At 41.9% G+C, this 72,089-nt stretch overlaps 5 protein-coding genes, 1 non-coding gene and 1 pseudogene across 6 annotated transcripts; 5 read left to right on the plus strand and 2 right to left on the minus strand.

The window, feature by feature from the left end:
* Positions 1 to 1,968: 1,968 nt before the first annotated feature.
* On the minus strand, positions 1,969 to 2,925 carry LOC136149757 (olfactory receptor 1P1-like). Its single transcript, XM_065910284.1, has one exon. The coding sequence runs from the start codon at positions 2,917 to 2,919 to the stop codon at positions 1,969 to 1,971; it is 951 nt and encodes a 316-aa protein (XP_065766356.1). The 5' UTR covers positions 2,920 to 2,925.
* A 2,324-nt stretch (positions 2,926 to 5,249) lies between these two features.
* On the minus strand, positions 5,250 to 5,356 carry LOC136150392 (U6 spliceosomal RNA). Its single transcript, XR_010659824.1, has one exon. It is a non-coding gene; the product is annotated as a U6 spliceosomal RNA (small nuclear RNA).
* A 16,770-nt stretch (positions 5,357 to 22,126) lies between these two features.
* LOC136150035 (olfactory receptor 1A1-like) lies at positions 22,127 to 23,047 on the plus strand. The gene has a single exon (XM_065910774.1). It carries the CDS (start codon positions 22,127 to 22,129, stop codon positions 23,045 to 23,047), a length of 921 nt encoding a protein of 306 aa, XP_065766846.1.
* Positions 23,048 to 36,553: 13,506 nt separating this feature from the next.
* On the plus strand, positions 36,554 to 37,492 carry LOC136150169 (olfactory receptor 1A1-like). Its single transcript, XM_065910923.1, has one exon. It carries the CDS (start codon positions 36,554 to 36,556, stop codon positions 37,490 to 37,492), a length of 939 nt encoding a protein of 312 aa, XP_065766995.1.
* A 6,912-nt stretch (positions 37,493 to 44,404) lies between these two features.
* On the plus strand, positions 44,405 to 45,332 carry LOC136150170 (olfactory receptor 1A1-like). The gene is given in 2 exon segments (XM_065910924.1): positions 44,405 to 45,105; positions 45,107 to 45,332. Coding segments are annotated over 2 exon segments (927 nt in total).
* An 11,789-nt stretch (positions 45,333 to 57,121) lies between these two features.
* LOC136148997 (olfactory receptor 1G1-like) lies at positions 57,122 to 58,176 on the plus strand (annotated as a pseudogene).
* Positions 58,177 to 69,196: 11,020 nt separating this feature from the next.
* Positions 69,197 to 70,138, plus strand: LOC136149947 (olfactory receptor 1D2-like). The gene has a single exon (XM_065910647.1). The coding sequence runs from the start codon at positions 69,197 to 69,199 to the stop codon at positions 70,136 to 70,138; it is 942 nt and encodes a 313-aa protein (XP_065766719.1).
* The last annotated feature ends 1,951 nt before the right edge of the window (positions 70,139 to 72,089 follow it).

Consider the following 72,089-nt stretch of genomic DNA (forward strand, 5'->3'; position numbering starts at 1 on the left):
AATTCTTTATTTTACTGATTTCTTTCACTATCTTTTTTTCTCTTCCTTGTTTCTTTAGGATTACTCTTGTTGCTCTGTCTCCAACTTATTAGTCTGGATACTTAGGTCATTTGTTTTCAACTGTAGTTCTTTCTTGATAAGAAAAGAATGTCTCAGACACCAGACAATTATCAGCCATTCTCATTTCTGCCACTCCATGGGAAAACTTCTATGAGCACTAGGAAGAAAGTATCTTCTTAGTTTGTATTTCAAAAGTCTTAAAAGGTTTAAAGAGTGGCCAAATGAGTGCTCAATCGTTTTCATCAGCTCTTCGCGCTAGCAAGGTTTTTAACTGTCATCATGGCACCCCATTGTAGCAAAGGTAACTGATTTTCCCCTGATACGAGGCTTTTGCTTCTTCCATACTAATATAATGTTAGCAGGGCATACGGGCACCAAGTGTAATGAATACATTTCCCAGGCTCAGCTACAGCCAGTTGAGGCCAAGTGATCAAGTTCTGGCCAATAGGATATAAAGGGAAGAGGTGTGTGCATTCTTCAGGTGACCTTTCCTCTTTCCTACTGGTTAAAACAAAGACTTATGATTAGAAGTTTAACAGTCACCTTGAACCATAATATGGAGTCATTCTTTTTTTTTTTTTTTTTTTAATATTTATTTGGCTGTGTTAGGTCTCAGTTTCAGCATGCAGGACCTTTTAAATGTGGCATGTGGGATCTATTTCTCTGACCAGGGATCCAACCTAGGCTCCCTGCATTGGGAGTGCAGAGTCTTAGCCACTGGACCACCATCGAATCCCTGGAATCATTTTTTAAGATTGCCAGAGAACCAAGAGAGGCAGCCTGGATCTTTGATGATTATGTAGTCAACATATCCTGAGACTGTTTATTTGTACACAAGAGGAAAATAAATGCTCAATTTTTTTAAAGCTACAATTATTTAGAGCTTCTCTCTTATAATAGCCAAACCATTATCATTTTCCCTACAAAATTCTGGTTAAGTAGGCAGGAAAATATCAATAAGTTCATTCCACAGATGAGAAGACTAGACTTATACAAAGTAAATGGAGGTACTTAAGTTAGGATCCGGGTCTCCTGGGAACCACTCAGGACTCACTTTCCTTATGAAACTGTGATGAATTTGTTCCATGGCCTTGACTTTAGACAATGCCTTTGTACTCTTGGTCTTCATCTGGATTTGTGAATTTTATGCTGTAGAAATAAAAATCATAAGTTCCAACTGTCTTTGACTCAGTCTTGTTTGAGACTAGAGAGCACACATTTCAACACAAAGAACTTTGAGGGGACACAAGATTCCCTTATCTTCTTATTATAAACTGTTCTTAAGACTGTTCACTGAAAATAACATAGATAATTCCTGTATTGCTGAGAGCTTTGTTTTAACGGTCACAAGGATTTTTTATTCTTAACCTTCATGTAATATTTGTGTAATTTCCTCTTTTTATAGGAAAAAATATACCTGTTCACTGAAAGTTGTAAACTCTTTGCCACCCAATATTGACCTCTTTGCCACCCAATATTGACTTGCTAATATTTAGATCCTGAACTACTTTCCATGACTTCACTGATCAATCTTCTTTTTTAAATCAGAGAATAGTTGCTTTACAATGCTGTGTTAGTTTCTGTTGTACAGCAAAGTGAAAGGTCAACTTTTGATAAATTAATGTAAGTAGTTATGCAAACTTTAAGAATTATGAACATTGCAAAAGACAGTCACTCCTGTGAAAAGTCATTTTATAAGCAAATAAGTGATAAACGCAACTCTAAACTTTAAAGAAAGATGCAAAGTCTTGATTTTCTTCAATAATATCAAACGCATGGTGGAGAGGCAGGGGAAGGGAGTGGCAATAAGGTATGTACGTGGGATTTAGAAATGAGACACTTGAGGTAGAAATTTCTGTGATGCTCCTCACTGAGGGGACAAAGGACACCTGCAGTTTCTCTGTAACGTCACTGACCACAGGAGGAGACTTTGCCCCTGAGAAGTCTCCCCAGGGCCCCCTTCATGTCCTTGTTCCGCAGGCTGTAAATGAAGGGGTTTAGCAGAGGAGTCACCACCGTGTACATAACAGCAGCTGCCGTATCCTCTTCTATTGAATTGGGGGAAGAGGATGAGGGACACAGATAAGCCCTGATCACAGTCCCAAAGAACAAGGCAACAACAGCAAGGTGGGATCCACAGGTAGAGAAGGCCTTGTACCTTCCTTGGGCAGAGGGGACCCTGAGGATGGCTGAAACAATGCGGATATAAGAGACCAGAATGAGCCCAAAGGGGATTAAAATGACTGCTCCCCCCAAGATGAGGAGCACAAGCTCATTGACCTGAGTGTCAGAGCAAGACACCTTCATCAGGGGTCCCAGATCACAGAAGAAGTCGGGAATGATCTTCTTAGAGCAGAAGGAAAGTCGGAATATGAGGAATGTGTGTGTCATGGCAACAAGACTCGTAAGGGTCCAGCAGGCAGTAACCAGAATGATGCAACACCGGCGGCTCATGACCATGGCGTAGTGGAGAGGGTGGCAGATGGCCACATAGCGGTCATAGGCCATTGTAGCCAGGAGAAATATGTCCATGTCCCCAAATGTCAAGAAAAAGTAGAGCTGAGTCAGGCACTCCACATAAGAAATGGACCTGTTCTGGGTCTGGATGTTCACCAGGGCCCTGGGGACAGTGGTGGAGGTGAAAAAGATGTCTGCACAGGACAGGCTGGCGAGGAAGAAGTACATGGGTGTGTGAAGACGCGTGTCAGTGCCAATGGCCAGGATGATGAGTAGGTTCCCAGCCACCGTGACCAAGTACATCCACAAGAATAGCAGGAAGAGCCTGTGCTGCTGCTCTGGCCGCTCAGAGAGACCCCAGAGGAGGAACTCAAAGACGCTGCTCTGGTTCCCTCCTGCCATAAGCCCAGAAGTCAGAGAAAGGAACTTTGGATGAGATCCATTAACTCTCCCTAAGCATATTACACTCTACACGATCCATAAATGTGCCAGTCTCTTAGTTCTAGAGAAGAAAAACAAAAATGATCTTAATTTACTTGTATTGATCACATACTATGTGGACTAAACATTTTTAATGAAATCTACTAGATACAATATTCTAGGAAGTGTAAGAAACACAATTTAAGGAAATTAAACTAGATTTCTTGGTTTATTTCTCTACATGCTTTTCTGTCCCAAATTTCTTTAGTTGTAGTTTCTTCTTCAGCTGTATTCATTGGAAAGTCTAGAACCCTCCATTCACTCATTCCACAGATATTAGGTGCTAACTCTGGACCTGGTAGAGTGCTAGATAAATAAGACAATGATAATCCTTAAATTCAGAAAAATTTCAATTTAATGGGATAGACATAACTGTTTATTTTTAAAATTGTATAAAATTTTTATTCAGGGTTCTCCCCCCTACCACCACCATTCGGCTGCCTTCAAATTACTCTCAGACACCAGACTTCACCTGGCCTGGTCTATCATGTCCAAAAGTCAACATTCTGAAGACACAGTGTAGTATCTATTCTAGTGTGTGCACGTTCAGTCGCCCAGTTGTGTCTGACTCTTTGTGACACTGTGGATTGTATCCTGCCAGGCTCTTCTGTCCATAGAATTTTCCAGGCAAGAATACTAGAGTGGGTTGCTATTTCTTCCTCCAGGGGATCTTCCTGACCCAGGGATCACACCCACATCTCTTGCATTGGCAGGCAAGCTCTTTACCACTCGAGTCACCAGGGAAGCCCTATTATCTACTCCACCGGAAACCAATTTAATAATCAAACAGCTATTTTGTGAATAGATTTACGATAACTCAAGTTATCTATAACAACAAAGAGGAAATCATAATCCCTAGTTTCTAAAGTCTCAAAACCTGGTTGGATGTATTCACACACACACACACACACACACACACACACACACACACACACACATCCCTCTAATACGAAGCAGACTGAGGCAGAAAAGGAAGGCTTTCTGGGCTCTAAATGTACTTTCGGATCTTGTCAGCTGGCTAGGGAGCTGGAGGTTTGAGTATAAGGTGGAGGAGGGACTGCAGGCTGAGGTAAAAGCTGGAAAGGGAGCTGAAGGCCAAATTAGGAAATATCTGTACTGGAAAGTAAAGGATCTGGAACTTAATCCTGGATGTTATAAAGAGCCACTAAGGCTCAGCCAGTAAAGAACCTGCCTGCAATGCAGGAGACCTGGGTTCAATCCCTGGGTCAGGAAGATTTCCTGGAGGAGGGCATGACAACCCACTCCAGCATTCTTGCCTGGAGAATCCCATGGACCAAGAAGCCTGGTGGGCTACAGTCCATGCGGTCACAAAGAGTCAGACATGACTGAGCGACTAAGCATGTACACAAAGCTACTTGAGTAGGAAGTGATGTCGGTACCTGAGCAGGCCCAGTACATGAAAACCCTGCTCCTGTCCCATCTGTGAAACCAACTGAGGGTCAGACAAGGAGTCGGTCCGTCAGATGCAGGGGAAAACATCACCTTTGTTACTGAAAAAGACTAGGTTGCAGATTTTATCTTAGCTGTGTTCACTAAGTGACCTTTTTAATATACTTCCAAAATTAAATCGATTTCCCCTTTCACAGGCTCAGTTGGACAATCATGGGACTCTTCCATATGTTCAGTTCAGTTCAGTTTAGTCACTCAGTCATGTCCGACTCTTTGAGACCTCATGGACTACAGCACACCAGGCCTCCCTGTCCATCACCAACTCCCGGAGTCTACTCAAACTCATGTCCATTGAGTTGGTGATGCCATCCAACAATATCATCCTCGGTCACCCCCCCTTTCCTCTTCCCACCTTTAATCTTTCCCAGCATCAGGGTCTTTTCAAATGAGTCAGTTCTTCGAATCAGGTGGCCAAAGTATTGGAGTTTCAGCTTTAGCATCAGTCCTTCCAATGAATATTCAGGACTGATTGCCTTTAGGATAGTTCCTTCCATATGTAAATATACATAAGCTCTTAAAGCATTTGTATGCCATCAGGAATGTGAGAAGACAATCCACAGAATGGGAGAAAATTCTTGCCAATCATATATCTGATCAGAGATTTTTGTGTGTGGGCTTGATAAACATTTATTGGGTTAATGAATAAACAGTAGGTGCTTAATATATCATCTAGGAATTAAAGAATAAGTGAATAAATAAAAATATTTTATAATATTTCATTTTCCAAAGATACCCTATGCCAATTTTCAATTTATTTTGCCATACTGGATAGACATCTTATTAAAAATATGAAACACCTCACAAATTTGTATGTCATCCCTGCACAGGGGTCATGATAATCTTCTCCACATGATTCCAATTTTAGTATATGTGCTGTCAAAGCGAGCATTGATCAGAGATTTTTTTTTCTTTTATTTTTTGATCAGAGATTTTTATCTAGAATATAAAAAAAACAATTACGGTTCAATAATAAAAAGAAAATTAACCCAAATTTAAAACGAGTAAAGGATCCTAATAGACATTTCTCCAAAGAAGGTATACAAATGAGCAATAAGCATATAAAATATGTTCAATACTACTGGGCTTCAAGTTAATACACATCAAAATCACAAGATAGCACGTCACATCCTCTAGAATGACTAGAATCAATAAATCAGATAACAAGTGTTGTCAAAGATATGGAGAAATTTGGATCCTTAAAAACTGTTCATGGGAATGTAAAATAGTTCTGTCTCTTTGGAAAACAGTGTGGAAGTTTCTCAAAAGGCTAAAAGAAGAATTTTCATATGACCCAGCAATATCACTCTCACATATATTCAAGAGGAATGAAAACATATGTCCACACAAAAACGTGTACACAAATGTTCATCGCAGCATCATTCATAATAGACCAAAACTGAAAAAGATTATGAACTGGTGAATGGATTAATAAAATGTGGCATATCCATACAACCAATCAGTGTTTGTCAATAAAAAGAAGTGAAGCATGCATACATGCTAACAACACGGATGGATCTTGAAAACATTATACTAAGTGCAAGGAGCCAGATAGAAAGAACAATGTATGGTGTGATTCAGTTTATATGAAATATCTTAACAGGCAAATCTGTAGAGACAGAAAGCAGATTAGTGACTGCCTAAGGCTGGGAGGGATGGGCGAGTTGGGGCAGGGTAGCTAAGGAATGTACGGCTTCATTTCAAGGGTGATGAAAATGTTGTAAAATTGGTTGTGATTATTGCACAGTTCAGTGGATACTGAACCTAAAAACTCATTGAACTGTATATTTTCAATGAGTGAATTATATTATATATATTATATACTATTTATTGAATTGCATATCAATAAAGCTCTTAAACTTTTTAACTTCTTTGAAAAAACTTAATAAAAGAGATAAGCCACTTTCTAACTTACTCAAGAAAAAATGAGAGGGTAGGGAGAAAAACCACAAATAGACAAAACAAGAAATGACAAGGGGGATATAAACTGAAAAAGCAAATTATTTAAAGACACTATACTATTTAGCAAGAGGCCATGCAAACAAATGTATAATTCTAAATGAAATGATTCCTCTGCTGTAAACTCACATTTTCCTTTGGAGAATGAAATGTACCAAAAATTACCCTGGTAGAGATGGAAAGTCTAAGCCAACAACATTCCAGAAAGAAAAAAAAAAATGCTGTGGTATTCATTTTTCTCGTCGTAATGCCACAATAGGAACTGCCCTCAAACATCAGTGGCTTACGAAAACGAAGATTTATTTCCTCACTTATGATGGATGTCGGGGTTTCCCACATGGCTCAGTGGTAAAGAATCCACCTGCCAAGGCAGTAGACACAGGAGACGCAGGTTCAATCCCTGGGTTGGGAAAATCTCCTGGAGTAGGAAATGGCAACCCACTCCAGTCTTCTTGCCTGGGAAATCCCACTGCGAGTCTTGCGGGCTACAGTCCATGGGATCTCAAAAGAGTCAGACACAATTGAGTACACACGTACATTACCTGTCAGCTGCAAGTTGGGTGTGGCTCTGACTAGCATTGCTTCGTGTATCTTCTTCATTTTGAGATCCAGGCTGAAGAAGCAGCCCATCTTTGTGACATGCCATCCATAAGGAAATGAAGGAAAGAGCAAGGGATCTTATGGAAATGCACCGTGATTCTTTTTTTTTTTTTTTTTTTAATATTTAGCTACTTGGCAGCACTGGGTCTTTGTTGTGGCATGTAGGATCTTCAGTTGAGGCATGTGGAATCTAGTTCCCTGACCAGGGATCAGACCCAGGCCCCCTGGATTGTGAGCATGGATTCTTAGCCACTGAACCACCAGAGAAGTCCCATCACAGCAATTCTTAAAGTTTTTGCTTGGAACTGGCACACATTACAGTGATCCAACTTCATCGGTACAAACACAGCGGAGGGATGCAGAACCACAGCCTCCCACAGGGAGGCAGTGCAAGCAACACAAAGAACAGGGGGAGTTTTCTTCCACCTTCCCCGAAAAAGGAAGAAAGTAGAAATAAACTGACATCAAAAGTACAATGTCTGTCAGCAACGAGTCCCCAAGAGCAACACACAGAAGCAGGGTGAGCGGAGGAGGGTAAGTGATGCCTAGAGAGGCCAGAAAGAGGAGGGCCCGACACACCAGGAAGGAGTGACCTCTCACCTGGACAGGGCAGGTCGCAGCACAGCAGGCTGCATGTCTAACTCCAAGGCTCAGAGCAAGACCTCCCAAGTAAAGAGCATCTCCCATAAAGTCAAAGAGCAATACAGCTGATTCATGTTGTTGTACAGCACAAACTAACACAACATTGTAAAGCAATTACACTGCAATAAAAAAAGTCAAACAGCAGAGCAGGTTCCTACCGGAGCCTCCCTGCAGAGGAAGGGAAGGATACTGGGGAAGGGGGGTGGAGGGGGGGTGGGGACAGTGTTAAAGGAACAGAACCTCCATCCAGTGCATCCTACCAGAAGCCCAGTCCTTTGGCCACCTGATGCGAAGAACTGACTTGTTGGAAAAGACCCTGATGCTGGGAAAGATTGAAGGCGGGAGGAGAAGGGGACGACAGAGGATGAGATGGCTGGATGGCATCACCAACTTGATGGACGTGAGTTTGAGCAAGCTCCGGGAGTTGGTGATGGACAGGGAAGCCTGGTGTGCTGCATACTGTGGGGTCACAAAGAGTTGGACACGACTAAGCAACTGAACTGACCAGAAGCCCTGACCCAAGAACATTCTAAATTCCCAGGGTCACTGGAAGCAGACACTGCTGTCATCCCTGGCTAAGAGGAAACTGAGGTTCAAAGATGCTGAGTGAGGTGCCTCAAGGTCATACTCTGATCAGTAGCAGAATCTAGATCTGCTCTTTACTCTTGTGACTCCTACTGCCACTGGTATACTGTACTTTAGAAGGGAGAAAGGCCAGGAAGAGCTGACAGTTGGGTTTGAATAGCATCCAACTGGCCAACTAGCTGTTCACCCTGATACTCTTCCTCTGATGGCCAACAGACACCATCCTGGGTGCCCCGAGTTCCTTCCATCAGTGCCTGCTTGATCCTGACTATCTCCCTGTGACCTGTCCATTCAGCACTACCATCTGACACTGTCTGCTCTGTTAGCACCAAATATGATATTTATCAGCTTCCTAAACACACAAGATCCCCTCAACATCACCCTTCCCCCAGTCCTCACCACTGGATGTTCTCAGTTATCCTTCCTTCTGCCTGGAACACTCTCCAGCACCACTTCTCCCCAGCCTGTTACTGCATCAAGTCCTGCTCATCCCTGAGATTCCAGCACAAACATCCCCAAGAGGACTTCTCCAGCTTCCTGCATCTTGCTGGGTGTTCTGATGTCAACCTTCACACCCCTCTTTCAACACCACTATAATTTACTATACCTATTTCATTAAGTCCAGGCTTCAACACCGGAATGAAACCTTTGGGAATTGAGGGTCCCTGTGTGTTCTGTTCACCATGTGCTTCCTCAGTGTCTAAGATAACGCCTGGCAACAAAGAAATGTTCAAGAAATTGACCATGTGTGAGCGTATGAAGGCATAGACACTGGAGGAGGCGGAATTCAATGCCTCCATTTTTCCTTCAGAAAACTGAGTTCCACAAACACAAGAGAAGCAAAGAGGCAGCTTCCCTGAATTCCTGTGTGGATAGAAGGAGGGGTACAATACCCATGGAACCTACATTCAAGGAGTCCAGAAGCTTGCACTGACAGCAGACCAGCTTCCGCCTTGCCTTGACAGAGGGTGCACATCCCCAATTCCCATCCAAGCTTGGGCCATCCAATACCAAGAATCAGTCTCACGGGAAGGAATTTCTCAGTCAAAACACATACTCCCTTTTTCAGAGTGCCCAGCTTTCTGAGTTTCCCTGCAGGGGCTGTTGATAAAATATGAAATCCTCAGCCATCCTAGAAGATTTGCCTTGGACTTTTCTGTGTGTAAAAGAAACTGTCCTTCACACTGTCCAGGGGGCAGGGGGCTGGTTCTAAATTCCCCTGCTAGGGTTCCCAGTTGTGGCTCATTGGTTAAGAATCTGCCTGCCAATGCAGGAGACATGGGTTCTATCCCTGATCCGGGAAGACCCCACAGATGGCAGAGCCACTAAGCCTGTGCACCACAACTACTGAGCTCGTGCTCTAGAACTCAGGAGCTGCAACTACAAGCCCACGTGCAGGGACTACTGAAGGCTGAGCGCCCCAGAGCCTGCGCTCTGCAACCAGAGAAGCCACTGCAGTGAGAAGCCCGAGCACCGAAACTAGCGGGTAGCCCCTGCTCGCCACAACTGGAGAAAACAAAGACCCAGGACAGCCATAAATAAATCAATAAAAAATAAACACCCCTGCTGTCTCTGTGGAGCCCTTCTGGGCATACCAGTCTGCAGGGAAACTACTTTGCTTGGTTTTCCCCATCACCTATTTATTGTGCCCCTCATTTTAGGCAGCTCCCATAAACTGCCTGGGGCATCTCTTGTCTTATGGCAGAAGAGACTTTTAGGTTTACAACATCCTTCCTCCAAAACTAAGCAAGTGTCAAGATTTTGTTATGCTTTTGTTAACAAATGTTTAGGTATTTTCCTCCCTTCTTGACTGACATCTCAGAGATGGAGCGAATGCTTTATCTACCTTCACAGTCCTCACTGCACCAGGACGGCTTGGGCAGTGTTTGCTATTGTGCATGGGGGCTGTACTGGGGCTTGTGTTCCACCCCAGCTGTGAAGGGAGCTTACCTTCCCACCCATGTTCATCAAGGACGACCTACTTCTTCAGTGTAGGTCGGCCTCTTATTCCATGGCCTACATCATTGGAAATTAACATGAAAAATCTGCTTGAGTACTCAGAGGCTGTTCCTGTGTGGAGCAATGAAGGTAATAACAGGCTTGTGTCCAGGTTGCCTGCTTCCGGGACAGGCCTGCAGATGGGGGTGTTTCTGTTCACTAACACCAGGACCTCCAGAGTAACCCTGGGGTTTCCAGCTCTGGCCTATAAGGGCACTTGTGCTATTTATGTATTTCCCAGGTAGCCTCAGTGTGAGCCCTCTCAGGGGTGCTGTGGGAGTTTGAAGCTTAGTAATTGCCCCATGCCCTTTATATCACCTGAGGAGCATTGCTGAAAAGGGGGAAGGAAGTGGTTCAACAGCACTGGGATTTCCTTTCAGAAAAGTTATTAACTGCCTGTCTCTTGGGCTAACTAAAACCTTCCCTAGGAACTTGCCTGGTGGTCCAGTGGATATGAATCCGCCTGCCTATGCAGGGAACACAGGTTCAATCCCTAGTCTGGAAAGATCCCACATGCTGCAGGGCAACTAAGCCCCCGTGCCACAACTACTGAAGCCTGCAAGCTCTAGAGCCCCACGCGACAAGAGAAGCCACCACAATGAGAAGCCGTCACACTGCAACTGGAGAGTAGCTCCTGCCACCACAGCGAGAGAAAGCCCGCATGCAGCAACAAAGCCCTAGCACAGCCAAAAATAAATGTAAAACTTCCCCCATCGGTGAAGGAAACCGACATCCAAGTCCAAGAAACACAGAATGCCCCAAACAGGATGACCAAAGAGACCCATGGGATGGCACATTATAACTGAAATGCCAGAAGTTAAAGATATAAAAAGAGTCTTAAAAGCAGTAAGAAACAACTAGTTATGTACAAGGGAACCCCATAAGACTATCAGCTGATTTTTCATCTGAAACTTTATAGGCCAGACGGGACTAGCATGATACGGTATGTCCCCTACACACAGACCTTTAAGTTTCGAACTTTCGAAGATGTGAATATGCGTTTTCATGCCCAATCACATAAGTTAGTAGATAGAATTGAATCCAGCAAGGAACAGGAAGCTGTGTCATCAACATCGGGCATAAGTGAAGATGCAGGTTGTCTTCCATCTGCTATTGCTGACGATCCTTTAGCTCTTCCATCTCCCAGCCCTTCTCCCTCCTCCAGTCATTAACTCATCCTGCCTGTTCACTTGATGCCCATCCCTGTATGCCAGCTTTATACTGTACTACTGTGCTTTTCAAGGTACGGTACTATAGGATTAAAAATGTTTTATTTTTTGTGTTTGTTTTTTATGTATTATTTGTGTGAAAGGTATTAGAAACCTTTTAGAGTACAGTACTGTATGGGCTCTCCAGTGGCACTAGTGGTAGAGAACTCATCTGCCAGTGAAGGTGTTGCAAGAGATGTAGGCTCGATCCCTGGGTTGAGAAGATCCCATGGAGGACAGCATGGCAACCCACTCCAGCATTCTTGCCTGGAGAATCCCATGGACAGAGGAGCCAGGCAGGCTACAGTCCATGGGATCTCAAAGAGTCGGATACGACTGAATTGACTTAGCATGCTCGCAGCATGCTCCAACTATATGTCGGATTGTGTGAGTTGGTAGGCTAATTTTGCTGGACTTAAGAACAAATTGGACATACAAAAGCACTCTTGGAATGGAACTTGTTCATATGTAGGGGACTTCCTATAGTACTGAAAGGAAAAAACTTACAACGTAGAATACTCTACCTGGCAAGGTTATAATTCAAAGTTGATAAAGACTTCTCAGAGAAACAAAATCTAAAGGAGCTCATTTGTGCGCCATTAAACCAGTCTTACATGAAATGTTAAAGGAGCTGCTTTAAATAGCAAAGAAAAGGCTGTAACTAGAAACAAGAAAACTATGAAAGAAAGAATCTCACCAGTAAAGGCAAACACACGATAAAGCTAGTGGGTCAATCGCCTATAAAGTTAGTATGAAGGTTAAAAGACAAAAGTAGTAAAAATCGTCTGAATCTAAACTCATTAAAGTGATACATAAATTTTGAAATGTAAAATATGACTCCAAAAGCATAAAACATGGTGAGGGAACTAAGTGCTTTGAGTGCTTTTAGAATGAGCCTGAACTTAAGCAACCAAACTGAAGGATACAGTGATAACCGTGATGTACATGGCTGTGACCCCAATGTTAAATCCTTATAGCCTGAGAAACCAAGCTATGAGAGCTGCCCCAAGGGAACTCTTCAACAAGAGCGTTTCCTCATAACCAATGTGAGGATGTATCGGAGGCTGCAGTCATTTTTAAATCCACTCGCCGATGTCCTCCCCCTTCCCAAAAGCCATATTGATCTCTCAGGGCAAGATCATTCAGGTCTGCTAGGTTCCCTTAGATTCTGTCATGACCAAAAGTAGGCATGCTGTCAGCATCACATGGCTTCACCTTTTCACACACCTGGTATATCTGTGCCAAGAGACAATATCTTTTGCTCTGCATCTCTGTAACTGAGCAGAACCCTGTGCGGTCCCCCCAGGGGCAGACCCCACGTGTCCCCTAACTGCCTCATGTTTGTAGAAGAAGCTTGACATTGTGTGTCCATCTCTTCTGTTGCTTTAAGCTCTGAGTCATAAGCTTCCCAGGTGACTCAGGGATTTAAAGAAATCTGCCTGCCAATGCAAGAAAGGCAAGAGACAAGGGTTGGGAAGATCCCCTAAAGAAGGAAATGGCAACCCAGTCCAGTATCCTTGCCTGGGAAATCCCATGGACAGAGGAGCCTGGTGGGCTACAGTCCATGGAATCACAGAAGAGTCAGACAAGGCTCAGCAACTAAACAACAACAACAACAAGGATTTACTGGTGCCATCTTATTGATTGGTTTTTGGTTGTTTTGTCGTTCTCCTGTTCCCTTCTTTCACTCTTGCTGCTTTCCTTTGTCAATTGATGCTTTTCCGTAGTAATATGTTTTAATTCCTGCCTCTCTATCTTTTGTGAATCTACTGTAGATTTTTACCATGTGATTACCAAGAGGCCTACATAAAACATCATATAGATGTAAATGTCTATCTTACACTGATAACTACTTAACTTAAATCACAAACAAAAATCTTGCTCTCTTACTCTGTCTTTATATATTTGATATTATAATTTACTTCTTTTAAAATGGTGTATTTGCCTATAGCTATTTTAATACTTTTGTCTTTTAACTAGCATTAAATGGTTACCACACCACTCCATTATAGAATCTGAATCTGACTTTGTGTTTATTTTTACTAGTGTGTTGGATATTTTCATATGTTTTCATGTTACTAATTAGTGACCTTTCATTTCAGGTTGAAGAACTCCCTTCAGCATTTCTTGTAAAGCAAGTCTGATGATGATGGAATTTCTCAGCTTCTATTGGTTAGAAAAAGTCTTTCTCTCACATTTGTTTCTGAAGAGCAACTTTTCTGAGTAAATTATTCTTGGTTGGCAGTTTTTTTCATTCAGGCCTTGAAAATATCATCCTACTTTTTGCGGATCTGCAAGATCTCTGCTGAGAAATCTTCTGATAGCCTTATAGGAGCTCTCTTTTACAAGTTTTTTTCCCCTCTTATTTTCTTAAAAATTTATTTTTCTGATGCTAATTTCACCTAAAATGTCAATTAAAATCTCTGTTTTTGGCCTTTTGCATTTCTGTCTGCTGTCTCCAGAGCAGTCTCATTGTCTTCTAAATTTTTGTCTGACATGCTCTATCTTTAAACATGAAAAATAATTTATATAAAAAATTATTCTCTTCACTTTCTTAAACTGTTTTCGAGGATAGTTTTTTCTTCCAAGCACTTAAGGTGTTACTTCCTTTCTCTTACTCTACAAGTATATTTCCTATATCATTTCTACTTTTAAAAGACAGCTTTAAAGGAGAAGTGATTTGATCAAGCCTGAAATTTGCCAACAAACAGTTCAGTTTAGCCTCTTTCTCTATTCAGAGATTCATTTCTCTTTGGGAGGAAAGGAATGGTCAGATATTCCTTGATACATTAATGAAGCTGTAATCACTGCCCACAGATAATATTTGCAAATATTTGAGTGTTAAAGCATTATTTCCTTCATAGTTCTCTTATATATTATTCCACAATTCCTTGACCTTAATGGGTACCCCAGTAAATAAAGTTTGAAATCACAAGAGATTCTGAGAATGATACCAAGAGCAAAATGTTATTCCTAAGAAGAAAGTATACCGTGGGACGTCATGGTATGGACTTTGAAACATGATCTGAACCCAGGGCAAGTAACAACAGAGCAACAGGAAATATAACCCGAACCTTGTCTACAAGAAAATGCAATTAAAGTTTCCAATGACTACCATGTGTAGCCTCTAATGGAAGAGTTTGGAGAGCTATACAATTACATGAAGAAAGCAGAAAAATAAATAGTAAAATAACAGTTAATCTTTACTAACTGCTAACTATGTGCTTTCCAGCTGGCTCAGCAAGTGATGTGGGTTTGAACCCTGGGTTGGGAAGATCCCCTGGAGAAGGAAATGGCAACCTACTCCAGTATTCTTGTCTGAGAAATCCTGTGGACAGAGGAACCTGGCAGGCTACAGTCCATGGGGGTAGTGAAAGTGTCAGATGAGACTTAGGGACTACACTACAACTCTGTGCTAGGCTTTGTTTTATTAAAGACTTTTCAGATATTAATCCATTTGATCCTTATAACAACTTTATGAGGATGTAGTTGTTGTTGCTGCTTCATAGTTATTCCAGTTACAGAAATGTCAGTACATTAAAAATCCGAAGTCAGTCACAGCCAGTAAGAGGTATGCATGCATGCTCAATCACCTCGGTCCTGTCTGACTCTTTGTGAACCTATCGAGTGCAGCCTGCCAGGCTCCTCTGTCCATGAGATTTTTCAGGTAAGAATACCAGAGTGGGTTGCCACTTCCTTCTCCAGGGGATCTTCCTGACCCAGGAATCGAACCTGCATCTCTTATGTCTCCTGCATTGGCAGGTGGGTTCTTTGCCACTAGTACCACCTGGGGAGCTCCAGTAAGAGGCAGAACCAGGATTAAAACCAGCCAGAGCTCACTGTCTTCACCATGCTCCCCTACAGAAACTCAGTGACCTCTCTGCCACAGACACTTGGTCACAGGATAACTACAACCACTAATCAAGGGTTGTTATAAAGGTAACACATCCATGAAATGGACTAGATAACATCAGGCCTTTTCCAGCTTTAAGAATCTAAAGAAGTAGGAGACCCACCATAAGCATGCTAAAGTTATAATTCCCACCATGACTACCCCGCCCCAATTAAATGGTAGAGGAAAGATAAAGTAGAATCATTTTTCTCTGCCACACTTCACACCAGAAAGGCTTCAGTGTAGACTGGAAGTAAAACCAAGGGCTCAGTTGTATCACAGTCCTTGTTGCTCCCAAGGGGTAGCTCCAATTCATGCTGAATAGGATAGAATAGGTCAGCCCAGTGCTTGGACGCTAGAGACACTCACTGGGAAGCCATCTCGCTCATCCTTCCTTCAAGGAGAACTCTAGGATAATTACTCTTAAGGGCCGCTCTGTCCCCTCAGGGCATAGCTATAAGAGTACATCAACAGATCTCACCAATGGTCTGACTTCACTCTGCCTGAAGAGGACCTGCAGAAGTCCTGTTTCAGGACTTTATAACGTGGTGAATGAGTCACGATTTTCTCTATGCTGTAACACACTCTGCTTCCATGAAGCCAGAGTTCTCATCTGGAGGCTCCATTCAGGACAGATTCATCTGTCTTTTCTGCTCTAAGGCTGGGAAACCTGAGTCTCTTCTTTCCAAACCACCCTAGTCCTGTCTCCTTTTCGTCAGGGACAGAGGGCTAAAAACCGGATCTCTAGGCTCATGACTGACTAGCACTTTCCCCAGTGTGCCTGACCCCCAGAAGGAATGCTAACAGTGTGAAACCAGCTGCTGCAAGCTTCTCATTCATGCGAGGGAAGGGAAGGCCAGGGGACCAGGAGCCTTTTTGGCAGCATCTGAGCTGATTGCCCAGTAGGAGCAGCAGATACTGGAGAAGAGACTCTATGATAGACACAGCAAGGGATAGATAGCCAGCAACTGCACTGCATGCATTATCTCTTTTGACTCTTGCTAAACTTCCAAGAGGTAAGTGAAGGGAATATGCTATGCACAGGCCTGTACTATAATTAACGGGGCTTCTTTGAAAACTAAGAATGACCTTCTCATTACCCCCAGGCAAAGGGCTGGGAGCAGTAAAAAGTACATCGTGGAAAGACATCTTGAAAACAAGATGTTGAAGTACTGATGTGACTGATGGAAAACCATTAGTGACTGTTCTCATGACCGGAGCCTTGAGGAAGTTGCTGAGAAAGGTCTTCACTAGCTGATGAACTAAACAGGGTCATGAAAGGCCTGAAGGTTTGACATTGAGGACTGTGCATTGTATATCTTTATCCCCAGTTTGAGATTGTAAGGAACATATATCTCTAGAGCACGAATAAGGAAGTAGAGGTTAACAATAAAAGGCACGCGAGGATTAGGATCTGGGCTTTTGCCTGCGAATGGCATCAGCCCCCTGATCCCCACTTTATTTCTGAGTCTTCTTTTTCTTCATTCTTCTGTGGCACTGCTCCCTCGGGTCAGTTCGTTGTTGGGCTGGTCCCGACAGTAAGTAGAATTATTGTTGTCACGCGAGTGTATGTTCCTCGGCTCTTTGTCTCGTCACAACAAAAATTTGGAGTGACGGACATTAAAGCCCCTTGGCGGGTCACAGCTCTTGGAGGACAGGCCGTGTTATAGCTCTTAAATAAACCAGTGTTTAGCTCAGTGTTACAGCTCTATTTATTTAGATAATAGCAGGAAAATCCATCTTTGAGGCGTGAGGGCACGTTGATCCAGAGACGCAAAAAGAAGATCGCCCCATCGTGCGGGGGAGAGAGGGAGCAAAAAAAAAGGGCAGAAGAGGGCTTTGGCTCCTGTTTTTATATGTTTCTCTGTCCCTGGGCCTGCCTTATGTAAATTGGGCTTAGGCAGGAGCGTTGTTTGTTTTACCTGAGGTTCTCACTCTGGTCCTTTGTTCTATTTTCGCGGGCTTTCCCTTCCAGGTCTTTTAGCCACCGCCATTTGGGACTCTTTTTCCCTATTTTAACTACCTAACATTGTCATTTTATCATTGTCATTTTATGGAAAAATGGTGAACTGAATTGCCTGGAATCCTGAGGGCTCAGACAATAAAGAATCTAAACTTCCTATCCAGACTGATTTTCCCACTGTATCCTGTGCCCCTATTAAAGATACATAATCTGGAATTTCCCTGGTGGTCCAGAGGTTAAGAATCGACCTTCCAATGCAGGGGTTCAATCTCTGGTCGGGGAACTAAGATACCACATGCCATGGGGCGACTAAGTCTGTGCACTCTAGAGCCCACGCACTGCAACGATCACCCAGAACAGTCAAAAAAGAGATACATAATCCGTTTCTGCCTAATGTATTTTTCCATTGTATGAATTCTTTTGTCCTTGAGTTTTCTCCATGAAATTAAACTTGGACTTCATCTGTTAGGTGATAAGTGGACAGTGAGTGATTTAAAGAGACAGACATAATCACAAGCAGGTTAAAATATACTTTTGGATCCAGTAAGCAGACATCTCTATAAAGAAGCCTGTCCGAAAAAAGAACAACATAGGTTTAAAATGGGATAGCAGATAGAAAGAGTTGCAAGATTGAGGAACATTTGTTGAATGACGGAAGAGGATATGATATTTACCAGTCAATGGGAAAGAGCTGGTATAAAGGCAGAAACCGGAGAAAGAAAATACCACAGCTGAAAGAATGGTGGAGTTATATAGCTAAGGAAGCCAAAGAGAAGAAAGGTGTGAATACACAGATGCATTTACATTTTTCTTCTAAGTTTTTGAAGAGGAAGAACAGAATAGAAGCACGTATATGGAAATGATGTTCTACGGCAAATATTGAGGGAATATTTCCTTAAGGGTTTAAGTTTCTCAGTGAAGAGGGATGTGACACCTATGTTTTAATGTTGTTGTTGTTTAGCCACTTAGTCATGTCCAACACCTTTGCGATTCTAAGGACTATAGCCCACCAGCCTCCTCTGTCCATGGGATTTCTCAGGCAAGAATATTGGAGTGGGTTGCCATTTCCTACTCCAGGGGATCTTCCTGACCCAGAGATTGAACCCGCATCTCTGCATCTCCTGCACTGGCAGGAGGATTCTTTACCACTGAACCACCTGGGAAGCCTGACACCTCTGTTATGGGGAGAATACTGATGTAGGGAGCATGGTGGGTTTGAGGAGAAGGGCAAAAGTCTGGGTAGACTGCCATTATTGATTTTATAATATGGATTTACATCACACACATAGGCTGAAACCTGTTCGTTCATCTAGAAACTCTTGGATTTTCTTGGGAAGCAATCACATTTTCAATAAATTCTATCCATTTTGTTTTTTCCTTTCCAAGTCTTATATGGCAATTTTTTCCCCCTAGTGCTCTTTTCATCAACAGGACAATGCTTAAGTGTTTTACACAGAGACTCAAATCAAAGTTCCTGCTTCATGCAGGTCTGTGACCACATCTTGTATAAGGATTATTAACACCCCAGATCCCAGCCTTCAGACCTAACTCCTGGTTGAAACCTCAAGGGTTCATTGCAGCATCAGCCTTGCTTACAACTCTTGTTCTGTTTCTCATGGCTACATGTTCCCATTTCTTTCTTTCAGGTTTGGGTATGCATTCTTAATTACTTATTGTGCATGTGTGCTCTGTTGTTTTGCAACTCTATGGACTATAGCCCACCAGGCTCTTCTGTCCATGAGACTTTCCAGGCAAGAATACTGGAGTGGGCTGCCCTCCTCCTGGGGATCTTCCTCACCCAGGGATCGAAACTGAATCTCCTTCATCTCCTGCATTGCAGGTAGATTCTTCACCACTTAGCCATCAAGAGACCCCATAGCCCACCTCAAACACCACCAATTACTTATTAAACATATTTATAATTTCTATGTGTTTTCATTGGAATGGAACCTACTGACATTGGCTAAGTTTGCCATGTTGCCAAGAGCCTCAACTCGAAGCATTACCCTTCTTTGCCATATGAGCTAACCATAGTCTCTGAACCTTCCGGTTTTACTAACCCTCTCAACTGTGAGATATTATGATTTCATGTGAACATAGGGAAAGGCATTCAAGAGAGAAAATCAAATTCACTTAGGTGCAGAGATGAAAAAGTACATCATATTCGGGAGAAAGATAATTTTATCTGCATTCCCTGTGTCTATGTGTGTACTATAAACCTGATGTGTACTATAAGAGACATTCAGAATAGGTGCATAAATTTATTACAAATTGAAGCAATCATTGATTAGAAGTCTTTTTGTAAAACATAGTGAATTACTTGGGATATTCCAGACTACGGTAACAAATACATGACAAATGCAATGGTTTGAAGAGTATAAAGTTTTTTTCCTTATGTAACAGTCCCAGTGGGTGTTCTTAGTGGATGATGGTTCTCCAAGGGACACAGGCTCATTTCACCACGTGACTCCATCATCCCATTCAGCCTCTCGGACATTTCCATCCAGCCAGCACAAGGAGAAAGAGTGTGGGGGAAGCCTGATTTCATAAGCATAATCTCTCTCTAAATTTTCTTAACTTTGCTTTTTTGAACTAATCCTTTAAAAATATTTTTCTGTATTTTCTTTTTTCAGGAAACTTTTTTATGCTGTATTATAGTTGATTCTGGGCTTCCTTGGTGGCTCAGCTGGTAAAGAATCCTCCTGCAAAGCAGGAGACCTGGATTCAATCCCTGGGTTGGGAAGATCCCCTGGAGAAGGGAACAGGTACCCACTCCAGTATTCTGGCCTGGGGAACTCCATGGACTATTCCATGGGGTCGCAAAGAGTCAGACACGACTGAGTGACTTTCACTTTCATAGGTGACTGACAATGTTGTGTTAGTTTCAGATGTACAGCAAAGTGATTCAGTTATACATACACATATTTATCTATTCTTTTTCAAATTCTTTCCCCATTTAGGTTGTTACATAACATTGCAGAGTTCCCTGTGCTATACAGTAAGTCCTTGTTGGTTATCCACTTTAAATACAGCAGTGCATACATGTCTTATAGATATCCAACTGTCCCAGCACTCTTTACCAAATGTACAGCCTATCCTTTCCCTGCCTAGTACTAAACCAACTGTGTTTAGTATCAATTTCTAATAAGTGTTGGATCCGTTTCTAACTCTTTAACATATTACATAGATCTGTTTGTCTATTCCTATGCCAGTTCCACTCCACTGTCTGAATTACCAGAGTAAATCATCTTGATAACTGACAGGTCAGTTTCTTTCTCCTTATTCTCATGCCTCAAACTCTCTTAGTTCTCTTGGGTCTTTATTATCAGACTACATTTCTGGATCAGTTTAGTAAATATCATCTTTTAAAGTAACCTATGGTATTTTGATTGGGATTGTGGCGAACTCATAAATTAATTGGAGGTAAACTGACATTTCAGTTACACACATTGAAACTCCTGTTAATAATATTTATCTCCCTGTTTTTTTCTTTTTATTATTTGTTTCTTGTTATTTGGTAAAGTTTTGTAGCTTTTCCCAGCCAGTCTGGACTTCCTCTTTTTTAAAGAATTATTTCTTAAAATTTCTCTTGCTATCATGAATGGGAATAATTTTTAAAAATTATAATTGTGAATGTATAAGACAAGTGGCCCAGGCAAGTGCTGCTAAGGGGAATAGACCAGAGGTCCCTGGGTCAGGAAGATCACCTGGAGAGGGAAATGGCAACCCACTCCAGTATTCTTGCCTGGAGAATCCCATGGAAGGAGGAGCCTAGCAGGCTACAGTCCACGGGATCGCAAAGAATGGGACATGACTGAATGACTAACAACAGAAGCATAAGACAATATTGATATTTCAATATTGCCTAAATCTTTTAGTATATCTAGAGTTTCTCTTGAATTTTCCTTGAAAACAACTCTGAAATCTATCTACTTTGTTCTTTCTATCCATTTCTACTTAGTAGTAGTTGAAAGTCACCATGAAATTGGATGAGTCACCAAAGGAGAAAATAATAAAAAGATAAGGAAGGTCAAAGAGAAAAACATTATGATCACATATATTTAAGAGTTTGGAGTATAGAAGAAACATATCAAATGTGAATGTTTACCTTAAAAATGAGATGCCCAAGAAGTAAATTCACTGATCTCACTTTGCTATGACCTAACGCAGATGGTCTTTATGATCTGCAATTTTCTGATGCCAATGTAGGCAGTTGTGATGTTTTGGACTCTGGGGCTCATTCTCGGTTTAGTCAGTGGAACACTTTCCAATCGTTTAGGGTTCTTCTTGTACTAGTCATTCTTTGCACTGGAATGCTTTCTCAAAGACTCCAAAATATTGTCCTTTGCTTTTCATGTGTAATAAGATTAGCGTATGATTGTGGCTTCTCCATTAAGTTCGAAGGTCCTTGAAGCAGTCTTTGCCATATATGAATAAAAATGGGTAAGTTGTGCTTTTCCCATATTTATGCTTTTGCCTCAAGAACTAACAAAGTTTCTAGCACATCAAATATGAACTTAATTGCCTGTTAAATAGTTAAACTCTAGGTGTTTGGGTATGGTGCTGGGACTGGAGAGGATGGGCACTTCATAGATGACTTATTTCTTAGAATGAGTGTCCAGGGCTCATTGTCAGCTAGCCCCACGGACCAATAGGGATGTTTTACCTGCAATGCACTGCCTATCTCTGGATTTGGTAAACTCAGGTATTGACACAGCAACTACAGGAGTCAAAAGTAGTGGCTTAAAAAGAACATTATACACAGCATTTCACTATTAATTCTGGATTCCTCTCCCCTTTCCTGCTGAAGGATCCATGAGAGAAGACAACCAATCCTCTACCTTCAATTTCATCCTCCTGGGAGTTAGCGGTCAGCAGGAAGAGGAAGATGTCTTCTTCATCCTCTTTCTGTTCATTTACCCCATCACATTGACTGGAAACCTGCTCATCATCTTAGCTATTCGCTTCGATGTTCGCCTCATGTATTTTCTCCTTGCCAGCCTCTCCTTCGTTGACATCTTCTTCTCCTCTGTAACTATCCCTAAGGCGCTGGCCAACCACCTCCTGAGCACCAAAGCCATCTCTTTTGGGGGATGCCTAACACAGATGTGTTTCATGTTAGCTCTGGGTAACACAGATAGTTACATTCTGGCTGCTATGGCCTATGATCGAGCTGTGGCCATCACCCGCCCACTTCATTACACAACAATTATGAGCCCACGGACTTGTGTCCTGCTAGTCATGGGGTCTTGGGTGGTTGGAAATGCCAATGCCTTCCCACACACTCTGCTCACAGCTAGCCTGTCCTTCTGTGGAAACCAGGAAGTGGCCAACTTCTACTGTGACATTGCCTCTTTGCTCAAGCTGTCCTGTTCTGACATTCACTTTAATGTGAAGATGATGTACCTGGGGGCTGCTGTTTTCTCCGTGCCATTACTATGCATCATCATCTCCTATGTTCGGGTCTTTTCCACAGTCTTACGGGTTCCCTCTACTAAAGGTGTGCTCAAAGCCTTCTCCACCTGTGGGTCCCACCTCACGGTTGTTTCTCTGTATTATGGGACAGTTATGGGCATGTATTTCCGCCCTCTGACTAGTTACAGCCTAAAGGATGCTGTGATAACCGTGATGTATATCGCAGTGACCCCAATGTTAAATCCTTTCATCTACAGTCTGAGGAATCGGGACATGAAGGCTGCCCTGAGGAAACTTTTCAGCAGCAGAATCTTCTCATAACCAATGTGAGATAATGTTAGAGACTGCACTAAACCAATTAAAATATACTTGAAAAGTCAGCCTTAATATTCTCCCCCTCCAAGTCACCTTATTCTGTACAGACATTAAATTTCTTTTCTCAGAAATCTGGTAACAGTTTGATGAGACATGCTATTATCCATTTATACATGTAATTGCTCCTTTCGGCAGAGTGGCAGGAAGGTTATTAGATCCTGTTCCAATGAGGCTACTGACTGGCAGAGTAAAGTTGAGAATGTCTGTTGTTGTTGTTTTAATTGCTAAGTCCTGTCTAACTCTTTCCGGACCCCATGGACCGCAGCCCTCCAGGCTCCTCTGTCCATGGGATTTTCCAGGTAAGCATACTGGAGTGAGTTGCCATTTGCTTCTCTAGGGGATCTTCCTGACCCAGAGATTGAACCTGCATCTCTTGCTTGGCAGGTGGATTCTTTACCATTGAACCACCTAGGAAGACTTGAGAACATCTCAGTCATGGTTTAAGGTGTACATAATATAAATAGAAAAGATCTGACTTGTCTATGTCTTAGAAAGTAAGTATTGCAGTATTTCATGCTTTGGAGTCTACAAGTTATTATTTAAACATCAGTTTGGAGAATTATTAGGTTATATCACCCCTACCTTGCTTGAAAACCTTGAGGACAAGAGTTGTCTTAACACTTTGCTCTATTTCTACAAATATTGGTCACTGTGATCAATAACTGTTTGTGAAGGTAGAATGGGTGAATGTAAGTGAATAAATGTAATCTGATAATGATTAGACATGAATAGATTTGACATTATTTACCATCTATCCTATACTGGGTATGTTATAAAGTAATTTTGAAACCATTCAGGAAGCAGAAATTATAAACACTTAACGCAAGAAATTACTTACATAGATGCATTCTGAAAGTGACTAAAACAAGATAAAAGATGAATACTGATGTAATCCAAAAGTTACTAACTGCAAGAAGAAGCTGTTTTCACTAGAACTGGGGGAAAAGAAGGGGTACGTGGTGTTACCAGAACCTAGGAGTTCAGCAGAGGGATGACCACATGCCTGAAGCTCACATCTCTGAGAGGAGCTGCCAAGCTGCTTTTACTTGGTCCTCACCTGCGGAGGTGATGCAAATGTTCATTCCTGCGGTTCTGAATCCTCATGAGTGTGTGCTAAGTCGTTTCAGTTGTGTCCAACTCTTTGCGATCCCATGGATTGTAGCCACCAGGCTCCTCTGTCCATGGGGCTCTCCAGGCAAGAATACTGGAGTGAGTTGCCATGTCCTCCTCCAGGGGATCTTCCTGACCCAATGTGTCTCCTGAATTGCAGGCAGATTCTTTACCACTGAGTCACCTGGGAAGCCCCTAGAAAATGATCCTTTTATTGAAAATAATCAACAAGAGAATAATTTTAAGAAAACCAGGTCTATTTGGAGCAGACTTTAAAGGTTCCTGAGGAAGACACTCAGGGAAATGTTCAATAAATCATACAGTGAAGATATGAAGCTTTGCAGCAAAATTAACAGAGCATGAATCAGAGTGGCACTGATAAGTAAAGTTTGGGAATTGATAAAATTATCTAAGAGCCTCTGTAGAATGACTAAATTTTGAGAAAGGGGGGGCACAATGGAGAATGAGAATTCTAGTGGGGGGAAAAAGAAACTTGTACAAGTTTGACTTGATGTTCCTATGAGTCACGCTATGTGTCTCTCGATTTTCTATTCATCAAAGCACACCGCACAGTGTATTTTTATTGTGCTGTCATAAAAACGTCGAGTGGGCATGCAAACGCTTGTTTTGGAAAAAAGATGAAACAATAGCCAACACAAAGAAAACAGTGATGAGTGCTACAAAAGAAGTTCCAAATGTGCCATATAGTTTCAGAAAAAGTAGATATTTCTTTAAAGATCAAATATGTTGGGTTGGCAAAAAAAACTCTGCTGACACACATACATTATTGATACTATGCATAAAATAGGTAACTAATGAGAAGATACTGTATAGCACAGGGAACTCTACTTAACACACTGCGGTGACCTGCATGGGAAAAGTCCAAAAGGAAGGGGATATATGTATATGTATGGCTGATTCATTCTGCTATACAATGGAAACTATCACAATACTGTAAACAACTGTACTCCAAGAAAATTAATTATTAAGAGTTCTTGATTGAGATCTTATAGAAAAGCCTGAATGAAATTTTTGGCCAACCCAATACATGTGTGTGTGTGATGTTCTCTCACTATATCACATACATTATTGTCTCTTTAAATTTTCAAAAAGCCCTGCAGCACAAAATTGTAGCCCTCTTATACAGATAAGAACACCAAACCTCCCAAAGGTGAAATGACTTCATTGATGTGTTTCAAGAGGATGGTGGCTCAGTGGTAAAGAATCTACCTGCAATGCAGGAGACCTAGGTTCCATACCCGGGACAGGAAGCCCTGGGGGAGAAAATGACAACCTACTGCAGTATTCTTGCCTGAGAAATCCCATGGACAGAGAAGCCTGGTGGGCTACACCCTACAGACTCGCAAAGAGTCAGGCACGACTTAGCAACCGAACAACAACCAACAGGCAGATGAGGATTCAAATTCAGTTTTCCTCATGACCAGTACATTCCCCTGGCTAAGCTGACCCACAGAGGAGACATAAAATAATAAGGATAGATATATAGGCAAGTCAGAATGTGTGCACTGGCAGAAGACTTGGCTAGAATTTTTACAATTAGAGAGGGCACTCCAGACATAGCGCTAGTTGAACGATAGGACAGAAATGGGAAATATGGGCTCACATAGAAGTTACCAACTTTAAAGCGGTGAAGTGATTCTTCTAGTCTCAGTGACTATCCTTACACCATCGCTCAGTCCATCTAAATATATCTGGTGTCACTGAAGAGGATGCCAAGGAAATCCACAAGGAGAGAAGGCTAGTAACATAAACCACAGCAGTCACACACATTTATATCTCTGGCTTCCCAGGAAGACATGTAAATTGTTCAGGGATGTGACACTGGGCCATGGACCGGAGTAAAAAAATAAAAGCAGAAGTATCTCTTCTCTAAAATCACGCTTTCCTTAAAGAGAAGGGGGCCAAGATAGTATCACTCACAGATACAGCAAATCTATATCTATTAATACAAACAGAGCAATGCCTTCCGAAGAGATGAGGGCTGACTGAGCGGCTTTTGCACACAGAAGGACCACCCAGCAATGGATAGGAAGGGGACTTCCCTGGCCGTCCAGCAGTTAGGACTTCGCCTTCCAAAGCAGCGAGTTCGGGTTCCACCCCTGCTCAGGGAGCTAACTCCCACATGGCCCACAACCAAAAAAAAAAAGCATAGAACAGAAGCAATACTACAGCAAATTCAATAGAGACTTTTTAAATGGTCCATTTCAAAAAAATCTTTAAAAATAAAGGAATGGGGAGCTTCCCTGGTGGTCCAGTGGTTAAGAATCCGCCTGCCAATGCAGGAGACAAGGGTTCGATCTCTGGCCCTGGAAGATTCCACATGTCCTGGGACAACTGAACCCATGTGTCACAACCACTGAGCACGTGCTCTAGAGTCTGAAAGCCACAACCTCTGAGCCCACCTGTCACAACTACTGAAGCCCACGCACCCTAGAGCCTGTGCTCTGCAACAAGAGAAGCCATGAGAAGCCCGCAGACTGCAACAAAGAGTAACCCCTGCATGTCGCAGCTCGTGAAAGCCTGTGAGCAGCAATAAATTCAGCACAGCCAAAAAACAAAATACATAAATCTTTTAAAAATAAAGAAACGGGTAGGAAAGATGGAGACGTGGTACCCACAGGAACCCCAACCTCTATGCAACACCTACAGGAGGGAGGGATGTTACTGAGGAGCCTGAGCACAGACTCACCTGTCCCAGGACACAGAGAAAAAGCAGCAGTTTAAAGTGTGTTTAGATTACCCTGGGGGCTTCCCTGGGGGGACAGTTGGTAAAGAATCCACCTGTAATGCAGGAGACCCAGGTTTGATCCCTGGGTGGGCAAGATCCCCTAAAATAAGGAGGAAATGGCAAACCAATCCAGTATTCTTGCCTGGAATATCCCATGGACAGAGGAGCCTGGCAGGCTATATAGTCCATGGGGTCACAAAGAGTCAGATACGACTTAGTGACTAAACCACCACCACCATTCTACATGGGAAGAAGGTTTTTTAAAAATATAAATTTCTACTCTTTTCTCAGATAGAGTTCTAGAGAAAGATGAAATAGAATTATATTATGTTTCACACTTAACACCAGAAAGATTTCTGTGTAGGCTAGAAGTAAGATAGGAGTGTAATTGTACCATAATCTTTTTTTTTTTTTTTTGCCACTAATTACTTTTTATTTATTTATTTATTTATTTTCCTTTGGACGTCCGTATTTTATTATATTTATTTTTTTATCAAGTGTGAAACAGATCGCCAGTCCAGGTAGGATGCATGAGACAAGTGCTCGGGGCTGGTGCACTGGGATGACGCAGAGGGATGGGATGGGGAGGGAGGTGGGAGGGGGGTTCAGGATGGGGAACACATGTAAATCCATGGCTGATTCATGTCAATGTATTGCAAAAACCACTACAATATTGTAAAGTAATTAGCCTCCAACTAATAAAGAAAAATAAAGTAATTGTACCATTATCTTTACCACTCCCAAGGGCTGGTTCCATTTGTGCTGAGGCAGAGAACAGGGGCCCACTTTCCAACAGAGGCCAGAATAGGTCAGCCCAGGGATTTGACCCCGGAGGCATACTCTGGGACGATGTAGCCCATCCTTTTTCTAGGGAAGAACTCTGAGATCAATTACTCCTGAGAACCACTGTGTCCCATTAGGGCACAGTTGTAAGACCACGCAAGGAGTCTCCACAACTACTCTGGTTGGAATGAAGGTCTGAGCAAGTCATGTTTCAGGAGACTTTATAACCTGCTGCATAATTCCAAATGTTCTCCCTGCTGTGATGACCTTGCTCCCTTACAGAGGAAGCTAGAATTCTCATCTCCAGTCTCCATCCAGGACAGCTCTTCCCACCCCTTCTGCTCTACAATTAGGAAACTTGGGGTCCTTCTTTCCAAACCATCCCAGTCCTATCTCCTTTCCCACAGAAAGAGAGGACCAATTCTGCCAAGCTTCTATCAGCACTTTCTCCAGTACAGCTACTCCCCAGGAGGAATCTGCTAGAACTGGTGGCTGTAAAATTCCCTTTTGTGGAAGAGGCCAGAAGGCCACAAGACCAGGACCCTTTTTGAACATTATCTGAGCTGACGTCCCAGGTAGGGGCTTTGGCTATTGGAGAAGTGACTCTCTATCACAGTGACAGCATGAGATAGATAACCTGCAACTGCACTACATGTATTATCTCCTTTGAGTCTCATAAAATCCTCAAGAGGTAAGTGGAATTATTATATGCTTTTATCAGATGAAAAAAATAATTAACTGAATCGCCTAAAGTCAAATAGAGATGGTAGCAAAACTAGGACTCAAGAACCAAAGTCCTCAAGATTTGATGGGTGTGTGTGTGAGAGAGAGACAGACAGACAGACAGAGAGAACATGCTTCCCTTCTGATAATACTTCTCCTTGGGCTTTCCCTAAAGGAAAAAAAAAAAACAGGACCAGATGGAGTAGCTCTGATTTGGTTCTCTCAGTCTTGAACTGTCCCCTTTCTAAAGTAATACTGTTGTGTGTGCACATACTAGCAGTCACACAAGTGCATTATTTTAGAAAAGCGCTAAGGACGGCACTCCTTTCACCCCCACATTCAATGGTGCACACTTAAGAAGCTCCTCCAGGAAGCTGTGTTATTTCATTGTCGAAGCACTGATGCACCAACCTATCGGGGAGTCGCAGAGCACTCACAGGATGCCTTTTGCTATGTTTCCTGCCTCACACGACAAGGGGAAGCATTTGGCTTTCTCTATCCTCAGCATCACCACACTCATGCCACGGATACCACAGAGCCTCAACACTTTCCATGAAAGTGGATTTTAGCAGGCAGCATTTCCTGGAACTCTGGCTTAACTCCAGGGAACTCGAGGTTCTTATTCTGCCTGTAGCTTCATGCTGATCCCTACCTGCCCCCTTTCTCCCATCCCGGGCTCCTCTCTGCGGGGGCATATGCTTTTTTACTTCTTTCTCTCGGGTTTCTGCAGAAATCATTTCTCCCCATGAAGACACTGACATCCACCACTAAGGATCTCTATCATTCATCCCTGTGCTCAGGAATCTCTCTGCTCTTGTTCCGTTTCTTTGGTTCCTGTGTTGATTATACCAACCTCTTCTTTTCTGGTGCTAGTCTTACATTCTTTCATTATTTACCTTTTTTATTGCCTTGTGGTTGTTCTTGCACAAGATAAGCATTCAAAACACTGCCTTATGAATCAGTCACTTAAAATACATGTCCAAATTTCTCTGTTTACATTAAATAAAAGGTTGCATAACTGTATTATCAGAAAAGGTTAATTTTACTCACATCCACTATATTATCTTTGTATATAATGAATAAAGTACAAATCGCCTGTGTTGGTCAAAACTCCCCACAGTATAACCCCAAATTTCTTTTCCTGATTGAATTCTTCTTATTCCCCTGCCTGAACTCTCAGCTTCTGATAAAGATATACAACGTGTGGTTCTGCCTGAAGGTGTCCTTCACTGTCTAAACAACTTGTCCTTGAGATTTTTTCCATGATAAGAAACTTGGACTTCATCTATTAGGTGATATGTAGAAAATGATGGTTTTAAAGAGATAGACACAATCACATTTGTATTTTATAATATAATTGTGAGTTCAGTAAGCAGCCTTCTCTATAAATAAGCCTAGATGAGCATTGTATTTGGCCCCTGGGTCCCCATTCCCGGTGTAAATAATTTCCATTTAGTTTTAGCCTCTTCACAAGGAGCATTCTATCTCCTACTTTCACTGAAAAATAGATTTGAACCATCCAACTTCATGACTACACTCTAGACCCAATGATCATCCAACCTATGAAATTTATATTTTAAGTTAAATTTACTTATTATTAAGTTATTAAAACATCATAATGACAAAGAGTATAACATCAAAAAACTTATCATCTAGATTTAACAAAAATAAGATTTGGTCAAATTGGTTCCATATTTTTTTGGAATATGGTTGATTTACAGTGTTGTGTTAGCTTCAGGTGTACTGCAAAGTGATCCAGCTGGCTTCAAATTTTTTAAAGAAATAAATATTAGATACATTCAAAACTCCATTTATTTCCATCTCAAACCTCAATTTTCTCCTTATCATTCCAGCAATAACTGTAATTCTAGAGTTGATAATATACTCCCATTCAGAATTTATACTTATAAATTATAATGTATCAGATAGAAAATGATGGTTGTCAAAACTAAAGCACTGAGTCTCTATTTCTGCTTTGCAAATAAGTTCATCTGTACTATTTTTCTAGATTCCACATATAAGCAATATTATACTATATAAAGAACAAACTATGGATACCAATGGGGGAGGAGAGATGGGATAAACTGGGAGACTAGGATTTACATATACACACTACTATGTATAAAATAGATAATTAATGAAAACCTAGTATACAGCACAGGGAAATCTACTCAATGCTGCTTGGCAACCTAAATGGGAAGGAAATCTAAAAAAAGAGGGGATATATGTATCATATAACTGATTGACTTTGATGTACAGAAGAACCTAACACAACATTGTAAAGCAATTATACCCCAATTAAAAATTAATTTTAAAAAACTAAAGCACAGAGACAATAAAAAAGTTGGGTTATAGACCAATTATTTGAAATTAAATCAGCAAGATCGTATGTAGAGGTAAGGGAAAACTGGATGAGCATGCCCAGGAGTACACCACATGTGGGAAGCCCATATAATAAACCTGGGTATAATTCAAGAAATATTGAGTGTAAACTTACAGGTACACAAAATGAACACTATTCCACAAGGGTCTCTCTGGAAGAGATAAAAATAAAGAAGGTTTTCCTTTTCAAAAAACCTTGCAAACTATATAGGTTGTATATGCAGTGTGTAGGGATTCTTAGACATGTTACAGTACAACAAATGTGGAAATAAAGGAAAGAGAGACCAAGTGTAGATGTAGATCAGACAGTTTACTAAGCAGTAGCTGAAGTCACAATGGGGTTGAATGAGTCACCGAAAGAAATAACAAAAGGGAGGCAAAACAAAGTGTTGCGCTTATATATTGTTATGCCCAATGTCCGAATCCCCGAGCGGGAACAGAGAAGGCTTCCGAGACAATGCAACTCGCAGGAAGGGAAGTTTATTACTGACTCGAGTCAGGACTCCCTGCCGCAACCAACGCAGTGGTGCGGGTCAGAGCCCCGAGCCCAACCTGTTACACAAATTTATAGAGTGAGAAGCGGCTTGTTTACACGTTTGCAAAACAATTTCATTGGTGAATACTTTCGCGTGGGCGGGACTTTCCTGGGGGTTTCCACCCCGTTCCTAATTTCCTAATTGGCAAACATGGGTGAAAGCTAATTGGTCCTAATTGGCAAACAGTGGTCATTGTTAAGCGAAAGCTACCTGATAGTAGGAAGGCCTACTCCTAATCTAAGTTGCGTTACTGCTGCTCGCCTCACATTCCCCCCTGTCTGTTGTTCAAGTAGAGGAATCTTCCTCTTTTCCATCTTGGGCCACTGACACTATAAGTGGACCCAGGAGGGTGGAAATTAAGGTAGTTGAAAACAAGACTCAAACCATCTCTGCTGGGCTTCCCGTTCTCTTTCTAAACAAGACCACCTCAGACAAGGAAGTCAAAGACTTCTCTAGATGACTGATTGATTCTCTTACCACTCTTGTATGGTCTGCATAGAAACCTCGCAGACCCTACCCTGTTGGAGAAAAATCAAGTCATCTACAGCAGCTCATAGGAAAGCCCTTGGCCTTGCAGAGATAGTAAAGCTTGATTCACCCATATCTGAGGTACTTGGCCCTACGGGTTGCACCACACTCGGGGTCTACCAAATCTGTTTCCTACGTCCCATTCCCGGGGCCCATCACAAGAGGTTATACAGCTTCAGCTCCTGCAATAATCAGCAGGAGAATTAGGAGACCTCCCAGCAGACGAGTACGGGTGAGGTCTTGCCTTCCATTCTGCTCCTGTTCTTCCGGTGTGGCTTGCTGCACGTGATTGCAGTGAACTCAGAGTCCAATCCCGTCGACCTTTACAGCAGTAGGAGTGGTAAGGAGAACAACATAAGGGCCTTTCCATCTAGGTTCTAATACACACAGGAGGGGTCTTCCATACAGAATCTCAAAAGGGCAGCTTATAAGGGGTGCTACGTGCCTGAAAGAGTGCGAAGAGAAGGAGGATCACCCAGTCCCCGCCAGTCTCTATTGTCAACTTCATTCTGATTCATTTTCTCAACCTGTCCTGAGCTCTGGGGATTATATTCACAATATAACTTCCATTTCATCCCCAGAGCTTGGGCCAGCCCTTGTACCATCTGACTCACAAAGGTAGGTCCGTTATCAGAGCCCATAGTCACCGGCAGCCCATACCTAGGCACTATTTCCTCTAAGATCTTTTTAGCAACCACTATTGCTGTCTCTCCCTTAGCGGGGAAGGCTTCCACCCACCCTGAGAAGGTATCTACCAGAACCAACAGACAGTGATACCTGTACTTGCCTGACCTTACCTCAGTGAAATCTATCTCCCAGTGTTGCCCTGGCTCTTCCCCTCGGTACCTCGTTCCCGTGTGCTGCTTTTTTCCTGTCCTCATCAGTTGGCACGCTTTGCAAGCCTGGATTATCTCTCGTCCAGTTGTATTTTATTCAGTCCATACCCAAGCTTCTTCAGAGACTCTGGCATCTCAGGGGGAGGAGGGCGAGGGAACCTGAAGTAGACCTTCACAGAATCATAGATCCAAAGAGGAGCAACCCCCTTGTATACATTTTAGGAGCTGCATCCCTCAGAGTGTAACCTGGTTGGGTTTGAATTCGAACCTTAGCAGCTTCCATAGGATCCAGAGCAATGTTCAGCACTGGCAGAGGCAGCCAAATACAGTGATGTGCGCCACAGATAGGCATTTTCCTCTCCAAGCATGTTGCTGTACAAAACCTTGAAGACTTCATAAAAACCAAACTTGCAGAGCCCTTGCAGGGAGTAGCCAATGAGGGTCGGGGCCCATCCTTTGACCAAACCACGGAACTGATAATCCATTAAGAATGCCCTTGTACTTCTGTGGGTCCGCCTGCATACGGCATTTCACCAAATCCAGAGTAACAGCAGCAGTGTGTGTAGCTGCTCCCATCGGTGAACCATACTAGCTCACTGTTGTTTAGGGGTACATCAGTTAAGTCTTTTCGTGCCGCCAGGGCCTCCGCCAGTATCTCGCTGCAATCATGGAGCTACAAACAGCTGGAATGGCTTATTTGGGTTAGACAGGGCAAGGGCTGGGGCTTCTAGTAGGGCCCATATGAGTGTCTGGAAAGCCTGTTTCATTGGCTCAGTCCAAGTCCAGTTTGGGGTCTCTTTACTTCCCTCATACAAGGGCCGGGCCTTCTCAGCAAACCCCATAATCCACAGTCTGCAATATCCAACAGTCCCCAGAAACTCTCACCTGGCGGGGGGTCTTGGGCTCTGGTATCTGCAATATTGTTTCCTTCATGGCGTGGGTTAGCCACCTTTGCCCCTGCTTGATCTTATACCCCAAACAGGTGACCTCTTGCCAGGCTATTAATTGTGTAGCAGAAGGACCTCTGGGTGCCAAGTCCGATATTCGTAGAGGTCCTCACTCAGAGCCTCTTGAACCTCTGTGGGATTACCAGTTGGCCTTCCTCCTCGGTCCACTCAAAGGCAAATACCTCCTGGCTCTGGGCCGCCAGGGGTAGGCTGAAAAAGGCATCTTCACTCAGGCAGCAAACTGCTCAGGAGGGTGTATGGGTTAGAGACAGTGGGGTGTATGTCACTCACCCGTATGTTGACTTCTCGCAGGTAATCTGTCCCCCCTGGCTTCTTCACTGGCAGTAAGGGGGTGTTTGAAGGGGATTGACACCGCTTGAGAATTCCAGCATCCATGAGACATTGAATGTGGGGAGTGATCCCCCGCCGAGCTTCCTGGCTCATGGGGTACTATCTCACCCTCACAGGAGTTAACCATTCTCTTCCCAAGAGTTCTCACCTGCTTAAGCCTCTCTAGAAGAGAGATGTTTTCAATAGCCCACCACTGATCAGCAAAGTAAAGTGCCACAGCTGTGAGTGAGTAACTTTCTGGGTCTGATCTCCACCATAGAGAGGTACGCTAATTCCAGATTTTCAGGGTCCCCGTACCTCAGATCTAACATGTTATCTTCAGCGGAATTTTCCAGTTCCTCATGACTGCATCCACAGGGAATGCCATCGGCCACAACAAGTCTCTGGGCATTCTGGTATCACCAAAAACGAATGGGACACCTGGTGGGTCCCCAGATCTACTTTTCGTTACCCAGGACTTGGGGAGGGGTGCTGAGTCTTGACTCCCCTAGTCACTGTCTTCCCCCGCATATAGAACTCGAGTTCCAGGGGAGATTCTCTGTCTCTGGGTCGTACCTCTCCTCAGGTCCCTCTTAGGGCACTCGTTTTTACAGTGCCCCTGTTCTCTGCAGTACGCGCACTGATCTTTCTTTAGGGCCTGCTTTTTTTGGTTTCTCCTTTTCTCTCGTCCAGGGGTCTCGAGGTTCCCTCAATTCTGTCTGGGCTAGCTCCCTCTGGTTCTTCCGCTTTTCCCTCGTTCTATATTCTCTATCTTCCTTCCTGATCTTCTCAGCTAATTCCCTTTCCTCCCGTCGAATTCGTTCTTCCCTTTCTTCTGGGGTCTCCCTATTATTAAATACCTTTTAAGCTGCTTTCAATAAATTCTGTATCGTCTGTTCTCCCAATCCCTCTATCTTTTGTAATTTCCTCCTGATATCTGGGGCTGCCTGATTTACAAACGCTAACAGGACTGCAGCGCGTGACTCCTCAGCCTGGGGGTCCATAGGTGTATATTGCCTGAAAGCTTCCATCAGCCTCTCTAGGAAGGCTGCCGGGCTCTCAGTGGGCTCTTGCCTTACTAAATTTACCTTCGCCAAATTTGTCGGCTTTCTAGCTGCAGCCCGCAGGCCAGCCATTAGAGTCTGGCGGTACACTCGGAGACGCTCCCTACCTTCCGCTCGCTGGTCATTGTTAAGCGAAAGCTACCTGATAGTAGGAAGGCCTGCTCCCAATCACTATCAGGTAGCTTTCGCTTAACAATGACCACTGTTTGCCAATTAGGACCAATTAGCTTTCACCCATGTTTGCCAATTAGGAAATTAGGAACGGGGTGGAAACCCCCAGGAAAGTCCCGCCCACGCGAAAGTATTCACCAATGAAATTGTTTTGCAAACGTGTAAACAAGCCGCTTCTCACTCTATAAATTTGTGTAACAGGTTGGGCTCGGGGCTCTCTGACCCGCACCACTGCGTTGGTTGCGGCAGGGAGTCCTGACTCGAGTCAGTAATAAACTTCCCTTCCTGCGAGTTGCATTGTCTTGGAAGCCTTCTCTCTTCCCGCTCGGGGATTCGGACATCGGGCATAACATATATAATTAAAGATTTGGAAAAGAGCTAAAACGTACCAAGAGGCAGTAGAAAACATACACTTCAAAAATGGAACACCCGGGGAGGGATTTTACTAGACTTGCTTTGCTAGCCTAGTTGTCTTTCTGATCTGCATATGTGTGCTCAGTCGTTCAGTCGCGTCTGACTGTCTGCAACCCCATGAACTGCAGCCCACCAGGAGCCTCTGTCCATGGAATTCTCCAGGCAAGAATATTGAGTGGGTTACCATTTCCTACTCCAGGGGATCTTCTCCACCCAGGGATTGAAACTGTGTCTCCTGCATCTCCTGCATCGGCAGGTGAATTCTTTACCACTGAGTCACCTGGGAAGCCCGTCTTTTGATTTGCAATCTTCTGACACCAGTGCAGACACCTGATACCACCTGGGCTCTGGGATCAGTCAGCAGAACAGTTTCTAATTATCCAGGATGCTCCATGTACAGCACATTCTTTGTACTGAAGTTCTTTCTTCAAATACTCTAAAACGCTGTCCTTTTCCTCTCATGTCCAATAATCCTGTGACATTTAGGATTCTCCATGAAGTTATAAGGTCCCTAAGAGCAGAGACTATGTCATATATGTCAAATAAATAAACAACCATATTGTCGACATGCTCATGGTTTTTCCACAAGGACTTACAAAGCATCTAGCACACACAAGTTGAAATTTAACTGTTAAATGATTAAATCAAAGGTTTTTAATTAGGTAGATGGGCATCACTGATCTTCTTAGCATGTGTCAAAGGTTCTCTGACAATTAGATAGATGAAAAGGGATCATTTTCCCCAAATATTAATTATCTCTGAATTTAGCATACCCAAGTATAAAAACAGGCAATCCAATGTGGTGAATAAAGAATATATTAGACACATTACTTCACTAAAAATTCTGGTTTCTTTTTTTCCCTTGCTAACAAAGGAGCTATGAGAGAAGAAAATCAATCCTCTGCCCTGGATTTCTTCCTCCTAGGAGTTTGTAGTCATCAAGAACAAGAAGACTTCTTCTTCGTCCTTTTCTTGTTCATTTACCCCATCACATTGATTGGAAACCTGCTCATCATCTTGGCCATTCGCTCTGACATTCGCCTTCACAACCCCATGTATTTTCTCCTTGCCAGCCTCTCCTTCGTTGACATCTTCTTCTCCTCTGTAACCATCCCTAAGGCGCTGGCCAACCACCTTCTGGGCACCAAAGCCATCTCCTTTGGAGGATGCCTAACACAGATGTATTTCATGATTGCCTTGGCTAACACAGATAGTTATATCCTGGCTGCTATGGCCTATGATCGCACTGTGGCCATCACCCGCCCACTTCATTACACAACAATTATGAGTCCACGGACTTGTGTCCTGCTAGTCATTGGGTCTTGGGTGGTTGGAAACGGCAATGCCCTCCCCCACACTCTGCTCACAGCTAGTCTGTCCTTCTGTGGAAAACAGGAAGTGGCCAATTTCTACTGTGACATTACCTCTTTGCTCAAGCTGTCCTGTTCTGACATCCACTTTAACGTGAAGATGATGTACCTAGGAGTTGGTGTCTTCTCTGTGCCATTACTATGTATCGTCATCTCCTATGTTCAGGTCTTTTCCACAGTTTTACGGGTTCCATCCACCAAAGGTGTGCTCAAAGCCTTCTCCACCTGTGGTTCCCACCTCACAGTTGTTTCTCTGTATTATGGGACAGTCATGGGCATGTATTTCCGCCCTCTGACAAGTTACAGCCTAAAGGATGCTGTGATAACCGTGATGTATATCGCAGTGACCCCAATGTTAAATCCTTTCATCTATACTCTGAGAAATAGGGTCATGAAAGCTGCCCTGGGGAAACTCTTCAGCAAGAGAATGCCCTCACATCCAACATGAGCTCATACACTGAAGACAGCAGTCACCAGTTAGGGTATACCTGGAGACCCATCCCCAACATCATCCCCTCCAAAAAGCTACCTAGATCTTTCCTTCTGGAAATTCCTCCTCTCAGAAATCTTGTAACAGTTATGAACCACGTTACTCAAATCACCACTTTGTACATTTCATTTTGCTTTGGCAGGAATATTGGGCTCATGTCCCAATTAAACAATTGACCGTGAGAGGAAAAGTGAGAAAGACTGAGGTCCAGCCTCTACATCACATGTAAAGAATAATAATACCTGCCCAGTCACTGTCATAAGCTGCAAGGATCACTATGGTTCAGACTATGAAGGCTATAAATCACTATTCAAATGTCATTAGACTTTTTAAATAATTATGCTAATTATTAGATTACTACATTTAATCACCTCTACTGTTTGCAAGCTTCTTAAGGCAGGAGCTGTCTTAACGTATCACCATAACTTTCACAGTCTTGGTCATATAAAGTGCATCCAATGAATACTGGTGGAAGGCAAAATATATGAAGCTATTAGTCTCTAAACTGTAATATAATCATGATTATATGTAATCATAGTGGATATTGCATCCATTATGTACCTCCAGTGTCAAAAAGGACTCACTCTGGGGACAGAAATTATAACATGTATGTTTAAATAAGAAGATTTACCTGCCACAAAATGGTTGATATCATTTTGATGTGGAATCTCAAAAAATCGTACAAATGAACTTATTTACAAAACAGAACTAGAGTCACGGATGTAGAAAACAAACATGGTTAACAGAGGATAAGGAAGGAGGGATAAACTGGGAGATTGGGACTGGCATATACATACTACTACATATACAATAGATAACCAGGGGCTCCCCTGTGGTTCAGTGGTAAAGAATTCACTTGCCAATGCAGGAGATATGGATTTAATCCCTGACCCAGGAAGATCTCACATGCTGCGGAACAACTAAACCAGTATGCCATAACTATTGAACCTGTGCTCTAGGGCCCGGAAGCCACCACTATTGAGCCCACACACAACAATGACTGAAGGCTGAGTGCTCTAGAGCTCTGCAACAAGAGAAGCCACTGCAATGAGAAGCCCACACACTGAAACTGGAGCATTACATGCGCTGCAACCAGAACAAATCCCTCACAGAAACAAAAGACCTAGCACAATCAAGGAAATAATTTTTTTAAAAAACAGCTACCTATGAAGAACCTATCGTATAGCACAGTGAACTCTAGTCAGTACTCTATAATGGCCTATATGGAAAAAGAATCTTAAAAAAAAAAAGAGTATATATTTTGCTGAAACTAACACAACATTGCAAATCAACTATACTCCAATAAAAAGTTAAATTAAAAATGAATAGCAAGTTTAACAATACAGTATACTAACGCATATATATGGAATTTAGAAAGATGGTAATGATAACCCTATATGAAAGAGAGAAAAAGAGACACAGATATATAGAACAGACTTTTGGACTCTATGGGAGAAAGCAAGGGTGGGATGATCTGAGAGAACAGCATTGAAACATGTATATTATCAAGTGTGAAACATATCGCCAGTCCAGGTTGCAAGCATGAGACAAGTACTCAGGGCTGGTGTACTGGGATGACCCAGGGGATGGGATGGGGAGGGAGGTGGGAGGGGGGTTCAGGATGGGGAACACATGTAAATCCATGGCTGATTCATGTCAATGTATGGCAAAAACCACTACAATATTATAAAGTAATTAGCTTTCAACTAATAAAAATTTTTAAAAAGTGGTTTGGAAATTAACATGTTTCATAAAAAAAAAATAAAAAAGAAGATTTAATACAGGGAATTAGATTGTTGTTGTTCAGTTGCTAAGTCGTGTCTGACTCTTTGCAACCCCATAAACTGCAGCACATCAGTCCTCCCTGTCCCTCATTATCTCCTGGAGTTTGCCCAAGTTCATTTTCACTTACTTTTCACTTTCATGCATTGGAGAAGGAAATGGCAACCCACTTCAGTATTCTTGCCTGGAGAATCCCAGGGACTGGGGAGCCTGGTGGATTGCCGTCTATGGGATCACACAGAGCTGGACACGACTGAAGTGACTTAGCAGCAGCAGCAGCAGCATTTCCATTTAGTCAGTGATCCTATCCAACCATCTCATCTTCTGCTGCCCTCTTCTCCTTTTGCCCTCAATCTATCCCAGCATTAAAGTCTTTCCTCATGAGTCGGCTATTTGCATTAGGTGACCAAGATATTGGAGCTTCTGCTTCAGCATTAGTCCTTCCAATGAGTATTCAGGGTTGATTTCCTTTAGGATTGACTGGTTTGATCTCTTTGCAGTACAAGGGACTCTCAAGAGTCTTCTCCAATGCCACAGTCCGAAAGCATCAATTCTTTGGCACTCAGCCTTCTTTATGGTCCAACTATCACATCCATACATGACTACTGCAATTAGATATATAGTATTAATATATTAGTATATCCTAAAAGAGACTAAAGATGAAAAAAGTAAATGCTGAGCTAACCCAGAGTAAAAACTGCAAGAAGTTACAATATCTCAAGGGAGCAAAAGGCAAAAGGTGGTGTAACCAGAACATTGGAGCTCAGAAGAAGGAAGACCACACATCTAATGTTCATATCTCCAAGGAGAGCTGTCAAATAATCCATCTGGAGAGATTAAGACAATTTCTGGATTGTCCCGAATACTGCTCATTGTTGTCGTTGTCAATTCTGTTGTCAATTCTGCCTAAAATGCCAAGTACAATCATGTAGTGTTCCTTATTCACTTCTGTTTGCTGTTTCTATGTCAATTTCATTTTCATCTAAATTTATTTGTCTCATACTCTCTTATTTTAAAGGTCTTAAAAATATTTTAAAATTTAAAAAATCTTTTTTTTTGTTCCCTTCTTTAAAGAACTTTCTAATACAATTTTTCATCCAAGTACTTAAGGTGTTTTTCCTCTTCTGTTATTCTGCAAATATATTGCATAGATCATTCTTTAGTATCTTTAGAAGAGATTTAACAAAGCTTGGGATTTTATAACAGACAGTACATTTTAGCCTCTGTGACAATCCACAGGATTTTCTCTTTAGCACATGGGAGGTAAGAGTTTCCTTTTGTAAGTTAAGGAAAGTTGCAGCCACTTTACATAGAAACAGTTGAATGTTTGAGGTTAAAGCATGGTTTTCTTCATAGTTCTCTCTGATGCCATTACACAATTCCTTGACCATAGTGAGCCCTCAGAAAATAAAAAGTGGAATTAGTAAGATATTTTGAAAAGGACATAAAAAGAAAAAGTGTGATTACTAGGATGAAAATATTTATCCTGAGATGTTATATTATCCACGTCTGTGAAGCCCAAGTCCTAGACAGTGGACTGTGATCTGAGTAACAGTAATAACACAGCAAATACAATGGTGTAACCTGAAACAACTCCAAGGGAAAATGTAATTCAGCAAATGTTTCAAGATCGGTAGAATCTGAAGATTTTGGAGAGTCATCCAACAGTTACATGGCTAGTAGTAAAAGAGGTAGTTGATAGGTAGTATTACAGGGGGAAAAAAGTAGCACAGAGATAATAAAATAACAGCTAAAATTTGCTAAGTGCTAACTATATACCAGGCTCTGGTTTAAGGACTTTTAAGATATCAGTTCATGTGATCCTCATAACAAATTTCTGAGAATGTTGCTGCTGCTGCTTTGTTATTCCAGTTATACAGATGAGCACATGAATGCTAAGTCGTTTCAGTTGCGTCCGACTCTTTGCAACCCCATGGACTGTAGCCCTCCAGGTTCCTCTGTTGATGGGATTCTTTAGGCAAGAATACTGGAGTGGGTTGCCATGCCCTTCTCTAGATCTTCCCAACCCAGGGGTCGAACCCATGTCTCTTATATCTCCTGTATTGTCAGGCAGATTCTTTACCACACTGCCACTTGGGAAGCCCCACAGAAATGAGTAAGTACATTTAATAACTATGCAAAGTTCCTTATAGCCTGAAAGAGGCAGAGCCTGGACTGAAACCCAGTCAGAGCTCACAGCCTTCACCATGGTCCTCTATAGACCACTCACTACTACAGAAGGGGCTAAATCATAGCATAATGACCACTAATCAGGGCTGTTAAAAAGGTGAGACATACATGAGGTGGACTAGATAACATCTGGAACCTTTTCTTCTCTAAGAATCTAAAACATTCAGAGACTTACTATCAAAGCACAAGAAAAAAGAAAGTTTATCTCACCTGGGCTAGTGATCTGTTTCACCATAGATAATATACATGCTGTTCTTTTGAAACATCCCACCCTCACCTTCTCCCACAGAGTTCAAAAGTCTGTTCTGTACTTCTGTGTCTCTTTTTCTGTTTTGCATATAGGATTATCATTACCATCTTTCTAAATTCCATATATATGTGTTAGTATGCTGTAATGTTCTTTATCTTTCTGGCTTACTTCACTCTGTATAATGGGCTCCAGTTTCGTCCATCTCATTAGAACTGATTCAAATGCATTCTTTTTAACAGCTGAGTAATATTCCATGGTGTATATGTACCACAGCTTCCAGAGGAGTCGGGTGGAGAGGGAGGTGGGAGGGGGGATCGGGATGGGAAATACGTGTAACTCTATGGCTGATTCGTGTTAATGTATGACAAAACCCACTGAAATGTTGTGAAGTAATTAGCCTCCAACTAATAAAATAAAATTAAAATAAAATAAAATTTTGTATACCCAAAAAAAAAAGAAAAAAGAAAGTTTAATCTCCCTCATAGCCTCCCCTAAGACAAATCACAGATAAAAGGTGAAATATAATTACTCTTCTTTGCACATTTAACACCAGAAAGGCTTCAGTATAGCCTAGGATAAAGCCCGGGAGTTCAATTTTACCATACTTCTTGTATCCCAAGGGATGGTTCCAATTTGTGCTAAAGCAGAGGACAAGGGTCCATATTTCAACAGAGGTCAGAATAGGTGAGCCCAAAGCCTGGACCCTGGAGACACACTCTCTGGGAAACTGTTGCCCATCATTCCTTCTAGAAAAGAACCCTGACAAAATTACTCATGAGAATGACTGTATCCCCTCAAGGCACAGCATGTAATGAGCCTCAACAATTACTCTGACTTTGGCCCGAATTAAGACATAGGAGAGTCATGTTTCAAGAGACTTTATAACCTAGTGAACCACTCACAGTTTTCTCTATCATATGACCCATCCTGCTTCCTTGAGGAGGATCCTCATCTTTAGCCTCTAGTCCTCATCTTTAGCCCTCATCCAGGCCAACTCCTTCTGGCTCCTCTGCTCCACAGTGGGAAAACTCAGGGTTCCTCTTTCCAAATCATTCCAGTCCTGTGTCTTCTGCCTCAAAACACAGGACCAGAGACCATCCTCTAGGACTACTACTAACACATTCTCCAGCATGCCTGCCTCCAGAAAGGAAAGCTAACAGGTACTGACTGGACCAGCTGCCTGTAAACTCTCCATTCATGGAAGAGGAGTGAAGGCCACAGGACTAAGTCCCTTTTGGAAGCATCTGAGCTGACTCCCCAGGTAGAAGCTGTGGATGTTGGAGAAGAAACTTTTTACAACAGGAATGCTGCTGCTGCTGCTAAGTTGCTTCAGTCGTGTCTGACTCTGTGCGACCCCATAGATGGCAGCCCACCAGGCTCCGCCGTCCCTGGGATACCAGGGGACTAAATAGCCAGTAACTGCACTAACATGCATAATCTGCTTTGACCCTCACAACACCAGGAGAGGTAAGCAGAATTATGGCCATTTTACTAGATGAAAAAGATGGGTGAATTGAATTGTCTTCACAGATGTAGAGACAAAACAAGGACCCAAACCTTGGCCTGAATTCAGAACCCAAGGTCTCCTGATTGAATAAACAGAAAAAGAGAAGGGAGGAGAGAGGAAAGAGGGGGGACAGAGAGGAGAGAGGGAGAGAGACACTCCCCTTCTGACAACGGTTATGCTTGGGCCCTTATCCATGAAAACCGGGTGAGGAAAGGGTAGTTTTGAATTAGTTATGCCATTCCTCAGATACTTCCTGAAATAATACTCTGTGTGTGTACATATGCATGCATGCAGATGAACTCACAAAAACCTGTTGCCTCAGAGAGAAGCTACAAGCCTTGCACTCCCATATTCAACAGTGCATGTTAACAGACCCCTTAAGAAAAATAAGTTATTTCTCTGACAAAGCAACAATAGGTCAAAGCACTTAAGAGGGCATTTCTTTCACCTGAACTACTACCCCTGATGCCACAGGGAAGAATTTGGCTTCTTCTGAAAAACTGCCTTCAGCAGCTTCACACTCATGAGACAAGTATCTTAGAACATAAACACTTCCCAGGAAAAAGGATTTCAGCAGCCCAGCATTTCCTGGAACTCTGACTCAGGGTCTCTGTTTATAGCATTCATGCTAATGCACCTCCTGGCTCCTCTCCTGGGGACATATGGTTCTTTTACTTCTCCCGTCAAGATTTCAGCAGAAATCATCTCTCTCTGTGATCTGCAATGGCACCTTAGCATCTAAGTCAGTCTTCTATATTGAATACATGGATGAAATTCTTATACATTTTGCAATTTTTCCACATGTCTAACAAAGTAGCACATGCAATGTAAAAATTAGTATTTATTAACTGATTAAATCCTAGATGTTGGGTGACGACAGTTCTGGGGTGGAGGAGGATGGGCACCTCTGATTCACAGACTGTTCAGTTTTTATTCATGACTTTTCAGGGGTAATTCTTGATTAGTTCTACTAATCAATAAAGATATTTCCCCCAAAATATTGGTTATCTCCAGATTTAGTTAACTAAGTTGTAGAGATGGTTGGTCATGTGAGTCAAAAATGGTGGATAAGAAAGATCATTACACACAGTCACCACACTAATAATTCTGGATTCCTCTCCCCTTTCCTGCCGAAGGATCCATGAGAGAAGACAACCAGTCCTCTACCTTCAATTTCATCCTCCTGGGAGTTACTGGCCAGCAAAAACAGGAAGACTTCTTCTTCTTACTTTTTCTGTTCATTTACCCCATCACATTGATTGGAAACGTGCTCATCATCTTGGCCATTCGCTCTGACATTCGCCTTCACAACCCCATGTATTTTCTCCTTGCCAGCCTCTCCTTTGTTGACATCTTCTTCTCCTCTGTAAACATCCCTAAGATGCTGGCCAACCACCTCCTGGGCACCAAAGCCATCTCCTTTGGAGGATGCCTAACACAGATGTATTTCATGATTGCCTTGGGTAACACAGATAGTTACATCCTGGCTGCTATGGCCTATGATCGAGCTGTGGCCATCACCCGCCCACTTCATTACACAACAATTATGAGCCCACGGACTTGTGTCCTGCTAGTCATTGGGTCTTGGGTGGTTGGAAATGGCAATGCCCTCCCCCACACTCTGCTCACAGCTAGCCTGTCCTTCTGTGGAAACCAGGAAGTGGCCAACTTCTACTGTGACATTACTCCTTTGCTCAAGCTGTCCTGTTCTGACATCCACTTTAACGTGAAGATGATGTACCTGGGAGTTGGTATTTTCTCTGTGCCATTACTATGTATCATCATCTCCTATATTCGGGTCTTTTCCACAGTCTTACGGGTTCCCTCTACTAAAGGTGTGCTCCACCTGTGGTTCCCACCTCACAGTTGTTTCTTTGTATTATGGGACAGTCATGGGCATGTATTTTCGCCCTCTGACTAATTACAGCCTAAAGGACGCTGTGATAACTGTGATGTACATGGCGGTGACCCCAATGTTAAATCCTTTCATCTACAGTCTGAGGAATTGGGACATGAAGGCTGCCCTGGGGAGGCTCTTCAGCAGGAGAATCTTCTCACAATCAATGTGAGGTCATCCTACATTCGAGACTGCCCTTAGAATTTAGGGTGCACTTGGAAATCCATCATTCCTCTCGAAGAAGCTGTCTTTGCTCTTTCCAGCTAGAAAGTCCTCTTCTCAGAAATTAATTTATGATAGATCATTCTGTACTCATCATTGTCCATTTAGCAGAGTGGAAGCCCGGGAATATTAGGTTCTTATCCCAGCAAAGATACTGATTATCACAGTAAATTTGAGAACGTTTGAAGCTCAGCTTCTACATCCACATATTAGGAATAATAATATCTGCCCCACCACTGTCACAGGTGTGAGGATCACAGAAGTCCATGGTTTGAAGGATATAAATCACTATTTGAATGTCAATTTTAATTGGACTATGATGTTAATCAGCCCTACTATGCTTGCAAATCTCTGAGACAGGAGCTGCTCTATCACTGTACCTTTTACAACCTCAGTTATATAAAGTGTATCCAATAATTCTTGGTAAAAAGTAGGATGAACAAATGAAAATATCAGTCTCAGAACTGTAATCTAATAATGATAGACATGAGACTTCCCAGATGGCACTTGTGGTAAAGAACCTGCCTGCCAATGCAGGAGACATAAGAGATGCCAGTTCAATCCTTGGGTCGGGAAGACCCCCTGGAGGAGGGAATGGCAATACACTCCAGTATTCTTGCCTGGGGGATCCCACGGACAGGGAAGTCGGGTGGACTACAGTCTATAGGGAAGGGTCACAAGGAGTCAGACGTGACTGAAGAGCCTTAGCACATATGCACGCAATGATAGACATAATCAGACTAGATACTATCTGTTGCTGTTGTTTAGTTGCTCAGTCATGTCTGAACCTTTTGCGGCCCAGGGACTGTAGCCCGCCAGACTCCTCTGTCCATGGGATTTTCCAGGCAAGAATACTGGAGAGGGTTGCCATTTCCCTCTCCAGAGGATCTTCCCAACCTAGGGAATGAACCCACATCTCCTGCACTAGCAGGCAAATTCTTTACCACTGAGCCACCAGAGACACTATTTACCCAACCCTTGAAATCTTTAAAGGAAATTACTTGAGTGGATACTTCGTTCTTTCTGTATTGTTAATTAAACTAGACTGTTTCAAAAGAGTATAAGATTCTCTCTAAAATCTTACTAAAATGACACTCATCAATAGAGTCATTGCATCTAAAAGTAATAAATATTCTGGTTTAATTAATATAATAAAATGCTGATTTAATTATAGCATGAAACAAAGTTACAGTGGCAAGAAAATTGAGTGCCAAATAATAAATGAAAAAAAAAAAGACAGCAGTATTGAAAATGATGCAACCATGTTTTTCCATGGCTTGGGAATGATGAGGCTTTCATTCTGGATGACCAGCTCTCATCATGTAAGTAATATTCCTCAAAAAAAGATAGTTAACCCAGAAGGTAATTAAGTACCACTAAGGGACTCTACTCTCTATGATTTGATTCTGTTCATGATATAATTATAAAACTTATTAAAAATATTAATAACATACAAATGATTGTCCTCAAATATAGCATGTCCACACAGAATAATGTTTTGAATAGTTAGATTGAGTGTATCTTGGAACAATGTGCAAGTTGTTTTGTATCTACTATATTAACTGGCAATAAAAATAAAAAATTATTATCTTCTGTAGATCATTCAGATCGCCAAGAATTTGACCATGGGCATTGGGTAATGACGTTATTCACTTTTCAATGCTTTCTGGGTCCCTAAAACACCAAGGATGAGATTTACCCCAATTATCTTCTTTTTAATCAAAAAAGATTTGATTACAAATGCATATGAATCTGTGTGAATGAATGACCAAATCATGGAGGGAATGAAGGTATTTAACGTAGAGAATTTTCAAGATTGGTCAGTAAAAATATTACATAATCTTTTTACCTGTTATTCCCACACTAATGTGAAGATTTGTAACTTCAACACTTAGGGCAGACATATAGTAACTACTTAATAAATTTATATTAAATAAATAATTACTGTAATATTATGTTTAAATAAAGAATGCAACAATTTTGATGACTGCATAATTTTGCTGTTACAGGTAAATGGATGTAGACTCTTAGGAGAATCCCATACCACTTAATTGCCCCATCTTTCCCATGTTATTCTTCTGTTTGAATTTAGATAAGGCAAGTTGATCTCCTCTCCAAAATTCCCTACAACAATCATAAGAATCTATATGTATGTTTGTAACTTTAAATGCAAATAAAAATCATTGCATCGACATGTCTAGTCACTGTCCTACCCATCTCCCTTTGATTCTGTCAAACATGCTTTCCTGGGGTAATGTTAACATTGCAATTTAAATTACTTCAAGTTCCAATGTCTTGAGATTGTCTGGAAGAGACTGCATAGTAGATATGGCAATTCAGGAAAATTAGGGTCCATTCAGAAAACAAAAGTCACATTAGATAATTTTGAACCAAGAAGATTTAAAACAAGGCATTAAATACACAGGTATATCTTGAAAGAGACTAAAGGAGAAAAATGATGGATGCCAAGGTAAGCCAGAAATTATTAACTCAGGAAGTTAACTCTCATATGGCTAGGGGAACAGAAGGGGAAGGTAATGCTATCAGAACCTAGGAGCACACAGGATGGAATGACCACGTATCTGATGCTCGGATATCTGGTGGAGGTACTGACAGCTGCCACTTGGTCCTCACCTGATGAGGTGACCGGAACTTTGGCTCCTAAGGGGTCTGAGTCCTCAACAGAACTGCTCTTTGCTTTTTTGGTTGACACAGCTGCTAGTAGTCTCTGCTACTGAGTATGTAAATACAAAAGGCATTCCAGACAGAATTCTAGACAAATTGTAGCAGCAACACAATGTCCTTGGTAATTGGATTAGTCACTCCAGCCACTAGAGAAATCTCTTCTTTTCTAGATGACCCACAGAGACATGCTACAATTTGGATGGATCTTAGTAATATTTTAAAATGTATATCCCCTAAAGATTACTATCGATATCCTTCTGTAAGATTATAAACAGTTAAAGAAATCAAATAATAAACTTTCTGGGAATAGACATATATGCAATAAAAGTATATTAAAAACAAAAGCAAGGCAAAGATGAGCATAGGATTCAAGACGGGAGGAAATTCAAAAGGGGGGAGTCAGGAGAATGCAACTGGGAGTACCACGTCATTAGATGGAAGTTACTACTGAAGTTCAAACTCTTCAGTTGCCAGGTGGTCTTAGAAGATTTACAATGCTAGATAGATGGATAACAAAATCTCCGCATGAAGCAATGGTGAATGTTTTTGTTTAACTAAGATTGAACGGATAATAGTAAGAAAGCAGGGAGGAGTGGTGAGACCAAAGTTTAACTAGGCAGCTCCTAGAGCAACCTAAGGGCTTCTTCAGTGGCTCAGTGGTAAAGAATCTGCCCGCAATGCAGGAGCCGCAGGAGATGCAGATTCAATACCTGAGTCAGAAAGATCCCCTGGAGGAGGGCATGGCAACCCACTCCAGTATTCTTGCCTGGAGAATCTCGTGGACAGAGGCGCCTGAGGTGGGCTAAAGCCCACCGGGTCACAGAGTCAGACACGACTAAAGCGACTTAGCATGCACACAGAGTAATCTAGAGGAGAGACAGTAAAGCCAAAGATAAAGGGTCTAGATATAAAGGTCATGTGGAAATAAAGGCAAAATGCATAATTTTTATGAAATTAGTAAGTAAGCAGATGTCTTCAAGACTTTGGGGTTGAGCCACTAAAAGGAAAATGATGACTTTAATGAAAATAATTAACAAGGGAGCAATTTAAGAAAAAATTAGTTCCATTTTGGGTGTATTTTCAAGGGTTCCTGTGGGACTTAAAAAAAAAAAAACAATAGCCAACACAAGGTAGAAAATGGTAAGATCTACAAAGGAAATGCAAAACATGCCATGCAGGTTTAGAGAAAGTAGATATTTTATTAAATATTGAATATGCATATATATACAGTCATGTGTATTTACTACATTACATATAGTATGGTCTCTTAATTTTCAAAATAGCCCTGGGACATAGAGGGAAATAGTCCCCCTTTACAGACAGAAAAGCCGTATGTCTGAAAGGTGAAGTGACTTCTTTACTAAATGTTGTTATTTATTTATGTTTGGCTGTGCTGGGTCTTTGTTGATGTGCAGCCTTTTCTCCAGCTGCCCCCAGTGGGGGCTACTCTCTAGTTGTGGAGCATGGCCTTCTCATTGTGGAGGCTTCTCTAGTTGTGGAGCAAGGGCTCTAGGTCACCCGGGCTTCAGTAGTTGCGGTTTTCAGGCTCTAAAGCACAGGCTCAGTAGTTGTGGCACATGGGCTTAGCGGCTCTGCAGCCAGTGGGATCTCCCCAGACCAGCGATGGAACTCGTGTCTCCTGTATTACCAGGTGAGTTCTTATCCACTGGGCCACAGGAAGCCCTAAATACCTTTTAATTAGTACAATGTTGCTCCAGAATCTGACTCCAGTTTCCTCATGCCTAATGCTCTTCTTTAGACTCTACAGCTAACCCACAGAGGAGATATAAAATACTCCTCTTAGACAGAATAACTGATGGTTGTGATTTTTAACATCTAGAATCTTTCTAATATCAAAGGTATTACATTTATCCTGTGTAGCTCCAGAGGACAGGTTTATGATTAATTCCATTTAACTAATATGTATATATATGTGTGTATATATATATATATATATATATTTTTTTTTTTTTTGCAGTCTATTAGGTCCTATGCTGTGCTATGGGGTTTTCATACAGGATGTCACCCAGCTGTGTAAATTAAAACAGCAATCTGTGTTTTTATTTCAAATACCTGCCATTTTCAGCTCTAGAGTTTCTTTTTTTTTTTTTTAATTGGAGGAAAATTGCTTTACAATTTTGTGTTGGTTTCTGCCATACAACAATGTGAATCAGCCATCAGCAGTTCGAGAATGTCTATTTCTTTTTTGTTTTAGTTTTTCTGCTGAGATTATAATTGCATTTATTGGTTGCCTATTTTCCTTTGCCTCATGGAACATAGTTATGATAGTTGCTTTAAAATCCTTATGTGCTGAGGTGGAATCAAAATGGCAAAGTAGGAAGACCCTGAGCACACCTCCCCCCAAAAAACACATCAAAACTACAAATACATATAGAATAACTCTTACTGATAATGACCTGAAGACTAGCAAAATGGCTCTTCTACAACCAAGGTTGTAAAGAAAACCACACGGAGTCTGGTAGGAGCGGAAGGGAAGCAATCTAGTCAGGACTCACACCCATAACAGGTGAACCAGAGAAGCGGGGGACACGGGCTCAGTGACCTTCCATGGGGATGGAGGGGTTCAAGCCACATATTAAGCAACCCAGACCTAGGATGCAACACCAGGAAGACAAGCCCCCATATATGGCTTGAAAGACAAGAGGGGCTTATCAGAGGGCCATGAGAAACTGAGACTCTGCTCTTAAAGAGCTTGTGCACAAATTTGGATATTCTCAATCCCAGTGAGGAGGCAGCAGATAGGAAACCTCTTGGTGCTCTGGCCAACCTGCCAGGAAGACTCCAGCACATCCCTCAGCCCACACCAGACTCCTGCTCCAGCACCGCTCCCCACTAAAGAGAAGGCTACAATTGCCCACGCAAGTGAGCATTCACCAGGGAAGGAGCAGAGCCAGGTCAGGACCCAGCCCTGCCTCTAACCAGACAGAGACTGCAATTGCCAGTGCATGCTGCACCGTGGAAAAAGTGGAGATGGTTCAGCAAGTCCCTGCCACTAGCCAGCATGGAGACCGCAGTTGTTAGCACGCACATGCTCATCCATAAGAAGAAGAACCAGCCCAGGTCCTGACCAATCCTTGAGTAAGGGTGAAAACCACCATAACAATAATGCACATGTATGCATGCATGCATCAGGGATGGATGCATGACAGCAGAGACACCGCAGTAGTGCTGCTCCAACCCCTCCACTCAATATCACTGTATCCGAAGCACCCACACCAGGGGAGAAAGCAGAAACCAGCAGAGAACCACCTACACCTCTGTCTTCCCAGCTTCTGTCCACTCAGCTGTGCTAGTTGCCATTCCTGCGTGGTCAATGGAGTCTGAGCACCAAAGACCACATGTTCCAAGTCATATTACATCCCTTCTTAAAGGGTCACTTTACTAATTAACTTTTGCCCATGGTAGAAAAAAAAAATTGAAGCAGATTTTCCAGCACAGAATTATGTGGTTATTTTATTTAATACAATGGAATAATGTGTTTAAACCATTAAATTGCTGATTTAAGGGTGTATCATGCCAGCACTTCTAGCACACACATGAACTTGTTGTCCACTTTTCTAAAGAGACTCCAGTTAAGTTAGTCACTTGTTCAAGTCTGACTTTTTGCAACCCATGGACTGTAGCCCACTAGGCTCCTCTGTCCATGAGACTCTCCAGGCAAGAATACGGGAGTGGGCTGCCATTCCCTTCTCCAGGGGATCTTCCCAACTCAGGGATCAAACCCGAGTCTCCTGTATTGCAGGCAGATTCTTCACCATCTGAACCACCAGGGAAGCTCCACTTTCTAAAGAGACTCCAAGAATAACCCATACTCCCGGGTCACCCATATTCAGTGTTGCTTTCTTCTCTGTGTCCTTAATTAGGTGAACTTGGAGAAGACTATTAAGTGACCATTTCTGAAAGAAAGACGAGAGTCATTTGCTGGATGTCATTTCAGCTTCCACGTGTCCCATAGATCTGTTTATGCAACTTCTGCATGAACAGGCTGCTGGTTACCTGCCATGATAAGGAATCGCAGCTCCTCACCCCTGGTCTCTCCAGCACAAAGGAGGGATAAACAGGACAAGTGGGTCGACACCAACTTAGCCTCACCTGGACTAGGATGATCGAGTCTAGAAGACCAGACAATAAGGTACTCTGAGTCAAGAGTGGTTCAACTCATCTGGCCTTTTTCATGGTACAGAGGCCTCTGTCGGCACCTCCAGGAAAGGTTACAGAAAAAAATCACAACACTAAACATACTTGGTTTCTTTGCTAGTGAAAGGAATGATAGGATCCTATTGGGCCCACGGAGGTATCAAAGACAGGTCCCTCATGCTTTAGCCCCCTTTCTCTCTTTTTTTTATTCTGTCTGTACCACACAGCACATGGGGTCCCAGTTCCCCAACCAGGGATGAGATGGAACCCATGGCCCCTGCATTAGAAGCTTGGCATCTTAACCCTGGGCCACCAGGGAAGTCCTGCCTTAGCCTCTCTTGGACCAGTATACAGCAGGGACACATCAGTGGGTTCTCAATTCTCTTGGTTTCTCAGTACCACACAGAATTAATTATCTTCAGTTTAACAGATCTTGAGATCAATCCAACCTAAGAATTGAATGTGAAAGTCGCTCAGTCCAACCTAAGCTATCCAACCTAATCAATCCAACCTAAGAATTGAACATGAAAGTTGCTCAGTCATGTTCGACTCTTTGCAACCCCATGGACTATACAGTCCATGAAATTCTCCAGGCCAGAATACTGGAGTAGGTAGCCTTTCCCTTCTCCAGGGGATCTTCCCAACCCAGGGATCAAACCCAGGTATCTCACATTGCAGGTGGATTCTTTACCAGCTGAGCCACAAGGGAAGCCCACAGACCATAAGAAATGTGTTCTTGCAATTTCATCATTGTCCCTGGAGTATGAAATTGCAAGAACACATTTCTCATGGGTTCTATGAACAACTAAAAGGGGCAAACATGAGCAGAAAATTCTACAATAAATAGAAAAGGGATGCTATGATGCTATGTGGTCGTTAGGCTCTATGTGGTATTCTGTGAATGCAGCTTTCTGGGATGTCATATACTGGTACAATTATAACCTCAACCTGGAGCTACTGTCTTTCATTTTCAGAATGGACAAAAATTAAAAGTTCTCTAATACTGTGAGACCAAAGAGAAAATTTGAGTAAATGAAGCAATAGCGACAATCATTATTTAACACACCCAGAGCATGAAGCAAATTTCCTTCTGTGCCTTTAAAAGCAGCTTCTGTCATCTTCTGATGGTCCACTGTAGGAGAGATGTGCGTGAAGCAGACAGAAGCCTGCCAGTGATACCCTCAGTGATTGGCAAGAACAGCCAAGTAAGGATTAGAAAAGGAAGCTACATGACTCCATGTTGCTTCTTTTTTCTCCCTCTTTCTCCTCTGTCTGTCCTACCCTATGGTCATTTGGGAACCTATCTCGCACAAACAGTCCTGAAACAACAAGGATGTGCTCCTTTAGTGGACAAAAGGGGCAGATTCCTGGGTCCTTAATCTTACAAGTCGAAAGTCATCATGCTATAAGAATAAAGCACAGGAATCAATGGCAACTGCTCTCCACAATAATAATAATTCAAGATGATCCTGTTAACCTCCAGACTCTACAGGAGACACACATGTACCCACACCACATATGCACAAACACACAAACATACACACTCATGCTCACACATCACATTAAGGCATTAAAAGAACATGGCTCCAGTAAAACAAGCTTCTCTGCTATTCATGGAATCTCCATCAAAGAGTGGCTGCATTATACTGCACTGTCTCTATTTTATAGACTTTTATGGTTTGCTTTAAGGGAAATAAATTTACTAATTTATTTATTTTCAGTTAATTAATTTTAATTAAGTAATTAAATATTCAGTAAGTAGTATGGTCACTGAGTGGTTCAAACCTCAAAATATGCTAAAATGTACACATGAAAGGGTTTCCCTGGTGGCTCAGATGGTAAAGACTCCACCTGCAATGCAGGAGATCCAGGTTCAATCCCTGAGTCAGGAAGATCCCTGGAGAAGGAAATGGCAACCCACTCCAGTATTCTTGCCTGGAGAACCCCTTGAACCTGGAGGGCTACAACCCATGGGGTTGCAAAGAGTCAGACACGACTGAGTGACTAACACACATACACATGAAACCCTCCCTCCCCTGGGTCTTATTCATGCAATTCCCATACCTCCAGCAAGTCATTACTCTTACTGGTGTTTTGTTTATTCGTCTAGAGACTTTTAATGAACATACTAGTCAACAATTTACTACTATTTATTTATTACCTATTTACATATTATTTCTAGAAGTGGGATGAAAATATTTGGAACCACAATGAGAATGAGTTTGAGGTGTGTCCTAATCACTCCAGTCCCCCACCACCACCCAATTCTCCCAGTTTTTAACCTTATAGCTTTTACTCCATTCCTCCTGGGATGCTTCTCTTTTTTTATATATATTTAAAAAATTTTTTTATTATTTATTTTGGACTGCTCTGAGCCTTCTTTGCTGCACACGGGCTTTCTCTAGTTGTGGTGTGTGGACTTCTCATTACAGTGGCTTCTCTTGCTGGGGAGTATGGGCTCCAGGGTGTGCGGGCTCAGTAGCTGTGTTGTGTGGGCTTAGCTGCTTCCCACACTAAGGTTGGAACCCATGTCCCCTGTACCAGCAAGTGATTTCTAACCACTGGACCACCAAGGAAGTCCTCCCCGGATGCTTCTTTCCTTATCAATGGGAAACTTGGACTCTTTAAATTTCATTTTCATTCTCAAACTTGAAGCTGAGTCCAGAAGGCACTCAAGTTAAATTCACCAAGAGTGCCTTTGCTTTGTTTGACATCTTTATGTCTCTGTAACCATAATGTTTCCTACATATTCCTATGGCCAGGACTTTATTTAGTCAAAGTTAAGGATGAAACCAGTAACAGAAAGGTTCAGACTGTTCCCTATGACTGATATTACCTCTCTACAATCTCCCTTTTCATTCTTTCTACTCTTTGGGGTTTATTTATTCACATGATGGATACTTACTGAGTACCTATGTTGTACTAGACTCAGGACTAATGTTAGAGTCCAAAAAGGAACAAGATAGACATCTCTGCCTACTCTCAATGGTGCTCACAGTAGAATGAAAGACAGAGAGAGGTAAATAGATGGTCACAATCCAGAGTGACACGGGAGAGATGTGAACCCGAGGTTTTTGTGTGAGGGGAAGGGGCTTCCCTGGTGGCTCAGAGGTTAAAGCGTCTGCCTGCAATGCGGGAGACCCAGATTTGATCCCTGGGTCAGGAAGATTCCCTGGAGAAGGAAATGGCAACCCACTCCAGTATTCTTGCCTGGAGAACCCCATGGACGGGGGAGCCTGGTAGGCTACAGTCCATAGGGTTGCAAAGAGTCGGACACGACTGAGCAACTTCACGTCACTTCACTTCAAGGAGGGAAGATTCCCTGGTGGCTCGATCGGTAAAGAATCTACCTGCAAAGCAGGAGATGCAAGCTTGATCCCTGGGTTGAGAAGAGCCAGGAGATGCAAGCATGATCCCTGGGTTGAGAAGAGCCCCTGGAGAAGGAAATGGCAACCCACTCCAGTATTCTTGCCTGGAAAATTCCATGGACAGAGGAGCCTGGCAGGCTATAGTCCATGGGATCGAAAGAGTCAGACACAACTTAGCAACTAAACCACCAACCCAAGGGGGGATAGCTTCCTAGCAGAATTGACATTTAAGCCAAGATCTTTAGTTTGGCATGTCTGCTGAATGAGAGTGAGAAGACTATTCCAGTCCAAGAAAATAAGATGGGCAAAAGTTCAAAGTGAGACTGTATCTGAATCTTTTAAATGATTCAAAATATAACTGGTACACAAGGTGTGGAGTGCAGGAGGGAGGTTCATGAGAACGGGAAACATCTATAATAAATACCAGCAGGGTCAAGGGTCTTCAGGTCATGTTAAGAAGTTTAGAGTCTATCCTGAGAGTAAAGAGGAGCCCCTGAAAGATTTCTCAGCTTGAGCAGTAAAATCAGATATGATGTGTGGAAAGCTCATTCTCTCTGTTGTGAGAACAGATGGCAGGTGGGTGTGCCTGGAGGCAAGGAGAACAATTCCCAAGCCTGAGGGAAGTGTGTAAATAGAGATAAATAGGCAAATTTCAGCTATGTTGAGAAAATAAAATTACCACGATTTGATGGTACTTGAATGTAGACAGGGAGGAAGGAAAAGGGTCAGTAATGACACCCAGGTTTCTGGTCAGATGAGCTGTGTAGACAGCAGTGATAATGATTTCAGTGTTGTTGTTGTTGTGTCACTTTCAGTATTAGACGTGTTTTTTTTACCAAATCCCAAGCTCCTTCTCCAGCAGCTATTCTTTTGAAGCATTGGGAAAACATGTTAAAAATACTTTTCTGACTCATGAAACCTCAAGATGGATTATCGTAATGTCCACACGAATACCATAAGAGTTAAGCAAACAAACATGTCCAGCCTACTCCCCCAGATATATGTACTGGATTGAAAAGTGAAAAAGTAAAAGTGTTAGTGGTTCAGTCATGTCCAACTTTGCAAACCCATGGACTGTAGCCCGCCAGGTTCCTCTGTCCATGGAATTCTCCAGGCAAGAATACAGGATTGGATTGCCATGCCCTTCTCCAAAGGATCTTCTCGACCCATGGATCGAACTAGGGTCTCCTGCATTGTGGGCAGATTCTTTACCATCTGAGCCACCAGGAAAACCCATATTGGATTAACACTTATATAATAAAGTTTTTTCAAAAACCTCTTCTCCCATTGCAAACAAATCTTCAGTCTTCCATAGCACCAAGCGAAAGCATTTGCAAACAGTCAGCTGAACCAGATGAAACTGACATTTCTGCAGGTGGCATCACCAATTCAATGGACATGAACTTGGGCAAACTCCAGGAGACGGTGAGGGACAGGGAGGCCTGGCGGGCTACAATCTATGGGGTAGCACAGAGTCAGATACAACTTGGTGATTGACCAACAAGCAGTTAAATATTGGAGATTTTATATGATTCAACCCCACCCTAGAATATCAACACTGGAATACCTCATAGTTTTCAGAGTTCACAATCCAGGGCTTACCAATCTCATTCAATTAACTCTACTTTCTGCTTACAGACAAATAGAATGGGAAAACCTGACCAGTGTCTCAGAATTTTTCCTTCTGGGACTCTCCCAACAGCCAGAGCAGCAGTGGCCCCTCTTTGGTCTATTCCTGTCTATGTACTTGGTCACAGTGATGGGCAACCTCCTCATCATCTGGCCATCATTGCTGATGCTCAACTCCACACTCCCATGTTCTTCTTCCTGGCCAACCTCTCCTTCACTGATACCTGCTTCATTTCTACCACAATCCCCAAGATGCTGGCAAATATATAGGCCCAAAATCAGGTCATCTCCTACACAGGGTGTCTATCACAACTGTATTTTTTCTTGATGTTTGGGATGGTGGAGGCATTCCTCTTGGCTGTCATGGCCTATGACAGCTACATGGACATATGCTACCCACTCCATTACATCATGGTCATGAGCCCTGGCCTCTGTGTCCTCCTAGTGTCTGCATTCTGGGTCATGAACGCCCTCCACTCCCTCCTACACACACTCTTGATGAGCAGCCTGTCCTTCTGTGCAGACCAAGAGATTGCACACTTCTTCTGCGACATCAACCCCCTTCTGAGTCTGTCCTGCACAGACCCCTTCATCAGTGAACTGGTGATCTTCACTGTAGGGGGTCTTATGGGTCTGGTTTGTGTGCTTTGCCTGGTTATTTCTTATGCATACATTTTCTCGACAATGCTGAAGATCCTCTCAGCTCAGGGGAAGTAGAAAGCCTTTTCCACCTGCAGCTCTCACCTCTCTGTGGTCTGTCTACACTTTGGGAGTTCCTTTTGTGTTTACTTCAGCCCCCTCTCCAACCACTTGGCACAGAAGAGTGCAGTTGCATCAGTGATGTACACGGTGGTAACCCCGATGCTAAATCCCTTTATCTATAGTTGGAGGAACAGAGACATCAAGTCTTTCCTGAAAAAGCTAATGTGGGCTAGGAAAAGTCATTCCCCTTAGTGGGAATGACTTCACATCTAATATAGGGGTCCCTACCCAATTACATTCACCACAATTAAGCAGGGAAGAATGAGAAAGAGAGAAAAAGTTGGGAATCTCACTTCTAAGACCTGTGATCTGAACTTGAAATATTCATGCCTAAGTTACAGGACACATTAGAACAAACCCATTATCAGGGCAATATCATCAGCTTAAGTTCTTACAATCATAATGTTCTAGAATTATAGCCACCCAGTTGTATAATATCGTAAAGGATGTGCTTGAATCTTTTGAAACCACATGAAACCATGCCAAAATAAGGGAATATTTGGTTGTGCTACTGCATGTAGCCAAGAATAAACTCCAGGAAAAAATAACTTTTTCCTGCCATCACTGGGACCTTGGTGACTTGGACCCATACCAATAGCATTTTAACTCTGAGACTCTCCATGTCTGTGACACCCCTAGGCTGAAAGAACAGACACTGAGACTGGGAAGGGTTTGATTGGATGGAATCTTCAGCTAGACCTACTATGATATTTTACCAGGCATCCAAATCCCCATCCCTCCTAACACCTTAAATTTCACTTGACAACTTCATTTTTATCTTTGGGAAAAATTTTGCAAGTCAATTTCATCCTGCATCACTTGGCATAATGTCTGGCACCATTAAGATGTGTTAAATCCTACTGGCATGGTTGCAATCATAACGCTAGGGATCAGGAAAGAATGATTTTATGACTATTTCAAATTTCTCACCCGAATGACTGAAACCCCTCCTAGATATTCTCTAGTCCCCAGTTTCTCCTCATTCCATCCATTCTGTACACTACAGTCAGATGAATCTTCATAGAATATGATTATATCATCACAACCCTATTAGAAAATTCAAATGGTTTTATGCTGCCTGCAGAATAAAGTTCAAACGATTTACCCAAGCATTAGGTCTACCATCACCAGTTCATAACTTATACAACCCACAGAGAGCCCACAGTGTTCTGTATTTCTCCCAAGATCAACTCAAGCCAATATCTGCATTATGCTGATTATTATTGATGGTTACCAAAAAGCTAAGTCAGTAAACATTGGAGCAAACAGACATACAATAAGGTGCCCCAAGACCAGTTAGATGCTGTAGGAAAATGAAAAGTTACGACAGGGTGATATTTTTCATTCTCTTTAGGTACCTGGTTGTAAGCTTCGATAACATAGATTGTTATTTCTGTTGATAATATCTTTTCCAGTGGAAATCAGTTGTTGATAGCTTGTGCATGCATGCTAAATCACTTCAGTCATGTCCGACTCCTTGCGACCCTATGGACTAGCCCGCCTGGCTTCTCTGTCCATGGGATTTTCCAGGCAAGAATACTGAAGTGGGTAGCCATTCCCTTCTCCAGGGAACTTCCTGACCCAAGGATTGAACCTGTGTCCCTTACTTCTCCTGCAATGGCAGGCAGGTTCTTTACTACTAGCACCACCTGGGAAGCCCCCGTTGACAGCTCACCTACTCCCTATTCACCTGAGAGTGAGTCCACACACTACCTTCTGTCAATAAAATATAGTATAGCAAAGTGGTAACAGCACTAGCAAGTTCAAATCTTGGTTTTGCCACCTGTAAGCTGTGTGACCCTTGGAAATTCTTTAACCTTTCAGAGCAAGTATAACTTACCTCATTGTGTTGTCAGGAAGTTTGAATGTGGTTCTGTCTGTAAAGCATAGTTTGTAACGAATTAGATATAAATGTAAGCATGTACTTCCTAGAATATATAAAAAAATAGAATATAGTATATTTTCAATAAATGTCAGCCCATTGCAATAATAGTTCTTGTTAAAATGAAAGGTGAGCAAGCATCAGATTATGTGAATTCACTCTCAAGCACTGCTGCTAAGGATTGCCTATGGCCTGCACTGTGAACCTAGAAGGCATCCTGTCTTAAATCATTCTTTTGGAGAACATTCTGGGATTTAATGCAGGATTTCTCACTCACTGGGATTCACATGCAGGGAAGATTTCTGTCTACCTGTGAAATGATGTTTGTCCTGGTGGTTCAGAGGGTTAAGAATTTGCCTGCAATGCAGGAGACCTAGGTTCAGTCCCTGGGTAGGGAAGATCCCCTGGAGAAGGGAATGGCTACCCACTCAGGGTGCTTAAATTTAAGGTGAAATTTTACCTACTTAAATACACAGGTTTGCAACATCCCATATTCCCTCCCAATTCATTGACAGTTGTGCGTCTTTCACTGTTTAACATTCACCAGTATTTTAATTCTACCTTTTAACTTAAATTATGTGTTACTCTTTCACACTGATGTTTTGTATATGAATTTTTGTGTAACAACACAGTTTTCATGTTTGTCATAATTATATCTTTTGAGGTGTGTCAATACACCCTACACCATAGTTTTGTCAAAGATTGTTTTACTGTGCTGTTTGAAGATTAACTCACATCTTTGAATATGAAAAAAAAATCATTTCAACAAACATTACTTTATTGTGTGGTTTATTCTCCTAGCCTAGAGTCCTAAAAATAAATACATCCACATATACTTATTGCTTGTTTTAAAGCTCATATTCTACACTGTCAAACTGCTATCAAATAAAACTGTTTCTGCAAGATCTCACCAATACTGCTTCACTGTCCTTATTCATTTTACTAGCTTAATAAATATTGTTATTGTTCAGTTGCTAAGTCATATCAGATTCTTTGTGACCCCGACCCCATGCACTGCAGCGCCCCAGGCTTCCCTGTCCGTCACCATCTCCCTGAGTTTGCTTAAACTCACACCCATTGAGTTGGTGATGCTATCCAATCATCTCATCCTCTGTTATCCCTTTCTCTTATAGCAAAATAAAATTACTGGTAGAGTTATTGAAATGGAAAATTATTTCTATCATCTATGATTACAGCAAATCTTCGGTATTGTTACTTCTTACCCACCAATATATTTAATAAGTAGACATTTATAAATGAAGCATATGGTTCCTTTTGATGTCACAAAAGTTCAGGGCCATTTTCTGAATTTGTGTCCCATGGAGAAGCATGTAGCCTAGTCATGTTTGCACAGAACAATGATTACCTTACTTTTTTCTCTTCTCCTGTTACCTTTTCCCATGCTCCCCACGCCTCAGCTTTGTCATGTAAATACCCCAAGCCTTTAGCCTTAGGAGATACAGATTTAAGATTTGTTCTTCTCACTTGGCTGCCTCATGTATAAACCCTTTCTCTGCTGCAAACCATGGAATCACAGGATTTGGCTTGCTGTAAATCAGGCAAACGAATCTGGTTCAGTAAGGTATGAAAACAACCTGTGTCTGTTGATGCATGAATGGATTACGATGTTGTGGAATATAAACACAAAGGAATATTCAGTTCAGTTCAGTTCAGTCGCTCAGTCGTGTCCGACTCTTTGAGACCCCATCAGCCTCAGCACGCGAGGCCTCCCTGTCCATCACCAACTCCCAGAGTCCACCCAAACCCATGTCTATTGAGTTGGTGATGCCATCCAACCATCTCATCCTCTGTTGTCCCCTTCTCCTCCTGCCCTCAATCTTTCCCAGCATCAGGGTCATTTCAAATGAGTCAGCTCTTCGCATCAGATGGCCAAAGTATTGGCTTTAAAAAAGGAGCTCCTACCATTGTGACAAAACATGGATCAACCTGAAGGATATTACACTAGATGAAATAAGCCAGACACAGAAATAAAAATACTGCATGATCTCACTTACATATAGACTCTAAAAAAGTTAAATTCATAGAAGTAGAAAGCAGAATCATTGCTACCAGGGTGGGGAGATGAGGGTAAGGGGAGATGTCTTCAAACAGCCCAAAGTTGCAGTTATGTAGGATTAGTGAGGTCTAGAGATTTAATTATAGCATAGTTAATAATACTGTATTATATACTGGAACTTTGCTAAGAGAGTAGACCTCAAGTGCTCTCATTATGAAAGAAAATGCTGGAGATGGATATCTTAATTAGCTTGATTGTAGTAATCATTTCAGTATATACATGTATATCAAAACATCACGTTGTACACCTTAAATATATACAAATTAAATTGAATAAAAGGCAATGAATACACAAAAATAAATCTAGCAAAAGATTTGGGAGATGATTACTCAGAAGAATGCAAAGTGTTATTGAGATAAATAACAAAAAAGTGGAGAAATACACCATGTCTAAGACTTAGAGGACTCGATATTGCAAAGAAACCCATTCTCTTCCAAATTAATCTAGTTTCAATGCAATACAATTCAAAATCCTAGTCAGTCTTTTTTTTTTTTCCGAGAAATTAACCAGCCAAAATAAAAATGGAAATTGAGAGTCAAAAATAGGCAAAGAAATACTAAAGAAAACTAAAGAATTTAAACCATGTAACAATGCCTTTAAAAGATACAGTAATTAACGAGTGGAGTATTGATGCAAGGATCAACAACTGAGAAATGAAACAGAACAGAGTCCAGAATCATGGAGGTGCAGTCATCTGACTAATGGGAAATACAGCGGGAAAAAGATGGTCATTTCAATAAACGGGACTGGATCAGTTAGATATCAATATCTGTGGGGGGGGACATATCTTCTTGATCTCTACCTCACCCAATATCATAATCAACACTAGATTAATAATAGATCTAAAGGCTAAAGGGAAAGCAATAAATAGTTCAGAAGTAAAATATAGGAGACCATTAATAAAGATTTAGGAAAGATTTCTTAGAAAAGATACAAAAAGGAATAATGATAAAATGATAAATTGACCCATACTGACATTAAAATCTTCTCTCTCCATCATTAATTGAGTAAAAACCAGTTGTATTCTTACTACAACATCTCATGAATTCGTAGTTGCAACATATAATTACAAATCAACCTGAAAATATCAATAGAAAAATGGGCTAAAGGCCTGAAAAGAGAATTGACAACAATATATACATATTAAAACAGTAGCCATATGAAAAGACACTTGGCTTCAGTAGTCATCAAGAAAATGCAAATTTAAAACATAGTAACACTACACAGAGACCAAAACAGCTTAAATGAAAAGGATGGAAAAATGTAAAACAATTAGGAGCAACTGGAACTCTCATGTGCTGTGAAAAGGGGGAAAACCGGCTCAAGAACTTGGGGAAACTATCTAGAACTGTCTACTAAAATCAGATATATGACAGACAAAAGAGTATAAACAACACACATTCATTGATATAAAGTATAAAAATGGGTAAAACTAAATTAAACTGCTAGGAGTGATTACTCTTGCAGAAACAATGACAAGATAATATGAGGGGAATTACAGAGTGTGGAAAATGTGTTTGTTATGTGAGGACTGGTTACTCATGTTTTTTTGGTTTCATTTCATAAACTTTGCAAACGTCAGTGTTTACTATGTCTGACTATTATACTACCTGGAGTCCTTTTATATCTTTCATCTGCTGGTTTTTATTTTTGCTACCTCATTTCCTTGCGTATCTGCTTCTCTTTGGTCTTGTGCTTGATACTGTGTTTGAAAAAATTATTCAGAGAAATAATGTGAAGGCTAGGGTGACTTTATCTTCCTCTAAACATGTGGGTTTTTTTTCAGTTACTTTTACTTAGTATTTGGAGTCACTAGCAATGTGGGCTTGTGAGTGTGTGCTCAGTCACGTCTGACTATTTGTGATGCTATGGACTGTAGCCCGCCAGACTCCTCTGTCCATGGGATTTCCCAGGCAAGAATACTGGAGTGGGTTGCCATGCCTGCCTCCAAGGGATCTTCCCAACCCAAGGATCAAATCTGGGCTGCCTACATTGCAGGCGAATTCTTTACTATCTGAGTTACCAGGAAATACAGGCTCACCCCAATCCAAATTTCATACTTGAGACTTTCCATTCCCCTGGGTACTCAAAGCCAGGCAGGAGCACATGCTTGATGTCTTCTTTAACTCTGGTGTACTCTTAAATTTCAAGGAACCCTTTTAAGAAGGCTTCCTAAAAGGAAGACTTCCCCATATGGAGCTCGTTTATTCCTTGTAAGTAAAATTCATTTCCCAAGACCTTTACTTATAGATATTAACACTGGAGCAATTATCCAGGTTCATCTCAACAAACTGTCATGGGATTGCTTCCCCAAGGCCTCGTCAAAACTAATAGTAGGCATGCCCCTAGAACACTCCTTTTTCTTTATGAATGTGAGGTTGAAACATCATTTCTCAGATTCCTCATCCTCATCAGGGCACCCACAGCCTTCCATTCTGTCTCCTCTCTCACAGGGACAGAAGATCCAGGCACTAATACCTTCTTCCCATCTTTAGCCAGTAGGACAAATCACTAAGTCCTATTGACAAAGCAGTGTCTTAGGGTCATCTGTGTCCTGACTGAATTTTTTATCCTATATAGGAGAAAACTGGAGGCAGCAGAACCAAGCGACTCTGAGAGCCACACGAACAGAGAGTTAGGTATGGCCATCACAAGCTCATGTTGTCTCTTTTCTCCTTTCCCTATCTTTTCTCTTCTCCAGTTTCTCTGTCTCAAAAACACAGTCACAAACATTGAAAGAGCATTCATACAATCCAATTCCTTAGTATTTAAAGATAATATAAAATGTCATCTAATTCTTATAGCATGCTATAAAATGCTGTCACATGCCTTGCTGCACCTGCTTCTCAAACTTCCAAGAAAGTCCTCATGGACGAGATGAGGTGGCTCTGGGAAGACGTATGCCCTCCTCAAGGTCATGCAGCTAGGGGGTGACACAAGAGATTCAAAAGACTAGTATTCCAACACCAAGCATGGAATATTTTCCCATACCACCTCATATTCTCCCCTCTCCACCCAGCCATACTTCAGCGGAGTTTGTGTCTCTAAGGCTATCTGACCACACCAGTGTTCAGAAACCACTGACTTGTACAGAGGCAGAGCAGTGGTTCCCCTACGTGAATGATCAGAATCACCAGCTTATTGCTTAAAAAGGACTTAGTTCTCAGTAAAAGAACCAGTATTTCAAGGAAGGAGAAACAAAGAGATGAGAAAACAAGCTTTTTGTTTTAAAGCATCACTGGTGATTCCAGTGCATGCTAAAGTGTGGGAGACACTTACCATTGAGGGCAAAAGCCAAGATACTAATTTCTCTGGGTGTCCTCTGACTTTTCCCAGCCCTCATACTTGCCTCCCACCCTCCCTCCCATCAGGCAGATGCCCCAAAGGGAGCTGAACTTCCAACAATAGGCTGTGAAAGTAAGCAGCTTTCTGATGAGGTCTAAGGAAGTGGAAAACCTTTGTCTCCATGGCAGAAACAGGTAGCGGCCAGGTATGCTCAGGGTTAGGGATCACTCGGGGAGTCAGTTTTTCCTTCTTAGGCCAGTCTGTGGGTCTTGGAGTAGTCAATTCTGTTTTTCTAAGGGGGTGGGCAGCTTTCATTTTGCTAGCCTCAAGTTTCCAGGTTTTCTATGTCTTTCCAGCTCCAGGCTAACATAAAGTGCATACACCTAGCTTGGAACTCTCCTGGTCAAAGCTTCATCTCTGCCACGGTATCTCTTGGTGACCTCGGGGACAGATCTCAAGCTAAAACCTTCCTTTAATCACTAGGAGAAATAAATGAACTCATTTTTGGTGTAGAACCATAGATGAATTTTATAGTAACAACAGACAAGGGAAGCTGTACATACACAAAAGTCTCTGGAGTCTGTGATGAGAGTTGGGCCCATTTTCACTCAAATGTCACTACCACAAGATTAGTCTTATAGTTTGGATTCTTAGTGTTGAAAGAGAGTTTAACTATCACCCACTCCCAACAGAAGCTTGAATCAGCTCTGAAACAATCACTCAGCCCGTGGGATCATGTTCGAATGCCTCTGTGATGAGGAGTTTACACCCACACCAACCCTCCTCGTTAGCTTAAGTCTTCTGGAAGAGAGCCCGAATGATCTTTTATTACCTGGGTCCTGACTTGAACAAATCCTATCCTTGCATACAGGAAACCTGCATTAATACACTCCCTCACTCTGTGTCTCCCCTTGGAGATATCACTAAGGTGCCAGTCACAAACAGTCTCCATCAGGACCATTCCCTGCAGACACAGGTGGGGTGAGGCAACTTCTATCTATGTAGGGGACAGAACCAGGTCCAGAATTGTGGAGACTGGAGCCACTGATGCCTCTTTATCTTGAGAGTATAGTTTTTTAACAGGAAGACATAGGAGATAATCAGAAATTTGAGAAAATAGTTAAGAAAATGACTTGTTTAATGATCATTCCCATTTGGGTTGGGGAATTGCCTCTGTCAACTCTTGATATGGTTTCTGTGTGTGTGTGTATGTGTGTATGTGCTCAGTCATGTCTGACTCTTTGCAAGCCCATGGACTGTAGCCTGCCAGGCTCCTCTGTCCATGGAATTTTCCAAGCAAGAACACCGGAGTGGATTGCCATTCTTTACTCCAGGCTATCTTCCCAACCCAGGGATCGAACCCTAGTCACTTGCGTCTCTTGCACTGGCAGGCAGATTTACCACTAGTGCCACCTGGGAAGTCGATATGGGTTTTTTTGTTGTTTTCTTTTTTCTTTTCTTTTAAAATTTTTATTTTTTTCCCATTTACTTTTATTAGTTGGAGGTTAATTACTTTACAATATTGTAGTGGGTTTTGCCATACATCGACATGCATCAGCCATGGATTTACATGTGTTCCCCATCCCGATCCCCCCTCCCGTCTCCCTCTCCACCCGATCCCTCTGGGTCTTCCCAGCGCACCAGCCCCGAGCATTTTTGTGAAGTAGAGTCATTTGTTTCTTGCTGCTTTCAAGATTTTCTCTTTGTTTGCGCCTTTTAGCATTTTTCCTATGATGTGTATGTTTGTGGATCTCTCTCTGTTTATCTCACTTGGAGTTTGCTAAGATTTTGGATGTGTATCTTCCAATAAATTTGGGGAGTTTTAATAATTATTTCTTCAAATATTTTTCTGCTTCTCTCTCTTTCTCTCCTCCTCTTTCTGGTACTCCCACTACATATATGTTGGTGTGCTTAATGGTGTTTTACATTTCTCTTCATTTTTAATTATTTATTTTCTCTTTTTTTTTCAACTTGCATAATCTATATCCATCAATCTAGAGTTTACTAATTCTGCCAGTTCTAACCTACTGTAGAGGCCCTCTAATGAATTTTTTATTTTAATTATTCTATTTTTCAACTCCACAATTTCCATATGCTTATATTTTAAAATTTCCTTCCTCTTATTGATAATCTTGATTTGATTTGGCATTGTCATTATACTTTCTTTTACTTCTTCAGTCATATTTTCCTTTAGTTCCATCAACATATTTTAATGGTTACTTTGAAACCTCTCTCTGTTAAGCCTGTCATCTGGTCATTCTCAGAGGCAGTGTCTCTTGCCTGCTCTTTACTCTGCAGTATGGGTCATATTTTTCTGTTTATTTTTATGACATAATCAATTGCTGGAAATGGGGAATTTTGGCTAACAACTCTGGGTACTGAACCTCCCTTCTGGATCTTACTATTGTTATTTACTTATTTGTCTAGCTTTGACTGAATTATTTTATGATAGCCAATTTTACCTCCACAGCGTTAAGCCTCTGATGTTGCTCCTAGGGCAGCATGACCATGGATATGTTTACAACACTGAACTGACAGTAATATTGGTAGACCTCTTCTTCTCTTTACCTCAAAATACTGAGCTGTTAAACGCTACTAAATAGCAGCTGATGCTCTATTATTTTTAACAATTCTCTGGGGCATAAATTGCTCTCCAAAATAATCCAATCAAATTGTGACCCCTTTGAAGGAATAATGTTGTAGGTCAGAGTTTAATATCTGTTCTGTCCCCAAAAAGGCTCCTCTCTGCAGTCTTATTCCTCAGTTTTCCACATGAGCTGACCTATATAGCCTAGGCTGTATAAGTATTAAATCCATGAATCTCCTCTCAATTACCTTTTGCCACAAACTCAGCAGTTTTGAGAGCATCTTTTGGCCTGAACTTCCATGATCTGTTGCAACACAAACTTGGTTAAGAGCTATTTTTAGGGCTGTTTCTTTGCCCAGTTAAATCACTAAGCCATGGCTCTGGAGCTGGGGGTGAGAAGACAGCAATCTTTCTCAGTAACCCCACAACCCCTAGAAGCTGAGCGCTTTGTTGAAGTGTAATGGGATTGTTTCACGTTAAATTTTATCCTAACCTTTGTTGATTATTTTTTACATATAATAACTATAGGTAATGTTTTTTGACTGCTCACTGCAGACCAGCTCTTCATGTTAAGCATATTGTTACTTACTTTATCCTTGTCCTGATCCATTTACACATGAAATTGATTATTAAAGAGCTCAGGTAATTTACTAGAGAATTCGCAAGTGGATACACTCACACTTGAATTCGAGTGTTTCAACAATACAGTCTTAGTAACTGCAAAAAATGACTATGGGAGCAGTATTAGTTTGGGATCCATATACTGTATGATTGTCCAGTTTAATGTAAATTCTTTATTTTTTTTTTCTTTTATTGGGTTGGCCAAAAAGTTTGTTTGGTTTTTCTTTTTGGCCAAACCAATATTTTCCTTTTTTTAAAACCCTCTTTATTTCTAATGGCATTTCAGGTAAGTATCTTAAATTTCCCACAGGCAAACAGTGATAATTTTTCCTTCTCTTTTTCAATATTTTTACTTACCCTTTCATTGCTCACTTGTATAACACCCATTTTTATAATGGATATACCTATTTAAAATACCACTGGAAAACTTATGTAATACCACAGAACAACATACAAATATTTAAGCACTTCAAGAGTATTTATGATGATAGGATTTCAAATATGACACAGACATAATGCCTATAATATTGAATATGCCAAATTTGAAGTTCCTGGAATGCTAAAGGTGCATAAAGATTTCTCATGTTCTATTCTTGTATCTGTTATTACTTTCTTTCTAGTGTAAAAAGAAATTATAAAACTGGGTCTAAGATACTTTAATGCTAAGAAAACAGATGACTTTGCTTATCTGAATGTGTTTTTTCGATTGAGGGCACTTAACAGATGTTTGTCGGTGCTGATATTGCAGACAGCTGGGAAAATGCATGGAGGCAATCAGACTGGGGTCTCTGACTTCCTCCTCCTGGGGATCTCAGAGAATCCTGAGCAAGAGCGGGTCCTGTTTTGGATGTTCCTGTCCATGTACCTGGTCACGGTGGTGGGAAACGTGTCCATCATTTTAGCCATTGGCTCTGACTCCCGCCTGCACACTCCCATGTACTTCTTCCTGGCCAACCTCTCCTTCACCGACCTCTTCTTCGTCACCAACACAATCCCCAAGATGCTGGTGAACCTTCAGTCCCAGAACAAAGCCATCTCATATGTGGGGTGTCTGACCCAGCTCTACTTCCTGGTCTCCTTGGTGACTCTGGACAACCTCATCCTGGCCACGATGGCATATGACCGTTACGTGGCCATCTGCCACCCGCTCCACTATGTCACAGTCATGAGCCCTGGGCTCTGTACTTTGCTCCTCACCTCATGTTGGGCACTTGCTGTCCTCTATGGCCTCATGCTCACCCTCCTCATGACCAAGGTGACTTTCTGTGGGTCCCGGAAGATACACTACATCTTCTGCGAGATGTATGTCCTACTGAGGCTCGCATGTTCCAACACTCAGATCACTCACATAGTGCTGATCACCACAGGCATCTTTATCTTCCTCACTCCCTTTGGGTTCATGATGGTGTCCTATGTCCGGATTGTCAGAGCCATCCTCCAAATACCCTCAGCTTCCAGCAAATACAAAGCTTTCTCCACCTGCGGTTCCCACTTGGCTGTGGTCTCCCTCTTCTATGGGACCCTTTGTATGGTGTACCTGCAGCCCATCCAAACCTACTCCATGAAGGACTCAGTAGCCACAGTGATGTATGCTGTGGTGACCCCCATGATGAATCCTTTCATCTACAGCCTGAGGAACAAGGACATGCATGGGGCTCTGGGAAGGCTGTTTCGAGGGAAAGGCTTTCAGAGGTTGACATGAGGGCAATATTGTAAAAGGGGCATTGAGTGGTCACTGGGAATTTCTTCCTCCATGTACAAGACATCTTATGAAATAAACAACATGACTAGGGCAAAACTCTAGCTCAGAATTAGTATATATATCTGTGGTGAAGGAAAGAAATACACATATAAATCAAATTCCCCAAGCACAAAAGTCTTGGAAATAAATAAGATCACACTAACGTGGTAACCAGTACCGGCTTTCCTGGTGGCCCAGCTGATAAAGAATTCACCTGCAATGCAGAAGACCCCAGTTTGATTCCTGGGGTGAAAAGATCACCTGGAGAAGGGATAGGCTCCCCACGCCAACATTCTTGGGCTTCTCTGGGGGCTCAGACAGTAAAGAATCTGCCTGCAATGCGGGAGACCTGGGTTCAAGCCCTGGGTTGGGAAGATCCCCTGGAGGAGGGCATGGCAACCCACTCCAGTGTTCTTGCCTGGGGAATCCCCATGGACAGAGGAGCCTGGCGGGCTACAGGCCATGGGGTCGCAAAGAGTCAGACACGACTGAGCGACTATGCACAGCACAGCACAACAGTAATACCAGAATTTTGTAGCAAAAAATCCTTCAACTTAGGCTTTCCCAATGGCTAAGCAGGTGAAGAGTCCGCCTGCAATGCAGGAAACACAGGAGACCCTGGTTCGATCCCTGCGTCAGGAAGATTCCCTGGAGAAGGAAATAGCAACCCACTCTAGTATTCTTACCTGAAAAATCCCATGTACAGAGGAGCCTGGAAGACTATAATCCAAAGGGTCACAAAGAGTTGGACATGATTGAGCTACTAAGCACATAGCATGTATCCTTCAATTTACCTGACCACAGTACTACAATGCCAAGAATATTTCTTTCTGGAAAAATACAGTATTCCAACATGTTTAGTAAATAAGCAAAATGAACCTGTGTCAAAACTATTTTACTTTAAGCAAATCTTACAATGACCACTGTAAAGAAAAGTTATGACATGAAAAATTTAACAAGCAGAAACTAAAATAAAATGTTTAAATGGTTTATTTTTCCATATAATTATAAAATGAACAATGACATTGTGAAATGTTGTTGTATTAAATGAAATAATTGGGCATCAAATCCTTTAGAGATTTTTGAGTATCTTTAGGATTTAGAAAAATTTTGTGCTTCAAACAGAGACAAGCATTCATATGGTCTGTTGCCACGTGAGAATATAGGCAAATAATACCACTCAATTCACCATATTTGTTTGTGTTGTTGATGAAAAGTTTGATCATTTCTCAGAAATTTTGGCTAACACTCTAACAGGTTCAATATCAAGATATTAGTTGAAAATATGTTGGGGGAAAGAAAAGCTTCAAATTTTTTATGTGAGATGATTGAAATTACTGGCTACAAACTGTACTCTGGCCATATTGGTAATAATATCAAACATTTTTTAAAAATAAAATCCAAAGTGGCAACATTTTGCATGACACTGAATAGGAGTTTACTTTTTGCAGTAATTTTTCAGTGCTAAAAAGTAAAAAAATGAAGCCCATCACATAACAGTGATTAATATCATAAACTGAATGTATTCCCAAGAATTGAACTGGTCATTCAACCCTCTACTTAATATCTTGGATACACAAGATTGTGGCCTTTGGTACTGCATGGAGGTTAGGCATCATGGGGCCAAAAAGGCTTTTGGAAATGTTTAAAGAAAATGAGTTACTCGTGTGAGGCAAAAAAAAAAAAAAATTTAACTCTAATATTTGCAAAGCTTTGATTAGATACACGGCCTTGGTTTGACACTGAAAATCATGTAACCATTCTGAATATTTCTCTGCAAAGGAATTCACAAATAATTGCAGAAATAAATAATTCAATTGACTGATTCCTTTTTTTAAAACTGTCTTTGCAAACTTAATTTGGCAAAGAATAATGCAAGCTACTCAAAATTGCTAAAATGCATTTACAGAAA

Source organism: Muntiacus reevesi, chromosome 18 (assembly GCF_963930625.1).
Source record: "Muntiacus reevesi chromosome 18, mMunRee1.1, whole genome shotgun sequence".
In the NCBI taxonomy this organism is placed as follows: Eukaryota; Metazoa; Chordata; class Mammalia; order Artiodactyla; family Cervidae; genus Muntiacus; species Muntiacus reevesi.

Excerpts from the sequence above, each read along its gene's own strand:
- LOC136150035 (XM_065910774.1), top strand. The coding sequence starts at position 22,127 with ATGAGAGAAGACAACCAATCCTCTACCTTCAATTTCATCCTCCTGGGA.
- LOC136149757 (XM_065910284.1), bottom strand. The coding sequence starts at position 2,919 with ATGGCAGGAGGGAACCAGAGCAGCGTCTTTGAGTTCCTCCTCTGGGGT.
- LOC136150169 (XM_065910923.1), top strand. The coding sequence starts at position 36,554 with ATGAGAGAAGAAAATCAATCCTCTGCCCTGGATTTCTTCCTCCTAGGA.
- LOC136149947 (XM_065910647.1), top strand. The coding sequence starts at position 69,197 with ATGCATGGAGGCAATCAGACTGGGGTCTCTGACTTCCTCCTCCTGGGG.